Source organism: Oratosquilla oratoria, chromosome 26 (genome assembly GCF_046742065.1).
Source record: "Oratosquilla oratoria isolate Oo_2021 chromosome 26, ASM4674206v1, whole genome shotgun sequence".
Taxonomy (NCBI): domain Eukaryota; kingdom Metazoa; phylum Arthropoda; class Malacostraca; order Stomatopoda; family Squillidae; genus Oratosquilla; species Oratosquilla oratoria.
The window spans coordinates 56,325,529-56,397,617 of NC_134802.1; the positions used below are offsets into that span (position 1 = coordinate 56,325,529).

The following is a 72,089-nucleotide window of genomic DNA, read 5'->3' on the forward strand; positions in this document are numbered from 1 at the left end:
TTATAGTGAATCCTACACTGCAGCTAGGGTTACCTATTAATTAAATCTAACATTTTACCTGAATCTCAGGACGGAGTGGGCAATTACTATGAGTAGTACATTATAACCTGAAGCACCAGAGGTAGGGTACAGGGGACCAGTACTCGAATGAGTAAAACAACATGGAGAATGAGGAAAAAGGTCAGATCATAACTGTTCTCGGAACCTACCTGAGACATATGCCATATTATGACTGGCAAAACAAAGGTGGAAACCAATTTGTAAACATCAATCATTGTTATGCTGAACTAAACTTCTGAAAAAGGGGGGGAGGGGAGGTCAGAAACAGTTATGAGTGAACGCAGATATGGATGGTATTACTCATGGAATCAGGTATCCCTCACTAAGCTAGTAGTACACAAAATCAAGGCTGTTCTCTGTCCATAGCTGAGACATATAGTAACCCTTGACTTTTTTCTTGAAGGTAACCTTGCTATTTGTCTTCTTGTGTCTGTCAATGACATGATGGAAAGTACAACAAGCTATGCCAACACGTTTGCAGATGACGCAAAAATCAGAGAAGGGCAGTGCCTGGAGACCCTATGGAAGTGTCTGGTAGTCCCAAGGCTTGAGTACTGCTGCCAGCTATGGTCTCCCTACAAAGTACAAGAAATAGACAACCTAGAAGCTATCCAGCGTTCCTTCACTGCAAAAATTCAGGAAGTACAGCACCTAAACTATTGGGAAAGACTAAACCAGTTAAAACTGTACTCTCTGCAGAGGAGAAGGGAACGTTACATAATTACTTTCTCATCAAGGGAACCACAGGTTATGCTAACCCTATGGAAAGCCCTAGTCCAACCCACACTAGACTACTGCAGTCAATTGTGGTCACCCCATAAAAGAGGGGAAATCCATCGACTGGAAGCAGTTCAAAGAAGCTTCACCCGGCAGATCCAGGGGATGAGGGAACTAAACTACTGGGACCGCCTCAAGAAACTCAATCTGTTCTCCCAACAAAGGAGGAGGGACCGGTACAGGGCCATCTACCTGTGGAAGACCCTGGAAAAGCAAACACCAGACCCCACAAACTTCTCTACACTGCACTCACAGTACAATAAACGAACAGGGCGAAAGTGCAAAAGAAGAACCCTTCCAACCAAAGCCCCCGAGCGAATAAAGACTTTACTTGCTGCCAGCCTGGGGCATGAAGGACCAAGGATCTTCAATGCACTCCCTAAACAAGTAAGAGACATAACAGGCTGCACGGTGGACACATTTAAGGCTGGCCTGGACAGATACTTAACATCCTTACCAGATGAACCACCGGTACCAGGCTACACAGACATCTGTCGGGCAGCCTCAAACTCCATCCCGGATCAAGTGGATCAAGTGAACTAGGGACGCCAAAACCAGATTCAGTGGCGGATCACCGTGACTGTGAGGGATCATCCTCAGAACAACACCAAGTAAACCAAGTAAATTATTTATGTGTGGAAAATCCTAGAGGGCAGAGTGCCAAATGTGGGGATAGTGTCAAACTATCATCCTAGAAAAGGAAGACTTTGCTTCATAAAGGGTACTGTAGGCTCCATACAAAGAGTGAGGACTCTAAAGCACAACTCCTTCACTCACAATGGACCCCGTTTGTTCAACTGCCTCCCCAGAGATCTCCGGGACCAGACACACTAGACCGGACACCTTCAAGAGAAAGCTGGACAAATGGCTGGATGGGTTACCAGACCATCCACTGATACCAGGCTACCCCTACAGCCACCACAACACCCTGCCAGAAGCAATGCAGAAACAATGACAACTTGGAACGTGCGGAAGCCGACTTCAGCCGTGTCATTAACAGACAAAATTACCGAAAGTATACCGAAAGTAAGAGTGACAAATGACGATGACGGTAGACTATTTTAAAGATATCAAGACACTATTTTGCATGGAGTCAAGAATGGGAAATGAAGTTCAATACAAAAATGAAATAATAAAATAAAATGCAAAGTACTGGAAATTAGCTATAGTGCCAAAATACCATCCTTGAACTATTCCTTGGGAAATTAACCCATTACAAAACCAAAAGAAGATAAGTATTTGAGTGTTGATAAAAGACAACCTATCATCTAACAAATCTATCAACATGATTGTGGAAAAGATATGGGCTACCGCAGAAGATTAAAGTAGCATTTCACTATATGGATGAAGAGATGATGAAAAAAAAAATCATAAAAACTCTGATCCGCCCAAGACTGGAATATGCGTCAGTGGTATGGTCCCCCACACAGAGTGAAGGATATAAACAAGATTGAGAGAAGACAAAGGGCAGCAACCAAACTGGTCCCCAGCCTGGAACATGAACTATATGAGGAAAGACTGATAGTACTGAGTCTACCAACTTTGAAAGAGCGAAGAGGAAGAGATGATATGATTACGGTATTCAGGTCACTAAAGGGGATAAATTGCATTGAAAGAAGAGATCTCCTGATTAAAGATGGGAGGGCTTTAAGGGGTCATAGGAGGAAATTAAGAAAGACCACATGTCTAAAGGATGTGAAGAATTACGGTTTTCCATATAGATGTGTAAGGATTAGGAAGTAGTATAGCCCAATCCCAAACAATATATATATATATATTATATATATATATATATATATATATATATGTGTGTGTGTGTGTGTGTGTACTCACTTGGTCTTTTATTCACTTGGTCTTTTAGATCACGTGTTGGACTCGTGATCGACAGCTATTTCCCTCCTGGAAGAGAGCTCAGAGCTCGTAGGTCCGATCTATGGGTAATACTATGACCTTGCACACACACACACACCCAACTCTCCGCCCACGAGAGTCAGAGTAACGACCCGAAGCGCAGCGGTACCGAAATAATTTCGGCCCTGGGCAGGATGCGAACCATGAACTACGGGCCACCTTGGTGGCAGTTCTGCGTTCTACCAACTACGCTACCGAGTGTGTGTGTACAGTATGTGTGTGTGTGTGTGTGTGTATATATATATATATATATATATATATATACATATATATATATATATATATATATATATATATATATATATATGTATATACTTTTTTTTTGGGGGGGGGACCCGAAGAGGGCCGCTCACGGGCGATATGATTTGCTTGCGCTGAGAAGGAGAATTAAAGGATGAGGACAGGATTTGGGCTACGAATGGGGTTAGGATGAGGATTAAGGGTAGGATTAGGGTCAGGACTGGGATTTGGATTAAGGAGAGGGAGGCAGTGATCGGTGATCCTATTTCTAAAAGTATCCAGAGTGGGACTATTAACTTCGATGCTGTGAGGGGAAAGTAAGTACGGTACTTGAATATGTTGGTGCTTCTTTGGTATGTGTGGTATTTTAGGTTGTAACTGCCTCTAGTTATTCGTGTATTTGCTGGGTGCAATTTCTTTGTTTATGTCAACTAAATTGTTTGTGGTTTTGTACATCATTTGTTGTCTGTGTATTTGTCTTCTTGTTTCAAGTGATATTAGTTTAGTGTATTGTTTTAACCTAGTGACTGATGTAGTGTGTCTGTAATCACGTCTGGTTCATTTTGCTGCTTTATTTTGTGTGAACTCTAATTTGTATGTGTCAGTGTTGGTGTGTGGATCCCAGACGGTGTTGCAATAATCTAAAGCAAGGTTTACACGCTACGATCTCCTTTTTACACGTAATGACAAATTGTAACAACCTTTTCATTACAATAAATCGCTACAATTTATCGTAGCGTGTAAACCTTGCTTTACACGTAATGACAAATTGTAACAACCTTTTCATTACAATAAATCGCTACAATTTATCGTAGCGTGTAAACCTTGCTTCATAAGCAAGAATTTTGATGTCAAAGGATTATAAAGGATCGCAAAGGAGAAGAGACCTTTTGGTCCATAACTAGATCGGATGGGAAAAAATATGATAATGATAGATAAATAATTAATTAAGTTAAATAATAATAATATAAATAATAATAAATAAAATAAATAAACAAATAAATGTGTAAAGTTTAATAGTAAACAAGAATCTCAAAGCTCAATTGGCCTGACGCTGCTCGTATGTGTGATCTACCTCATGTCTGATGATGAAATGTGAACCCCAAATTACTTGGGGAAGGAAACTATGCCTAGGTTTGCGTTATGTAGTGTATAGATAAATTGGATAGGTTGGTTAGTACGGGTGACTTTGGTGTGGTGACATTTGTCAGGTCTAAATGTCACTTGCCACTTGGCTTCCTAGTCTTCAAGGGCCCGTAGGTCATTTTGTAGTTGAAAACAATCGTCTCTGTTACCTATCTGCCTATATATACTAAACTATCGTCCGCAAAGAGTCTAGTAGTGGAGGATAGTGATAACGGGAGATCATTTATGTAAGAAAGGAAGAAAAGAGGTCCCTGGGGAACACCAGAAGTTACAGGAACAGCTAAGGATTGGCTACCCTCTAGAATAGCTTTCCCAACCTGGGGTGCTGAAATCAATTATAGGGGGGGTGGGTGCTGGGAAGTGATGCACACAAAAATCACATTAATACATGTATCATTGATTACCTAGTTGTGCATATTTGACTTTACCCATTCTATTTTATTTATTCTAGGGTGTTCATATTTTTTCTGCAAACAATATTGTCAATTTGTTTCAGTTCTAAGGGATCAAGAAGATAAATCATCAAGCAGTACACTTCAATTTCTTTTATCCTTCTAATAACAAATTAGGGGTGCTGGACTGCTTAGACATGACAACAGGGGGTGCTATGGTCGGAAAAGGTTGGGAAACGCTAATGTTGAAGAACGCGCTATTATCGAAAAGTCAAGAACGTCTTAATCCAATGAAGAAGTGGTCCTTGCATGCCACAATAATCTATTTTTGGTAGCAGTTGTTTGTGAGGGACTTTGTCGAAGGCTTTGGCAAAGACTAAAATTATGGCGTCTACTTGTCTAATTTTGGGGTTGCTAAGTAACTGGGATATGTCACGTGTTTTTACTAGCCCTATCTGTGAGCTTCCCAATCATCATATTGCATCATATTATAACATATTACAAACATAATATATTTATACGTTTCATTTTATACCAAATAATCTTACCGTTTATTTTCTATTTGTAAAACAGGATTGCACTGTTTTAATATGCTGAGAGCAAGCTTTAAGTACCAAAGTGTCAGTGGTAATGACATAATTAGTTATAATAATTTCATTTTTACATATAAAAGATTTGGCAAATATTTGATCATTACATTGGTTGTTGTCGAATACGACTATAGTCTTCTAGTATAGCTCCTGTATTGTGCAGCCGGTCACTGATAGGATTATCACATTGGGCTTCCATGGGCGCCGACCGCCGAGAGTTCGTTTGAGTGAAAGCGACTTCGGTTACTATATTTTATTTTGTAAATCTCCAAAAGTCATATTATCTTTTCGCCATTTATAGCAAGGCTGTATGATGAATTAAGAGATTGTAAACCTATACAAATGTTAGACATTCCGTTGAAATGTTTTTAGAAAAGTCTAGGTTTCTGTAAGCGAAGTCATATTCAAGTTATTCAAATTGTTTACTCGTAAATGACAACTAGAACACTAGAAATAAAAGCATTATGTAATATGCCAAATGCTTGACCAATCCACTGAAGAAAAGAGAACAGCTTCAAATTGCAAACGTTGTCTGTTGTGCTGCAAAATGTACGATATTACGGAAAATTTGTCATGCATGCTGAGCTAATCCACAACTCGGTTGTCGTTGCACGATAATCTATCTGGATTGTAAACAAAAGTGTGACAAAGATAAATCAATCAACTACTTTAAGTCCACTGCTGAACAAAGGCCTTTGACTTCTCGTCCCTTTACATTATGTGTAGTCTTCCTTTTGCATGATTTCCATATAGTGGCGTCCATTCAGTAACACTTTTGCCCCATGGCTATCCTTTCGCGCCATCTTTCCTGCCCAATTCCTCATCCTCACTTTTACTGCCTCCACAGTGTCTTTTACTCCATTCTCTCTCATCACAGGCACTCTTACTTTTTCAACGTTATACGCATCACTAATCTTCTCTCCATTCCCTTCTATGCACTCCTTGGCTTTGTCTCTATCGCTGTTGTCAGTTTCCTAGTCTCATATCCGTACACCATGGCTGGTACTATATTATAACGCAGTTATATCACATACACACATATTTGGATACCCTAAGCTCTTTCATAAAGGATATCTTATTTGTATTTAATTTCTTTTAACTTTGAAGGTATATAAAACAAATATGCCCAGTTGTGTTATCTGTTCACAATATGGAACAGCTAAATCTAATCAGTCGTCACATTAATGGACTGTCAATGGATAATAAAATTACAAGCTTGCCATTATGTACTGAAAGCCTGTTATCATTATCCTCCATATTTAAGGCAGCGATAAGCATTAATTGAGTATAATTTATTGTCTAATATTTGTGACATCTAGGACAAATGAGTTTGCGCGTTCGTCTGGTTGTTGACGACGGTACGCCAAAAGTTTACGTATGCTTTGTAGACGCTTCGGAACCCGTGTTTACCAAAAGGTTTACGAATCATTTAATGAATCCTTCCTTCCAAGAGCCAACTGGACCGTTCATTTGAAATGAAAAACTGGAGTGAGTAAGTTCGGTGGGACTTGTTATTTAGGGAATTACTTTGTACTCGCTGACCCACGTAGAAGTTTTTGCAGTCTTCTGGTATAGTAACGTTCTGATTAAGGTAAGATTTTAGAACTTCATTGTGCTAGTTCAACGCTTTGCAACCTTATTCTCTGTAGTCAGGTCTAAGTTGAAGACCCTAGTACACAGTAATTGTGTGTAAAGAAAATTTATGGTTTATGTAACCATTAGATTGGTCATTGGCATGCAACCAGAAATTGTATCTACACGTGGATATTTGTATTGCGCAATATTTGAGAATGTGATTTCTCGGCCGCGCAAGTTATGAAATATATGGTGTAGCGTGTTTATTTGAAGGGGTAGGAGGGGCGTGGGAGGCTGTAGGCCGGGGTTTCTTGTGGGGTGAAGCCATCGGATAGGATTGATGCCACCTCTCGAGCAGCCTTGTCGACCCGTTTGTTGCCGGGGATGTCATTAAATGGCACACTGACAACTATGTACCGTATGCTCAGAGAAAGGGTAAATCAATGTCTTTCCCAGGGTTCCCTTAATTGAAATGTTGAATACAAACTGGGCAGTGAAGGGTTAGTAAGAATAGTTTATTTGAAATGGTCATAAACGCTGGAGCTGTTGATGCCTCGAGTGTCGATGCAAGTATATTTTCCCCATCGATAATGTAGCAAACTATAAACTCCTTTATTCGACGAGGTGAACACAAACCTGGAACTAGTTGATAAATATTCCATGTAAGGATGGAATAGTATTCCACCAACGAAGGCTGAAGAAAATATCTAAAATTCGTATGCCACGATAGTTGAAGAATCTTATGTTCTTTCTGCAGTCGACATGGGTGAACAACGAAGTAGTGCTGGAACGGGTAGTCTTCGACCATGGGTGCCCGTCGTTGCCGTACTCTTCTTGATGCTGATTTTGGGCATTATCGTGGGCCTGTCGTCTTGGCACATCGGCTATGGCCAGGCCAGCACACTCGCAGCCTTCAAGATGGAGAAAGCTGTTGAAAAAGCTAGGGCGGAGTGCAAAAGAGGTAAGATTTCTGGCACTGTTAAACGTGTCTTTTAGCGTTCGAATTTGATGCATGTTAAACTTGGATGTTTTCGATTAAAATAATATCCTTCGCTGTCAAACCACAGCAATATCAATATTAATTGTAGCTTTTATTTGCCATAAGTCCTATTTAATTTTTGGGTTTTTCCATTTCTTCCCTCACTTCCGAAGTATAGAATAGAAAGTGTCGGCACGCTCCACCGTTGCTTATGGTGGACGCTGTATTGTTAGTGATGAAGACTAATTTGGCTCGATGACATGGACAAATTTTTAACGTGTTAATAGTATTCTTGTCCCGATAGAACTGGCATCGAACGCACTTCCTCAACTTCAAGTTGGGTCATTGGTAAAAGGCGATCATTCCCGCCAAGCCCTCAGGAGAGCCGTTAGGCAGGAACGCGAATCCCGATTATCACCCCCTCCCTGCCGCGTAAGTCTTCTGGAGCTGCCAGAAATGCACAACGTAAGCAGATATAAGTTTTGTTTGTGTTTGTGTGTATATATATATATTTAAGTTATTTTATTTTTATTTGTTTGTTTATTTTTGCATAATTATTAGAATGATCCGCATATTCTCTATCCACTTGCCATCACATTCGGACAATGGCAACTGGAACGCCATTTTCGTATCACCTCTTCAGACGGGCTTCTGTGCCTGCTGCAGCACTGCAGACATAGTACTAAAAGAAACGGCAATGCGCCAACAAATATAATATTTGCTGTATACTGCGACTTGGGGAAAAAAAATTGCTTGGAAACTAGGGGTCCTACACAAACTTCCTCCTGGGTTTCGGAGGAAACTTTACCCTTAGTATTAAAGTTACCATCATTCAGAGTACACATAGGAATAGGCCTAACCTCGCCACATGTCAAACGAGTTCACCAAAGAAGTGGACCTCTGTTCTATTTGCGCGTTATGACATTGAACAACCCCCCCCAAAAAAAAAAAAAATAATAATAATAATAATAATAATTATTAGGCATGAGGTGGAGGGGAAGAGCAAAACACACGGCAAATACCAAGTATATCTATGACAATGAGAGTGCCACCTACACAGGTTTCTGTGCGACCGGCTAAGGGAAAGGCCATCCCGATAGAACTGCAGCACCCGTGCTACCATCGAGCAAAGCAAGACGGGCGGAGGTGAGTGTTGTGGGGTACACGGGGTTCCCATCGCAGACGGCGAGCTTGCTAACACCGAAGTGTCGGTAATCCAGGGGTGCTTCGGCGAGTCTTCTGGCCAGTGGGGGCGACGGGTAATCTGCGGCAGTAGTACTGAGCGGGTGGGCGTGCGGCAGATAGGCAGCACGCCTCATCAGCACTCTATAAAAAGCTTGTTTGCTAAAAACTGACACACACACCCCCCATTCCTCCCGGACTTCGTAAACAGTTTCTACTTCATAAAGAGCACGTCCAACCACCCACTTAAAATTACTTTGCAACCTGCCCTTCCTCCCTACGGCCCCTCCACCTCCCGTCCTTCCTCCCCACCTCCTACCCTTCCTCCCCACGCTCCCTCCAACTCCAGCTCTACCTCCCAACGCCCCGCCCTTCCTCCCCACGCCCCCTCCACCGCCTGCCCTTCCTCCCCACCTCTTGCCATTCCTCCCCTTCCTCCCCACTCTCCCTCCACCACCTGCCCTTCCTCCCCACTCTCCCTCCACCTCCTGGCCTTCCACCCCACTTCCCCCCCCCTCTCCTACTACCCTTCCTCCCTACATCAGTTTCCCTTCCTCACCATTGTACGAATTTTACCTTTTCTATGTACCAAATGGTGGTCCTTGGAACTTTTAATTTGCAAGGTCTGGGCTTCCTCAGGAAAGTGTGTCGAGGTTGGCGCAGGAACTCCATGACCAAGGCATCCGGGTCTTCGTTGGGCCTGAGACTCTCGAGGACCTGGAGGAACTCCTGGTGTGGGCAAGAGGTCGTCCTTCACCCCGATCTCACCTGTGGATTGTTACACCAACATCGGGTTCAGCTTTGACAACAGGTAAAGTCTCCCACAGAAGATCTCCTCTGGACGGGTTGCGAACAGGATCTTCGGGGGGAATGGCTACTGTTTGGTACTCGGGGATGGGTTCTAGGCGGAGTGGAAAGATGGCTCCTAAGGCAGGTTGATGGGAGGTGGGGAAGTCAGTTTTGAAAGTTGATTGAAATTTATATAAATAGTGTCATTTTAACATAAATTCTGATTTTCGTTTTCAGTGGGCAACACCACCGAAGATGTGACTGTCATTACACTGGCATTGGAGGAAGTTCCACTACTTTTCATGCAGGCGAGTACAGCACTGTCTAGTTGATAGTTATTCTGTAGGTGGGCAAGTTAATGTAGCACTCTCCTTGGGTTTTCCAAAATAGTCTCCATAAGAATTATCAACTTCAATACTTTTTTTTTTTTTCTCCACCCACCTGGGGCTGTCTGGTAGTTATTCTGTAGGTGGGCAAGTTAATGAAGCACTCTCCTTGGGTTTTCCCAAAATAGTCTACATAAGAATTATCAACTTCAATCCAGACATTTTCTTTCTTCAACCAACTGGGGTGGTATTCATCTTCCAGTACTTCTTACCTTGGGGAACATAAGGTATTCCAGGAATGTCTATGTATGGTTAGACTTGTATGAATATATATAGCTTCTGGCTCCTAAATCCTAGCATGCTATTTTCTCATGGCTTATTCCAACGGCATGCACAATATCAGTGATAGGACAAATGGTTCCTTTAATACCACTTCCTCCCATACTAAACAATATTTCCTGCCTTTCCAGTAACCAGCTAGTTTCATGGTGACTGGGAGTGATCTCTGGAAACCACTTGTTGCAACCTAGACATGGGTTGTGCCAGTTTTAGTGGTTGCTCTGTGCAAAGAGTGAAGGGAGGGAGGGAGGGAGGGAGCAACGTAGCTTGGTACATACCTGCATATCTGAGCAGCTCTATTTGTTATCCATTTTGTTTACCTTGCATGTTAAGGTGCTAGTAGTGCCTCAAATGTAGCTTGCTTTACTTCCACTTCTACAGACAACTCGTCAATACATTCACGAATCAAATGCCAGTATACCTGTACTCGGAAAACAAGCTACTTTCCATAAAGTAGCTTGTGAGTGATCAGCACTCAATTCTTTGAAGAGTTCTTGAATCCACCCACCCATGACCTCACACAAATCTAGCCCACCAAACACAGCTAGAAGCTACCCCAGCATTGTTTTATTAAAAATACAACATTTTACTACTGGTAGCACACGTCAAAAGTCACAACAGCAAAAATGCTGAACATGTGACAATCCAGTTTGAAAAACAAACCTCAAGTGTCGGTCCTCTCACCAATGTAACTGTCATTAATACGCAGAACAGGGCATTCTCTCATTGTACTCTTCCACAACACATCTTTGTAGAATACCTTACCTGTACAACTCCTCACCTCCCCCCTTAAATAATGATTACACTATACTTGTGGTAACTTTAGGAGAATGGACACCATTACCTATCCTCTTTCCGCATATCACTACAAGATCTGGGACTCCTTTCTAAACTCTATGTATACACCTCGCACAACAATACCTTAGCAGAGGAATAGTACTCAAATAGTAAATACCAGCAGACTACATATCTCCATTATAAATCTTGAATACTATTGTCCTCAAAGATAGAAAAAATGGCACGTCGTTGGTGGTGACAATGTAGTTGGTGAAAGTGTGGGTTTGGGATGGAGCTTGAAATTAACAAAATTGTCTAACATTAACCTGGCCAAGCAGGTTAGGGCATCGTTACTTAGGTCAAAGGGATGGTGGTTCAAACCCTGCCACCGGCGAAGTTGGACTAAGGGTATGGTTCATTAAATTCCATTCTACAGGTCCTCTGTAAATGGCACCAGCCTAGCCTCCCAGTAGGGGGGAGTTTGACATTAAACCATATCAATATCACTCTGTAGTATTAATTGGCATGCATACATACATATACCAAAGGCTTTTTCTCCCTTATAAGGTATTAATTGGTACATACATACATACATATACCAAGGCTTTTTCCCCCTTCCAAGGGAGGTAGCCACAAAGGGAAAGGCATAAAAACACTCCCACCCATTTCATCCCTAAATACACTCCACACCCCTCCCACCCTTCCTCTCATCTGAGCACCTCCTGGATGACGGGTCATCCCTGAACCCTGCCCACCGCCCTGGGTCAGAAGCAGTGTCGCAAGACACAGTACATCCACAGCAAGGCCGCTTCATTTAATCGGCGACCCCCCCTCTCCGTCCCCCTTTGCATATAAGGAGAGGACGGGGAGAAATCCCTTCGGGCTGCGTCAAAATTTACTCACACATACTACCCCTCCCCCCCACCCCCACCGCCCATTCCTCCTCATGCAGTCACAACATCATCCATATACAACCATTCTCCACTCACCTCTGTCTTCCGTCCTCTCCCTTCCTTCCTCAACAGACATTCCCCTCTTCCCCAAAGCCCCCTTCACCCCATCCATCCACCTCATCCTAGGACGTCCCCTCATGTTCACTCCCTCCACATCTGCCTTCCATACCTCCTTTACTAGTCTTTCTTCACTCATTCTTTCCATGTGTCCAAACCATCCTAATATTCTTTCATCAACCCTCTCTCCCAAATCCTTTTTCACCCCTGTTCTCCTCCTCGCCTCCTCATTTCTCACTCTATCTAGCCTAGTAACCCCCACCATACTTCTCAGACACCTCATCTCAAACACATTCAAACTCCTTCTCTCTTCTTCTTATGTTCCACGTTTCTGCCCCATACAGTGCTGTTGGCACAATCACTCCTTCATACAGTCTCCTCTTCGCATCCATTCCCAAATGTCTATTTCTCATTACACTCTTTAAACCACCAAGGCATTTACTCGCTTCTCTCAATCTACATTCTACCTCCACCTTCACTCCACCTTTTCCTGCTACACTTGCACCCAAGTATCTAAAACTATCCACTTCCTCCAGTCGCTCTCCCTTAATGTTCACTTCCAGTCTACTGCCACTTTCACCCCTTGTACATCTCATCACCTTACTTTTACCCACATTTATCTTTAGCTTTCTTCTATCACATACTCTCCCAAACTCTGCCACCAGCTTCCTCAATCCCTCCTCTGACCCTGCCACAAGCGCAGTGTCGTCCGCAAACAACAGCTGGCTCACCTCCCACTTTTCTCCATTTTCTTTAACCATCTCCAATCCCTGACTCACTACCCTAGCATTCACCTCTCGCACCACCCCATCCATGTATAAGTTGAACAGCCAGGGCGACATAACGCATCCTTGACGAAGTCCCACCTTTACTTCAAACCACTCACTCTCTCCATTTCCAATCCTAACACATGCTCTACTACTCACATAAAAACTCTTGACAGCTCCCAAAAGCTTTCCTCCTATCCCATAAATCTGCATAACCTCCCACAGTGCCTTTCTGTCTACCCTATCATAAGCCTTTTCCAGATCCATAAAAGCCCAAAAAACATCCTTCCCCTTTCCTATAGCTTTCTCACATATGTCTTACCACAAAGATCTGATCTACACAACCTCTACCCGTCCTAAATCCACACTGTTCCTCACCAATTACTCCTTCTGTTCCTCTCCTAATCCTCTCAATTAAGATTCTCCCATAAGCCTTCCCTACTACACTCAACAGGCTAATCCCTCTGAAATTACTACATTCACACTTGTCCCCTTTTCCCTTGTAAAGAGGAACTATACAGGCACTACTCCAGTCCTCCGGTACTCTACCCTCTCTCCAGCAAACATTAAATAATCTCACCAACCAGTCCACCATCACTGAACCTCCCTTTTTCAGACATTCTGCATGACATCCATCCAGACCAGGTGCCTTACCTGCTTTCATCATCTTTACAACTGCCTTCACCTCATCCTTCCTTATTTCTCCTCCATTCTCCTCACTCATCACTCTCATTTTCTTCGTATTTCCCACTGCAGCTATCTTTCCTTCCCTATCCTCCTTCACATTCAGCAACTCCCTAAAATATTCTGCCCATCTTCCCCTCACTGCCATCTCTTCCATTATCAACTCTCCATCTGTACCTTTTACCTTTTCTTCCCTACTTGATTCGCCTCCTCTTCCTCTCTTAATTTCTTTCCAAAACATCTTTTTATTACTTTCAAAATTTTCTGTCATACTCCTACCCCATTTCACATCTGCTCTCCTCTTTGCCTCCTTTACCTTTTGCTTTACTTCTCTTTTCTTTTCTTTGTACGTCTCATATGACTCCCCTGTCCTCTTTTGTAACCAATCTGTGAATGCTCGCTTCTTCTCTTCTACAACCTTCTTTGTTTCCTCATCCCACCATTCACTACCCTTTCTTCTATTTCCCCCTGTCCTTCTTGTTCCACACACCATCCTTGCACACTTTAAGACTCCCTCCTTGAACCATCCCCATTCCTCCTCCACACCCATCTCTGCTCTATGCTTTACTCCCTCCCACTCCTCCTTCAGCTTCTTTTCGTACTCCTTCTCCTTTTCCTTTTCATTCAAGGAGTTCACTCTAAGAACCTCCCTACCTTTTGTCCCTTTCCTCCTTCTCCATCCATCCTCCACTCTCAACTTACCTTCCACCAAAAAATGATCTGATATTCCCCCACCCTCTCCCCTTAGCACATGTACATCCTTAACTCTTCCTATCATAATCCTATTTACCACTACATAATCCATTAGCGCTCTATCTACCACCCTCTCCCATGTGTACTTATGCTTGACTTTCTTCCGAAACACTGTATTTGCTATCATCAACTCTCTTTCTAGACACATTTCCACCATCAACTCTCCACTACGATTCTTTCCTGGAACTCCACACTTCCCAACCACTCCATCGATTGGACCATTTCCCACTCTAGCATTAAGGTCTCCCAGTACTATTACATTGACATTTCTTCCTAAACCCTCTATGCACTCATTTAAATCTATCCAAAAGGCCTCCCTTTCTTCCATGCTCTTCTCACTGCCCGGCCCATATGCACTTACAAAGACCCACATCTCCTTTCCCAGTTTCACCTTCATCCACATTATCCTTGAGGAAACCTCCTTCCACTCCACTACCCCTTTACCTATCTCCTCACTTACAAGAATAGCCACCCCTTCCCTCCCTCGCCCTCTCTTCACTCCTGATAACCTCCCACTTACACTCCCAAACATACTCACCCTTCCCTTTCAACTTAGTTTCACTCAAAGCCAACACATCCAACTTTCTTCTCACAAACATACTACCTATCTCTTCCCTTTTACTCTCATCTGTACCACATCCACGCCAAATGGTAAATTTAAGAATAAATTTGACGTCCAACAACTGAAGTCTTCTTTCAGATGGAGAGACAAGGTGTGACCAGGGTCCTCCCCGTCTTGGGGTACGATGCCAGGGGCAACGAAGTGGCTGCACAACTGGAGGAGATGGTTGACTACTTGGGCATTAATGTAGCCGACCCTTTTTGGTATTCCGCTGAAGAAATCGTGGAGTCGTCATTTGCCCTTAAAGAACTGATAAGCAACATCGACACTTATTTTAGCACCATGGACCAGGACGATGAGAACGCTGCCCTCCTCCTGTCTGGCGGAGCAGAACTCGGACTTCTCGCTTCCGAAATAGGTTCGGAATTTGGCAACTTATCGTGGTTTGTCACTTCAATGTTCGCTCAGTCAAATGTGTGGAGTGAATTGGATGTTGACCAGCAGATGGCTCTCCAAAACCTGAATATCAGTAGTGTCGTGTTTACTGGAGACTATCACTCCACGAAGGAGTGGCGTAAGGAGGTGCTGGACAAAGTTAGCCTCTTAGAAGGTAGCGACTTAAATCCTTACCAGACGGCTCTGATCTACGACGCAGGGTTGATCGCTGTCCGGATTGGCCCCTGGACGGCGGATTCTATGCGGACTCTCGAGGAGGCAGATGGCACTCAGGCAAGCGTCCTGCTCGCAAGGGAGTCTTGCACCTGGACCGGCATTACAGGAAACCTCGCTCTGACGCCACACCTGGGACGGTCTCAGGGTCATTTCGTGGACCTCGTGCTGGACGAGGACAGTGGCGAGAGTCTGGATCAATTCCACCCGTATGCTGTTCGAGGAAGATTCCATGCAATGAGACGAGATCATCCAGTTGCCATACGGAAGAGGTTTGCGACGTTAATGCCTAAGGAACTGAAGATGACTGTGTCGTACTCTCCTAGTTCCTGGTATGATGTCACTCCTAACCTGGTCAAAGAACTACTGCAAGCCTTGCCAAATTGCTCGGACTCTTACGTCCAGTACACGGTGTCTGATCCAGCATCCAGCAAAAGAGACTCCAAGAGAATCGAGACAATCTTACTGGAAGAGTTCCAGGTCTCCGTCAACCATGACCTGTCTCTGGATATAGTTTGTTTCGAGGGGAACGTGACGCAGCACGAGGCAGATCTCGCTCTCGAGTGCCCCGGCACGTTTGATCAGAGCATGGAGGTGATGTGTAGCTTGATCAGACCTTTCCAGTGTTCTTTCAGGCTCGGTAAACAACTGGAGTCTCTTCAGAGGTGTATCAGACACTATGCGAAACTGGTGCTGGAGGTTTAGGTGAATGCACGAGTACATTTTTGTTGTACCTTTGCAAAGGTCTAAATAAATGGAAAGAAATAGATAAGAAATTTAACTTCCCTACAGAATATCAAATGTACCAACCTTCCCAGTAGATTCATGTTATATCATTCGGTCCTAATTTGGGTATAAATTACAGCAGTGTTTCCCAAACTATTCCAACCCCCTGTAGTCAATTCTAAGCAGTCCAGCACCCCTTAACTAATAAAGAAAAATATGTATGCACGCCCTGTAATTGATTTTAGCCTCCCAGGTTGGGAAATGCTAACCTATAGTAAGTAGTCGGGAACTGATCTGGATGAAATTCTAACACCAAGTATCAAATGCCACATGACACTAAATACAAGGGGAATGAAGCTGACTGGCCTGCAAGGAAAATTTGAAAACTGTTGTATCAAATTGTATAGCAGGTAAGTAAAATGTAGGGAAGTCTTTGGACCCTCTCGGAAATCTCTGGGAAAAGTTTGACTGTAGAAGGTGGTGGGTCCTGTAGAATGAAAAGCAGTTATAAGCACTTTAAAAGTTCTAAGATCTTTACTAGAGTTCAAATTATCATCTCCAGGTGGTGAAGGGTCCTCAATGTATTTAAGATGACGGTAGTTTCCTGGAGTTTTACAGAACACCGTTTCAGCCTTACAGAAAATTTTGCACTATTGCCAAGGAACACTAGTGTTGGGTTAGCTGGTAGGGTGAAAGTAATTATATTAAGGGATAAAATTTCTAATGTATGGTACCTGAGCTGCTGGGTGAACATGGTATGGAGTAATCGTAATCTTTTCATGTGCCACTTAAGTTTCTATATACCAAGAGCTTTTTCACCCTTACAAGGGAGGTAGCCAAGCTGATGTGTACACACTCCCATCCACCACCCCTTCCTCCCTCTCATCTTAGTTCTTCATAGATGGCGGGTCCTCCCTACATCCCGCCCACTGCCCTGCGTCAGGAGCGATGTAACAAGATGGTACATCAACAGCACGGCCCCTTGTGTAGAAAAAGAAGACCGGGAGAAATCCCATCAAGCTCATTACTAACGAGTCATTAGTTTAGAAAAAGGAGATAGGGATGTGGGAGGATGTTGCAAGGGACTAGCATGGGTGAAAGAGGAATTTGTTCTTGGCATACTAATGTTCAATCTTGTTAGATGGCAAACAGGATCACGGGCATGATTTGTTGGGCATTCCTCTCAGCACGTTGCCACAAACATGGGTATAAACACAACTGAATTTGGAGAGCAATGACTACAATGGTTCCAGATACTGCTGATAAAACCAACTAATAAACACTGAATATTCTGGGGCTACCAATGTTACAGAAGACCGAAATCTAATTGTTTAGTCATAAAAAAGACCCTTTAATGGAAAAGTGGCCAGAAGCTACGAGATGTAATTAAACATTTGAAGGAGGTTCTATCTATATACCAAGGGCTTCCTTCCCCCTTTAAGTGAGGTAGACAGTTGAAGCAAGAATCAACTCCCATCCACCGAACCTCGTTTCACTCGTCTTGGCTCCTTGAGGATGAAGGATCATCCCTGTCTCCTGCCCACTGTCTGGGTGAGAAGCAATGCAGCAAGACACAGTACATCCACAGCAGGACCACGTCATTTACATGGCAACCTTCATGGACTTGTTTGGATAACAGGAATGCTAGTTAAATTATTGGATAATTTAACATCGGTAAATCAGTACATTTCCTTTTCTGCATGGGGGGTTGCCGATTTAATGAAGCGGCCTTGCTGAGGATGTGCTGTGTCTTGCGACACTGCCTCTGACCCAGGGCTGTGGACAAGGTGCAGGGATGACCAGTCATCCTGGAGATGCTAAGATAAGAGGGAGGATGGAGTGTATTTAGGGATGGAATGGGTGGGAATGGTTTTATGCCTTTTTCTTTTTGGCTACCTACCTTGTAAGGGGGAAAAAGCCTTGGTATATGTATGTAAAATAATATACACAAGGGAGGTAGCCAAGTCAAAAGGCCTACTGTGACCAGCACAGTGCATGCAGATTATCAAACTGCCTGAATATAAACAAGATGGCATTACCTACCAAGTTGTGTTAAAATGCCACAATTCATTTTAGATACAGTAACTAGAATATTTTCAGTGCCCAATATTTTGCAACTAAAGTAAATGTTGCAAAATGCCACGGACCTAGTTGGCAAGAACCATTATCCAACAGTAGTGCTAATTTCTGGAAAGGAAGTGTCAAATTCTTCCATTTCAGATCAATCTCATGGATAAGGATATATCTTAATTCAATACCAAAATTTGTACCTCTGCAGACTGTGCACAAGCTTTATATAATTTTCTATAGACTCTAAAAAGGAATTTATTGACATGACTGACATTTCTGTATAATTTATTTAATAAATCACGCAATATATATTATTGTTAAATATAACTTGCACAAAGGCTATACACACAAGAAATATGTACATGGGACATATAACTCTGCAGCTACATGATCTTTTCGTATGCATTCGATATTTCTCTGTAAAATCAATCTTGACAAGTTAAACTGTTTCAGCTTGTCAGCATACAATCTATCCACATCTGTGATATGTCTACTAGACACTCAGAGAACTGGGACGAACCTCTACTTATTGTAATCTTGTAGGGATGTTTGATTAATCTAACACTTCTTCACAGATGCCTTCTTCAATTGTGAAGTGACTGTTCACTTCTTAAGAACAGCAGAAGCAACAGTAGATTTACCTTTGCTTGATAAAAAAAAAAAAAAGATAAAAATAATAATAATAATAAATAAAAATAAAATCATTTCCTGCATCACCATAATCCATGGATACTGTCAGTGTTAGAGAAAATGAATCACCACACAGTACATATTCCACAAACCTTAGAGTGTCTAGGGTCCTACCTATCCTATCAACACACAATTTACCAACATAACCAATTTCCCAAATATCCTTGACAATGCAAAGGTTTGAAATGTGGAATTAGAAGCAAATCCTAAGGGCAGGAATTTGTTGTACTGAGAGTATAGGAGTCTACAGTGAATATAAATATAGGTGGTGGTGTAATCTTCATTCATTCGTCAATTGCACTTTGTGTCCCAAATATCTGCATGGCCAGTTCACCACTTTCATACCAGAAGGGCTCTCCATCCCTTCAGAGCTCAAAGCACACTTTAACCCAAAGGGTTATTACCACCACCACTGATATTCCCTACCTTGGGATTACTATGGATTTGGGAACACTGCAACATTACCAAAAACCTTTACTTGTCAAAGGTACAATACAGTACTGCAGTTTAGGCCTTCTAAAAGTTCATTAAACTCTCCATATAATGGACCTCTCCCTTCGACCTATATGGTTATTATAACCAGCTTGCATTCCCATGTTTGAGCATACAAACAAGCCAAACAAGATAAAGGTGTTTTGTGGTTCTTGTAGCCATGCTGGGCTTTTAAACACTCGACAACATCCAGAGTTTATTGAAACATCTTTGTTTTACCACCAGAACAAAATTCTGTTTGGTTTAAATGCATATTCTCATGTGGCCTAAATACTAAGTGTACTGTATGAACCATTGAAATTATCAGGGGCCCACCCATCTATTAGAGAGGCTGGTCTATCATACCTCAGCAGAGCTGTGCACATAGGAGGTAGAACACTGCAAATGTGTACTAGTCCACCTATGTCAACTCGGAACAAGATACATCTGTTGGTTGTAATTAGCAAATGGAGGGTTTGATCATCACTGTGCCTCTTGTCCAAAGAGATGTTAATGACAATTGTTTTGTTTCACTATCTGGAAACCTGGAACCGGCTGGAAATTGTCCCTGAGCCCTCCCGCAGATACCTCTGAGAGCTGGATGTTATGGACTGTGTTTCACTGGCAATTCTATTCTTGTAGCCAATCTTGCCCAATCATCATGTATTTCATGCATTGGTCTAGCAAGTCTGGAGTGCTCATAATTTGGTTAGGAATCCTGTTTTGTTTTTGTAGGAAGTTAGGATGCTTTCCTGCCCAAAATTTGGTATGTAGTCACTGTTCTTTGAAAAAGTAAATGAAAGAATAGGTGGCTACCTCCCTTACAAGGGAGGTAGCCATATAACAAGGGCATAAAATCCATTCCCACCTATCCCATCCCCACATACTCCACTCTTATTCAGCCCCCTCCCTCCCTCTCATCTTTGCTCCACCTGGATGACTGGTCATCCCTGCATCTCACCCACTGCTCTGGGTCAGAAGTAGTGTTGCAAGACAGCACATCCACAGTAAAGCCACCTCATTTAATCAATGACTCCCCTCTCCGTCCCCTCGTGCAGAAAAAAGAAAATTGGGAGAAATCCCTTTGGGCTGCATCAAATTATGCTTTCACACACTCGCCCACCCCCATCTTCCTCTCCTATGTTCCATGTTTCTGCCCCATACAGTGCTGTCGGCACAATCACCCCTTAGCATCCATTCCCAAATGTCTGTCTCATTATACCCTTCAATCCCCCAAGGTAAATTGTACATTACAGTATTATGTGTGGTACTGTGAGGGAAGATTCACATAAGCAAGTAGGAGAGTCATGAGATGGGAATGTATAGTTTTTTTTTTTTTTTAGCATATTAGTGCAGTTTCAAAACAACTGTTTTGATATTTTTAAAGTAATGTTTCCTGATGGGGGTGTGAGAGATAGAGAGTAGGTGGTCAGTGGATGATTTGGGGTGTAAATATTAGTGATGAGATGCATGGATAGATAAGAATTGTTGTACTGCCTTATATGGTTTGGATGGGGAGATGGGGAGTGGAATAAGTATGTGGTGCACAATTTTAGGTGGTGAGAGTGTAAATAAATGCAGTTGGGTTTATATTACTGGAGAAGGAAACACCAGTTTTCCCAGTTTGGGTTGAGTCCTTGGCAGTTGAGTCATGGAGTGTACTACTGTTTTGGTGTGACATGGTCAATGTTATGAGTCATGTACCTACTAGAACTGGTGAAAGACTTGTGATCACTGTAATCTGAAGTCTTTAAGTGTACTTTGATACTGTTTATGGGAGAAGTGTGTGGGATGGGACGTGTCTGAATTTCACTGGTACTCATTATTTTCAATTAGGGGGCATTAGGACATCTAGATGCCTAATATATGATTTAGTGTTGGTGTGTACAACTGGCAATGGAGTAGGATTGGTTTCTGCTTGTATCTGCAGTTTTGAGGCTGCAAGTACTCAGTGGGTAGTATGGATAATGGTGATTTACTTTTGATGACCTCGAGAGGAAATGGTTTGTTGGTACTTTGATGTGGAAAGTTTACTGGAGTACAGGTGACGTATTCATCTTCCTCAGTTTATCATGGAGTGCCAAGTCTTTTCTTCTGGAAAATAGTTGTGTATGGATAATGTTGTGATGCATGGAAAGGAGTGGGAAGGGAGTATGTTTGAATGATATTTTGATGCACCCTGAAGGAAGTTCTCCCCATCTTCTCTTTTTCTGCATGAGGGGACAGAAAGGGGGACCACTGATTAAATGAAGCAGCCTTGCTATGGATGTGCTGTGTCTTGCTACATTGCTTCTGACCCAGGGCAGTGGGCAAAATACAGGGATGACCTGTCATCCACGAGGAGCTTAGATAAGAGGGCAGGAGAGGGATGAGTGGGAGTGGAGTATGCGGGGATGAAATGGGTGGGAGTGGATTTTATGCCTTTGTTTTTTTGGCTATTCCCTTGTATGGGGGAAAAAAGCTATTGGTATATGTATGTAAAAGGGTTTCAGGTGTTTGGGTGAGGGAAGAGGGTGGTTGGGTTTCTTGCAAATGGGGGCTGTGGTGAACTGGAGGATCTCTGGGAGGAACCTTTGAACTGTTGTCTAAGCACGAGACTTTTTCCTTAACCAGATTGTAGTATTAAGAGTAGGGGAGCCATCACTGACCCTAAACTCTACTTATGCAATAAGGTAGAGGAAACAGTCAAAGTCAACAAAGGTCCTGCCCAGATGCTGAGTAACAGAGCCTCAGGGCTGGTCCTCCAGGTGGAAATGTGTTGACGAACTTCGAAGGTAGATGGGAAATAATTCTCCGATGACCATCATACAGGATCACCACTTGTAGGTATCCCATTGATGGTCACTATCCAGGGAATTTTTTTTAATCAAATTCAAGGTTTTTTCATTGCAACTTCCTTTGACAAGCAAAGCATTAACCACCAACTCCATAAATCTTGTAAGATTTGTGGCGCTAATTAACAAATGCCAGACATGGGTAAGATCCCAGATTAAGTGTTTCTAGATTCTCCCAAGCACAAAGCCCCGGAAAGGTATGACTGATAATATCTCGTCAAATAGATGGGCTACCATACCCCCACTTACTTTCACGAGTCTAACTGTATAGTCTTGAACTGGGCTGAATATGTATTGGAGTAACTAGGCTGGATAATATGGAGGTGTATATATGTATACATACAAATATCTTTTACTTGATATTCATTTATACCAATAAAAAAAATACAAACTTAAAATACTGTAAATAAAATTGTAGGATATGCTAAATGACATCAAGAGTAGGAAACTAAATTATCATTTTTATGTAATGAGTACCACTAAAGTCCAACCTATACATTTGGGGAAAAAAAAAATTGTATGAAACCTACTTAGAAAAAAAGTGAGAAAAAAAAACTGTGATAAGAAAAATGCGGGGCAGCAAAAAATAAAAAGGCTATCACAATTACTGGGGCCAATACCCTGTTCCGCCCTCAGGTAACCCCTCCAGTCCGCACTGCCACATGCCATTTCTCTCTCTCACAGTAACTTCCTCTCTTCCTTACCTCTGCTTCCACTCTTTCAGTTTGTCTGTCACTTCACACTGCCCTTTTTGTTACTCCTTCGGACTTCTGTCACATCTTCACAAGTCATCCATTTCTCCTTTCTCTCGATGCATGTCGTACTCGCCACGCTGCTTCTTGTGCAAACAACTTTCTTACACTTTGGCATAGGAGGGCTACTGTGTTGCCTTTGGACATGTTTTTCAACTTGAACATTTTTTTCTTTCTATCACATTCAAAGCCATTTTCTGTCCCCCTTGTCCAGCTTACTAAAGATTTCCCGTAACTTGTACTCACATCTAAAGTAAATCCGTAACATTATCATCACCCATTACCCTTCAAAAGCTCTTGTTGCTCCTACAACTCACGGTTATAATTAAGGTATGCTTTGAGGGCCATCGGAAGAGGAAGTCCTTTAATTTTTTCCCTCATATAGGTCGAGTAAGATTCTGCCGGGGGTGAGAATGTACTGGGAGACTCTACTTTGTTGCCGGACTCTGGTTTGCAATTCCTGAAATTACCACCACACATATAGTCTGGGTCGTTAGGGTCGTTCAAGTCTACTGTCGGGTCATCTGGATCCAGCCAGTGAGAAAATTCAGACTTTGGTATAGAATGGTCTGAGTAGTCAGAGTCAGAATCGATATCCATGCTATTATCTTCCTGCTCTGATGCTGAACTTGGTCCCTTGCCGTTTTCCAGCTCATCGCCGACGCCGCTGTCAAACTTCTCCCGCTTCTTACCAGCCTTGTGGGTAAACAATGGGCAAGTCATCGCAATGGGGTCTGATTTCGACAGAGTCGGAGCTGGCTCGACAGAATTTTCCTTACTGCTGCTGCTACTAGTCTTGGCAACTACAACTGTATCCTTCTCCTCCTCCTCCTCTTCCTCGTCTTCTTTATCCTCTTTGTCTGGAGTTGGTAGCTCATTCATATCTGGCACTGGAAGTGTGGCGTCTGTCACAAACCCTGGACAGGCGGCTTGAGAATCTGATTTTGAATTACCGCTTGTGATACGCCCGTTCTCTTGCAATTTTGACGAAGAGTTTGGCTGCTGTTCCTGCTCTGGGCGACTGACGGTATCACCCCTCCCCTGGCTCTTGGTACTGCCTTCTCCACGTCCACTGGAATGGTTACCCTGATCACCTACAGTATCCTCAAAGGAACTTACTAGTTTCTCACCATCCTCTACCAAACGATGAGCAAATTCAGTGAAAGTTTGAGCAGTGTCCTCCAAGTCTTGGTCGCTATCCAAGTCTGAGTTTTCTTCCTCCTGCTCCCTCTCCCTCTCTCTCCTCCTCCTTCCACTCAGACTTCTAACCAATTCGATCACAGCGGATATGTGCTGCGCTTCGGGCAACGGATCCTTCGGTTCACTTTCGTCCCGATCTTCGCCGGATCCTGTGCCACGTTCGTCGTCCGACTCGTAATAAGGTACATAGGGTATGATCATCCTACTTAGGGGTCTTTGATTTTCTCTCTGAGATTTCTGTACAGTTACCGGTCTATTGGCTGCCTTTGCGAGACCAGGGTGTTCTTCATCAATTATGGAACGCAGGATTGATCGTATTTCATGGCGGCACAAATTTTGTAGATCTGATGCAGAAGCTGAAGGGGAAAAAAAGAATACTATAGTTAGTATTAAATATGAGATTGCACATAAAAATTCCCACTGCTTCAGGATCATATCTTAAGAGATTAAAATGGTACCACATTCAGGCTGAACAAACATCATACACTATTCTGAATTTGGGGTGTTGATTGATTTAGGACAATAAAAGTAACAATTGGTACTTCACATTTCACTGGCTATGGGCCCTCCCATAGATCTATTTTGGAAGAAACTGTGGATTGTTTTTTGTTGTATTTGACTGGAACTTGTTCTGTGACCTTCCATCCACAACATGCTGTGATGGGGGGGGGGGGGGTTAAATGGGTGCATGCTTTGACTCATCACATCCTTTTATAAGGACAAGGCATACACCCCCTCCTGCCCCATATGTTTCCCTACTAAAATTCACTTAGCCCCTTGTCGATGAAAAAGCATCCTTACACCCCACCCACTACCTGAGTTATAAGCATGCAGCAAGACAATGCACTTCCACTGAAAGGCCCAACATCTGAAGTTGGTTGACCCCAATCACTTTGTTTACATGATGAGCCTCCGACCTTGAACCCTTGTGTTTAAGTAAAGAGAAAGAGGAGAAATCCCTTCTCAGCTGAAAGTTCTGTTTATTTGAAAAGGTGGGGGATATGTAGTTGGAAGTTGCTTGGTAAAGATCCTGGGCCACGTCCAAAGACCTAGTGCCAACCGTATCCAACTGGAGGTAAGGGTTGCCAGGTTTTAAAAAATAATTTCCCTCAAATACCTCGTCCCCACCGTTTCCAAATGCATTTTAACTCTTGTATTCATCACCCAGACTTCACTCTCTTAACCCCTTCCATACGATGATGCCTACGTAGGCGTCATGAGGAGCAAGTGGGTACACGAGGCTGCCATATCGACATCTTGATTATATTTATTGTAGTTGTACCTGCATGACCTCCATACTCTTTAAACTGGCTTCATCATATTTTCTATGGTTATCAAAATTCACGCGTGAAAGAGAACGAGCAATACAGGGGTTACTTTATCTTTTATAATGCGAGTATTATGACGCAACATTGCACGTCTGGCAGCTAACACTGCCCGCGAGATTTTTGCCCGGAGTGAAGGGGTTAATATAAGTCAGTGCAACTATGGATTAGTTTGTTCCTTTGTTGCTTCTAATGGCCTCCTTTCACTTCTCTATATCAATCTCAGGGCACCTCTGACCTCCCCAACTCTTCATTCTATGATCAAACTCCTCCTCCTATTTTCCCCTAAATCTCTACAAACAGCAACCACCCCAGATGTTACTACATACATACATATACCAAAGGCTTTCTTACCCCTTACACAGGAGGTAACTAAAAGACAAAGGCATAGAAACCACTCCCACCCATTCCATCCCCTACACACTCCACTCCCCTCTACCCTCTTATCTTGGCACCTCCTGAATGACCTCCAGATGTTACTACTTACGCAATATTATATTGGTGGGAGGACACGAAGGCCCAGGCATTACTAATGATGAGAATGAGACGGGCAACAGTGCTTCTGTATCCCAGGTATTCTCACTTCGACGAGTAATCTTCAAGAGCTGGTCGTTGAGCGGCATAACCAATACACCACCCACCTTAAACGAGAATTACTGTTAATACATGGCGTATTACTCACAATTGTCTTACTGGATAAAATATACTGTTTCACATCACAAATTAGTATTCTTCACTGCTGACCAGTGCTTCTATCTTACATATATACCATACATATACCAAAGGCTTTTTCCCCCTTACACGGGAGGTAGCCAAAAAACAAAGGCATAGAAACCACTCCCACCCACTCCATCCCCTCTACCCTCTTCCTTCCCTCATATCTTGGCACCTCCTGGATCCTATCTTGGCAGACAATATTGCAACAAGGAACTTGAGAGTGATAAAGGAAGTATTTATGGAGTACTGCTGAAAGGAAGGAAGGATGGTAGAGGAGAAAGTAACTTTAGTCCATAACATATTGACTGAATAGAATTTATGGAATCAATACCTGACATAGGGGCTCAGATAAGAACGAACCTTTACAACAGAAGAGAATAAAAAGATGAAAATACAAAAGTATGCACCATTTATGATTCGGTTTAACATCGCAAGCTCTCCACATCCGAAGCATAGGCCAGAACCTCTTAACCACTTTGGTACAATGATGTCCATATAGGTGTCATGTGGCGTGAGTAGGTATACGAGGATGCTGGCATCAGCATCATGATTATATATATTTTTTGCAGTTGTACATGAGTACCCCTGGATTCTCTGAACTGGTTTGATCATGTTTTCTGTGTTCATTATTACTCAGAGTAAAGGAGAATGAGTAATACAGCAGTAACTTTATATTTTATAATGAGAGTACCGTGATGAATCGTAAATTTGACAGCCAATGCTGCACACAAGAATTTGAGTAATACTGAAGTGATTAAAAAGACTTAATAGTGTGGCATTTAATGAACCATCCCCCCCCCCCAATCCAACTCGCTGGCAGCAGGGTTTGATCTACTGTCACATTAAAATTTGCCATAAGTAGCAATAGCTCGCTGGCTGAGCGGGTTAGGGCGTTGTTACTTGCGGCGAAGGTTGAGGTGAGGGCGGTTCAAATCCTGCCACCAGTGAAGTTGAACCAAGGGCATGGTTCATTAAATTCCATGCTACAAAGCCCTCTGTGAGGGGCACCGCCCTAGCCTCCCAATAGGGGGGGAGAGTGTGATGTTAAACCATATCATCATCAGCAACAGTCTGATCCATTTGGCCAGCAAATATCCTTTTTGAGCAGAGAATTTAAATTCTAACATGGATATATGATGCATGTTTCTAATCTGTAGGGGTGCCCCAAAACAGTCCCTAAAAGCACTGACCGCATGTTACCATGTAATCAATACCCTAAGGTAGGTACAGTATTCTACATTTAAACTCGACTCTAATGTAACTTCGGCTCAACATATCTGAATATAAATACATTAAAAAATTATATTTTTCATATGCAATAATTACAACACTTATAACCACTGCTTGGTACACAATACCTTAATGAGACTTTTCATGTAGTTTTCATGAGTTTCTGGGCACGATGCTCCACAATAAACACGATCATACTGAGGCATATCAGGGGGCAGGCACATACAATTTCCTGCAAATATAAAAAGTAGATATATCAGAGAGTAGGCACACCCAATTTCCTGCAAACAGAAGGTGAATCCTCAGACTTTGACCAGTATAACATATCAAGTTTATAACAGAAAGAGAAATGAAGAAACAACCACCCACGTATGCTGTTCCCTGCGCATGGTAAGAAATGTACGAGATGGGATAATAGACTGAGGAAAAATTTATAATAATTATAATACATACACATACAAAAGGGTCTTTCCTCTCTTACAAGGGAGGTCACCAAATTCAGAGGCAAAAATCCACCCATTTCATCTCCACATACTCCACTCCCATTCACTATCCCTCCCTCCCTCTTTTCTTGGCTCCTCCTCAATGACAGGTCATCCCTGCATCTTGCCCATTGCCCTGGTTCAGAAGCAATGCAGCAAGTCACAGCACATCCACAGCAAGGCCACTCCACTTAATTGGTGACCCCCCAATTATTATATCAATAAAATAAAAAATAAACAAATAAAAATAAATTCTATGTTATATATATATATATATATATATATATATATAAATGACATCCACAGCAAGGCCACTTCACTTAATTGGCAACCCCCCAATTATCATAATAATATAAATGAAATACAAAAATAAACAAATAAAAATAAAAATTTTAATATATATATATATATATATATATAAAAATCAATCAACCATAAAGCTTAGCCCACATTATCAATTTAGCTTGAAAGAAGGAAATTACCTTGTAAAAATTGAGGCTCACAGAAGGAGAAGGCATCTAGTGCTAATGATTTGTTGTGGAATTCTTCAAGGCGTTTCTGTGCATAGCTGACAACATCAGCATGTAGCTCAATACCATGATTCACCCCATAAGGTCCTGGAAATATATTTCACAAGTAAATACCTTCTGCTGAGAAATGGACAAAAAGAAAAAGTTGTTTCCCCCATCCCCACTATTTGAATAAATAATTTGTGTAGAGAGAGAGAGAGAGAAAGAGAGTGGGGGGGGGAGAGGAGGTGAGGGGGAGAGGTAGAGGGGAAGAGGAAGAGAGAGGGAGAAGGGGAGGGAGAGGGTGAAAGTGAGAGAGAAAGTGAGAAAGAAAGAAAAAATTGAGAGAGAAAATGTGAAAGAGAGGGAGACAGAGGGAGAAAGTGAGAGAGGGAAAAAAGGGAAAAAGGGAATGGGTGGAGAGAAATGAAGAGGAGGGGAAAAGAGAAAGAGAGAGAGAGAGAGAGAGAGAGAAGGTTACAGTCTACTTCATCTCTGCAAGGATTGGGAGTAATCGTGGCCATGCAATGTCTTTCATTGCTGTACGAGAAGCAGCCAATAACCCGTGGTTGTGTTCTGCTGTGGTGGGCATCACGCCATCTGTTGGAATGGCACTGTGCCACTGGGTCAAGTGAGACCAAAGTGCAATAGGGGAGGTGACCTACTCCCCTGTTGTTTGGGGTAGTGGGTTGGGGGCTGTTACGTGGTAAGATGTTGTGGCATGACGGTGCCAAGGCCACCAACCCACTCCCCTCGGCAGTTAGTCGCTCTCCTTCGCTTATCATGACAGCAATAGGGCAGGTCCCCAGATGGGTGGAAATAGGACAGGCTATGTTTGGGGCATCTCTTTTGGCCTGCTGTTCATACATGTGTGTGTGTGTATTTACCTAATTGTAGTTTACAGGAAAGGAGCAATGCTCATTGGGTCCCATCTCCTATTCTCTAATTTTCTAACATTCCTAGACTCAAATTCGAGCTGTATGTGTTCATGTGCATGCAAGGGAGGAGGGGAAAATAGATCATAAAAAGGGCTGCTCACATGTCCAGGCAGCTGCTGAACAGTTCTGCTCCCCCATCACTGCACAGAGCGAGGAAGACCTACAGTGTCAATACAGCATAGTAGGAGGAAAGGGTAGAGGGATTATTCATAATGTCTGTCATTCAGTCACCAGCTGCAAGGAGGTAGACACAAGTCTATACATATGCTCTCTTTAATCAATCAAGTCAGCCATTCTGAGTCCACTGCTGAACAAAGGCCTCCTTCATGGCATTCCATGATTCACATGACCGCACCAACCTCTGCCACGGCACTCCTGCAAACTTCTCAATCTTGTCTCCCCACCTTCTGTCTGGTCTCCCTCTTCCACACTTCCCATCTCACGGTGTCCACTCAGTAACACATTTGCTTCATCGCTCATCAGTCGTTCGCCCTTACTTACCTGCCCAATTCCACTTCCTCTCTTTTATTGCCTCCACAATATCTTTCACTCTAGTCTGCTCTCTCACCCAACTTGCTCTCTTTTGGTCTCTCAGCGTTATTCCCATCATTGATCTCTCTTAGGTAAGGATAAAGGAGAAAGGGAGAACTGAAGAAATGTCAAGAGAGAAACAGAAGAAAAATATAGAAGAAAATGAAGGGTACAGGAATGGAAAGAAGGAGAGCTATAGTTGCAAAGAAGTCAAATACAATACACAAAACTAATATATTCTTTTTTGTTTGTTCCAGAATTCATATGGCATGTTCATTTGCTCAAGTTTCGATGAACTTTGATTCTGAAGCCTATGATTTCTAACTATACAGGTTCCAGAATTCAAATGACATGTTCATTTGCTCAAGTTTCTATGTACTTTGATTCTAAAACCTATGATTTCTAACGATACAGGTTCCAGAATTCAAATGGCATGTTCATTTGCTCAAGTTTCTATGTACTTTGATTCTAAAACCTATGATTTCTAACTATACAGGTTCCAGAATTCAAATGGCATGTTCATTTGCTCAAGTTTCTATGTACTTTGATTCTAAAACCTATGATTTCTAACGATACAGGTTCCAGAATTCATATATGTTCATTTGCTCAAGTTTCTATGTACTTTGATTCTAAAACCTATGATTTCTAACGATACAGGTTCCAGAATTCAAATGGCATGTTCATTTGCTCAAGTTTCCATGTACTTTGATTCTAAAACCTATGATTTTTAATGATACAGATTCCAGAATTCATATGGCATGTTCATTTGCTCAAGTTTCTATGTACTTTGATTCTAAAACCTATGATTTTTAATGATACAGGTTCCAGAATTCAAATGGCATGTTCATTTGCTCAAGTTTCTATGTACTTTGATTCTAAAACCTATGATTTCTAACGATACAGGTGCAGCTTACCAAGGATGAGACCTGCCATGGTGGACAAATAGCCCGTGCCTGAACCCAAGTTGAGAAAAGACTGTCCAGGGGACAGCTGCAGTCCTTCCATCACCTACAATTAATTAAATTTACGATCATTACACAATATATGAATAACTGGATATGACACAGATATTTTTCAGTTAGGATTTGAGTACACACAAATGCAGGGATTTCTTATTTTATGCAAGGGATACGTTCCTGAAAGGATTGCGTAATGTAAAAATCAAATATAGAGAATAGTTAAGTTTTACTATTGCTTGATTTTTACACTGTGTTTTTCTAAATAATCTGTGTTACATGAAAAAATGACTAGGTTTTTCTATCTCGTGTTATTCCAAAATTGCATATTCTAAACACGCATAAATAAAGAAATCCCTGTATATGTTCTTGTTCTTGCCCAAACTTGATTGAGTAGCACTAAGTAAGCATAATTACTCATTAAATAAGTGGTAAAATAAATAGTCAATGAGTTCTACTGTACCTGGGCATATATGCAAGGTGCTGATAGATGTAATCTATCACTCTTCCATGCCATATCCCGATATGCTTGTTCCACGGCATCCGACGTGAAGTAATCCCCACGGTCCACGGCCCGAAAAACTCTCTCCACCATTTCAGACCGAACATAGTCGGCCGCCTTCAATTTGTCCACTAAATCATCGTTGTTAGTGCCAGCACTCACTGCACCCCCCATGACGATAATTTACCAATTCACTAACTTGCGGAAGAACCTAAGCTACAATAAATCCTATGCAGAGCACTACTGATTAGCTGACCGACATATTAACTTTGACTTGCCGCAAAAGCATTCAATTATCTATTTGTAATTAACACTTTTCATACACCCACACATATGGGGCTTGACCAGCTTCTAATACTCCATTCCAAGAAATTCAACCACAATCTGAAAAAGAAACAAATTCTTTCATAAATATTAATGACCTCCCAAGGTATATTTATGCATATGTACACAGATATCCATACATTTGTGGTGTCTAGCTTGGCATTCATTCTTGGCCACCCTCCATTATTAAAGGCATTTCCTAAACAGAGCAATACCATATACAGTACTGTATATCTAATTATTATATTCTCATGGATAACATGTTACTAATACTTAGATTCCTGACTTTTCTCTGCAAAAAAAATATTTGCCCCTCCCCCACCTCAGATTCTCACTCATCAGTTAATTAATAAAATTTTAATATGTTTATCAGTACCTAATGCAATGCAAACTGAGCAGTCAAAATGTATTAATTATTTGTTGTGATAGATTTAGCAAATGCAACAAGGAGATTAACAGCCAACAGCCCATGTGCAACAACAAAATAGTATCAATTGGAAAGTTTCCAAGTCATCTAAAAGTTGGCAGGGATGCCACAAAAGGTGATTAAACTCTTCTCTTCCAATGTACATTTCAATTATGACACAACAACACATGTTGATCATCACAAATTTATAGCAATATATATATCAATCAAGCGGTTCTACATATGTACACATCTACAATATGTACGTGTATGTATGTGTGTATATATACATATTATATATATATATATATATATATATATATATATATATATATATATACACACACACACATCTGAAAAAATAGTTTTCCACACAGTGATAGATGTCTGGAACAAATTGGACGAAAAAATAGTATGAGCAAAAACCATACAATAATTTAAGAACAAACTAAATGCTGAGAGATATATAGGGTCACTACAAGCATAGCTCCCTTCCCATATAATACAACTAGATAAATACCCTCAAGGAACTTTTCCCCCCTTTATACACATTGGTGAATGAAAGTACACACCCTCATTGTAAATGAATAAAACTCATTCATCATCACTCCCATCTTGGCTTCCAGGACCTCTCTACCACTCTCCCTTCTCTTATTATTTTACCACACATTCACAGACACAAATCAATCTTTTCAAACTTCACTGGTGTACCCCTGCCCCCACATGATTAAAGATTACAAAGACCAGCAATCAAAATTATTCACATCCTAGCTGATAGTTATCAGAAAGATAAGCCAATATTTATAGAGATAAAAGATATGATAATTCTTAAAAAGTATGAAAGGAATGAAGATAACTTCGATAAATTATTTCTTAGTGTGGGACTGAAGAATAATCAGGAGAAATGGAAAGGTCAGAAAAAAAAATCAAGGTACAGTATATAAAGAATAAAACAATACCTTTCTCTGCACTGATGTTATGATTTGTGGAATGTTAAAGAAATATTCCACCCATTTATCTATCTATATATCAAAGGCTTTTTCCCCTTTATATAAGAGGAAGCCAAGTAATGCAGCAAGACACAGCACATCAACAGCAGGGCCACTTCACTTGTATGGCAACCCCTCCTCCCCATGGGGAGAAATCCCTTTGGTCCACTCGTAAATAAAATTAAAGCCAAGTTTAACTGAAGGAAGCAGACTATACCTCTTTTCTATATATCATAAACTACCTTCCCATCACCCAGAACACAATGTTGTTGTTGTTGTCATTCCTAGACTGTCTGGCTGAGCAGTCTTGTCTCCTTGAGGATCGCCATGGCTGGAATGGAGTTTTCCCACAAATCCTTTATATAGCATCTATAGTGTTGTTGGTGTGCATGACTATGTAAAATGCAGTCTTCTGTACACATGATGTTCTCACGTTTGCAGATAATGATAATTGCACAACACCACAACTAAAAGATAGCACTGGAAATATGGCTGAAACAAAACAATGTATGTATATCTTCTAAAATCATCAGTCACACTGCTCACCCCTGACAACCATGAATAATAAATAAATGAATAAATAAATAAAAATTATTCGCTGGTCAAATTGAATGGGCAACCATTCCGCTGGTCAAAACCCCTAAAATACTCAGCCTCACATTCAACAATCATGACCTCTATTCTCCCACACTAAAGAACTCCTAGTGAAGGCAAATGAAGCAGTTGACCCTGCTTAGCACAATTACTAGCTAACAATTTGGAAAACGGACACCCGAATAGGACACGAGGAAGGTGATGCTACATCAAAGGTCTCAAAGCAAACTGCCAAAACCTGAGGTCACTCAGGGCTAGCAGCCTCAGTAGGATGAGACCAAACCTGTTCAATAGTCTTCCTCAATGTCTGAGAGATATGTCAATTTGCAGCATAGAAGTCTTCAAGAGACACCTAGCCAAGCTCCCACAGAAGACAGTCCTCCTTTGCCATCTTACCAGACCAGGCCCCACTACAGAAGAGGTTACAGCAGATCCTGTAACTAAGGCCAATCAGCTGAAATCTCCACAAAGTATCACTCATCATTTTGTAACAACAACTAACAACTATACTTCCACCCATCAAAAAAAAAAAAAAAAAAAAAAAAAAAAAAAAAAAAAAAAAAAAAAAAAAAAAAAAAAAAAAAAAAAAAAAAAAAAAAAAAATAAATAAAAATAAATAAATAAATAAGTAAAAGAAAAGCCTACACAGAACAAAACAAACCCTTATTAATAATAACTGTCTGCAGCAAAACACTCCAAGAAGACATCTACACCCAGTAACCAAAATCTTCAACAAAAGAGCAGCACTTAAGAATGATTGGCACACAATTCTATGCAAGACCCTCCATCTCAGTCATGTATCACATCACACCACACAAGTGCAGCTCTGAGGACATGTGCAGAAACCAACCCCAACTGCATAATAATCATATACCTACAACAACGTCACTAAATGCATTATCCAAACACACACACACACACACACATGGATCATAAAAGAAATATTCCTAACCAGACTAAGATACCCAGAGAAGAAATCACTACCAGGACACACAAGTGTAACATAAGCATGCAGAAAATCAGGTCATCATTGAGCACTAAAACAGTACAAGTACAGAATTGGCTTAACACTAGATAGTGAGTGTTTGCCATCATCACACTAACACAAGAACATAAGAATAAAGGAGACTGCAAGAGACCATAAGGCCTACACTAGGCAGCTCCATATCCATCACCACCTGTCGTCCCCATCCATAAAGTTGTCTAATCGTTTTTTAAAACAACTGAGAGTTTCAGCGCTTACTACATGGTTACTAAGTTTATTCCATTCATCGACCACCCTATTAGTAAACCAAATCTTGCCTATTTCATTCTTAAATGTCACTGTGGCTTACATTGTGATACACTTATTCCAGACAACTCTCTTAAAACCTTTTTCAGAAAAACCTACTGGCTAACCTAGTAGCTGTAGTGGGAGACCTTACAGCCATGGGTACCTAGCAAGAGATCTGGGGCTATGGGTTGATTGTCTGATTCACCCCCATCCACCCCCCCTTTTTTTTTTTTATTAATTCCTTGCCCTCAAAGTCCCAAAAACAACAATTGGTGCATCTTCTAAGGATATCAACATCCATCCATTCCCATAATATGACCAACCCATCTCATATTCTATCTCATTCACCTCAGTCCCTTCACAAGTCCTATCATTCTTTAATTTGCCACATCTCATAACTCCATCACAGTCTTCATCACCCATAACACATTCCCTTAAAAACCAGTCAATACAGAGGTCATGGGGAGCTAAGTAGTACTATTCTTGCTTCATGCAAGTGACCTGAGTTCGACTTGTCAGGGTAGACACAAAAATGAGTACTGATAGTACGGATTCTTAGGTATCACTACATATGTTTGCTGGGACCAACAACAGGTATATACTAGCCTGTGGTGGTGCTGTGAGATGTAAAAGAGGAGTATCTACCTGGTGTCTATCCTCAAAACCTCTCAGTACCCTTACCGCCACCTGAGGCTGCGGATCTGAGAGCCAGGCACCTGGTCTGCCTCTACATATAGATCCAAGTCTTTAATTCATCTACCCACCACCTGTTCACATGAGAACTGACAATGTACGAAAGTACGCAATTTCTGAACGGATGATCGGAACACAACCTCAGCCCCTGGGTTTCGCCCAAGGGTCTCCATCAAGGTGGAGCTCATTCACATCGTAGTAGACTTCAACTTAGGAGTCTGCAAAACTACTGTTTCATACACTTCTTTCATTACTTCTACTGATATCCTTTTATTTCTTTGTAACACTCTCATGGCATCTCTGAACTTCTTACCTTCCCTCATCCTATGGGCGACTTTTTCCTATCTTCCATTCTCATGTACATCTGTTTCCAGATGTCTATAACCCACTACCTCATCCATTTCTTTTCTCCAATGCAAATGTATTTTACATCAACCTTGTAACCTCAAATCTTGGATTCCAACAATATCTTACTCTTTTGTTATATTAACTTTCAATTTTCTAAAATAAATTCACTCAATGACCTTGTTTAATAACACATAACAAATAACATTCTAAGGTCAAACTAACCTTGAATACAACAATAGGCCTGGCCACAGAATCAAACTGCCCCAGATACAACCACCAAAACATAAGACACTGATTACCTCACCACATGCCCCACAATAACAATCCCAAAACAACAATACACTATTTATTCTGTGAGTGACCCATGGGTCTCCCCCAGTGGTTCCTGTATAGTGCACTCACCCACAGCTCCATAGCTCTATGACACAGTGGGTTAGGGGGTGGACTAGGTTATCTAGTATTAGATTCAAGTCCCGACCCACCCACCCTCACCTACATACACAGGCAGGGTTAGCACTGGCCTTAAAATCTTTTTAGCCATTGTGGCTAATGGATGAAAAAGTATCTTAGCCACAATGGACATTGAGTAACCACTTGCTTAACCTGTTACCCACAGATTTCACATCTTCATGCTAGAGGACTTTGAAACTGGAACTATGGGACAGTGCACTGCATGCAGAGGCACTAACTCCCACTGATTCCTGCACATGTGCAGGAATCTACTCGGGTTGTATTGGTACAAACTACAGACCGTGGTGACTTGCAGCAAATCTGACAAGGTTTACCAGTCACCACTGGAGACATGACAAGAGTCTTTACCGGAGTGGCAATTTGGCGCCAATTACAGATAGCTAAAGGTGGATGAAAATCGCCAGTGGGAAACAGGAACATTGAATGAAACTCGGGAGCTGTAAGTCTTGTGCAAGAGAGACCAGAGGCAACAAATTGACACATCAACCACTTCTAAACAGTGGTATCCTTCTCATGTCCAAACCAGAAAAAAGTGGACAATGCATCACTTTGGCCATTCAGTAAAGTGAAACCCCCCCCCCCCTCAGATGAATTCAATTTTAAAATGCTCTACAGCAGTAAATTCATAATGCCAGACTTCAAGGCACTCTTTTACTCTACCACCAGACATTTCTATTCATCTCTCTGTCACAATAGGACATTTTTCTTTTTTTTATTGGTACCAACAGGCTATCTAGTCTCTCTGTCCTTCTTCAAATAGCAAAGAGATTGTAGTAATGATAAACCTATATGCTAATAATCAGCTAAGGAGGGGCAAATAACAAGTACCTTAAAGTGATGATCCTACAAAATGGACACCAGAGAAAACTATCTCCCTGCCACCCTTCTTTCAAAACCCATCACCACCCTCACCTCTATCTTGAGGCACAGCCCTAAAACTTGCATTTGACTCACAGTCCTCAGGAATTCAGTCATAGGTATTGGGTTGGCTTATGCTGAGCAATGTAAAATCAAGTAGTCTGTGTTATCTAATCTCAAGCATTTGTATCTCAACTTGTACTTGAAAAAGCTGTAATAAGCGAAACGTCGTACAAATAAAGGCTCCGTCCTCATATGGTGTTTAACTCGTCAGTCTGTGTTATCTATAGCAACTACATCTATGGCATGTGAACTTTGCTGCCAGTTCATTTCTGTATTCATGGTGTTACAGTACACAGCCTGTCAGAAATGTGAGAAATAAATACCAAACGCTGGTTTAACACCTTATGCCAGCCCCCATTTTGTATCCATCCCAAAACCATTTATAGTAAGAATCTGTTGTTCCTGTTTCCATAAAAATCATGATGTTTTATTGGACATATTTAATTTTGATATAAATGCTCTTTTAAAAACATATGATGCTTAATGAATTGAGACATTTTCAGGGAAAAGTACATGTAATGCTATACTAGCAGTTGTTTCAACTGAATCCACATCTAAAATCCAAAGTATCATTATGGCCAACACCAGTCCCCATTTATAATCTATTTCCTTTTTTGAGGTGAAAATCCAAATTAGTAGAAATTCAAACATAAAACTGCATACACAATACACATAGTTGCCAAAGTGGATTTGTTTTCTGTCATAGAATGAACTTTTTCAATTTTTTATCTTGTACTCAAAATCTTAATACTTTTTATTATACTATTTCTTTAAAAACACCACCATAGACATACAGAACAAGTCTTTTAACTACCTGGGCTACAGAACAGATTACTGTATTTCATATCTAGAGACCCTACAGTATTCACCTTCAAAATGAAAGAAAAATGATCTAAACTAACTAATCAATGAAATTAAAAAAACCCCACTGGTATAGAGTTTTTGATGTTTTCTGATCTTGCGGATGAGTCAAGAGGAAACAACTGAAAGACAAGAAAGGGATGGACAATTTTCTACTTTCCTACATGCAAAGTATTCAAGGGACACAAATCAAGGAAAACACCATACGAGAATTTAAGAACAAACTAGATGTTGTGAGATACAAAGACGGGTCACTACGGACATAGCTCCCCTTCCCGTATAATACAACTAGGTAAATACATAATTAGGGGTAGCATCCATAAAAACTCCTTATAATCTTGGTGAATACTTCCCGATGCTCCGGCATGCACAATCTCCTCACCCTCAGTTCCAATGTTCTTTGGACACTTGCCCTCTGCCCTGCATACCATATTCTTCTTATTTTGTCATAATCATTGAGAGTAATAGTATTTGTGCCATTTCCTTTTGAAACATTTTTTTGTAGTGTTTTGTATGTTGTATTAAAACCTCGCTACATCTGGGTAAGCTTGTTGTCATGCTCGACTAGTCTGGATGATGTGGTGTTTATTCGCAATTTTGGTATAGGTCCTCCATGGGTGCAAGAAAAGACTGATGAAGTGCTTGGTTCAAGAAATTATAAGGTGAAGGTTCAAAGTTTGGGAACTATTATTTGGAGAAGACATGATCGCTCAATGCTAATTATCTAGAAGTAGTGGTCCTCCAGAATAGCCATCTACGAGACTCGTTTCTCTACTGCCAACTTCGAAACCCATCATTGATCCTGCGTTCATCTAGACGTGCAGCCCCAAGACGCTGACACTCTGGACTGAGCCTAATATTTTTCATAAACTTTGAATGCATTTCCTTAATCTTCTTGTATTAGCCCACATTAATATGACACAGACAACAGACCAGCCATTCTTTTCCCAGAGATCTATGGCAAGGCCCAAATACCACTTCTACCTACTGTCAGGTCGCAAGTGTCCGATCAGTGAAACTCAAGGCATCAGTGAGTACTATTATTACTATTTTTCACTAACTGCTAACAAAATACTAATAATTCCTCAGATCCAAACAGATGAAATCAGGTCAATGAACCCAGTTCCTTATCTTGATTAAAATTGTTGGGTCACACAAAGATTACCTTTCACATTTTAACTTTCACATAATTTACAATTTCATATTAAATCATTTCTGAAGTATATCACTTTACCAACAACACTCACATAAATTAAAAAATATATGTAACATGAAATGGAAAGGACCTGTGTTGAATTCACTAATTTTGACTGAGTACAATTATGATATTTTTTCATTATCAACACCAAGTATCTTTCACTAGCATCATACATCTCTATCACATCAACAATGAGGTTAATCTATGTCCAATGAATTACGAGTTAAATGCACGACCGATCACAATTATGTTCACTACTTTGTGACTCCATTCTCTACCTAGCAATGTACTCAAGATTGCTTGGATTCACCTACACAGGTCTGTCACAAATGCCAGGACAGAAAAGTTATAATCACCCGAAATATCAATATACACAACAGTTAAACCCTTGATGTAAATCATGGGCAAAAACATATGGCAAAACACTCTACCACACTGACTAGCAACATGTTCTCATTCATCACGTCAAGCTGGAATCCTAGTGGTAGCTGTCTCACTCACTTCCTTTGTTACCAAGCACTACAACGACACATCTTTTAACGCTTTTAAACAGAAAATGACGAAGAGCCTTGGTATTTGCCACGAATCAAGCTGCTTCTTGTAAATTGTGCTAAAAGCTGGTAACGTATTTAAGATCATTCGCTAAAGATATCTCAACAAAACGGAACAAAATGATAACTGCGACGAATCCTCTCCGCCTTGACTGCAATCGCTATTCTGTTTTCCTTCGTCAGCTGCTCTGTGACGTCACAGGCATCAAAACATTGGTGTTTGCAAAGCCCCGCTGTTGGCTGTGTTTTTTTTTATTTACAAGTTTTGCGCATAGAGTATTGAAGCGTAAAACCAGCACGATTTAATTGCACGTTTTAACTATAAATTCAATATAACAAAACAATGATTCGGCTAGCTTCAGATCAAGGGTTTATCAGTTACTAAGGATAAATTGACGACTTGGCACCATCTTTTGAATCCTATGGAATACATCCATTAGAAATTGTGCTAATGCCCCTAGCTAGACTTGTATTTTCTTTAATCAGCATCCAAATGTTGATTATTATTATAACGTTCATCATCACGGGTTACAAGTTCGCATTTACATCTAAATAGAACATAGCTTTTTTCATCATTGCTTTCGTAATTTCAGAATCTATTCGGTTTCTTCAACATTCTGATTTGTCAAAATCGAATCTATCCATTAAAAGCGCCTTTTCAGACATGACCTATTTAGAATATTTCGCGCGAGTATTTTCAAACATTGTTTGCGTCTTCTCACCGTCGAAAACGTCTTTTGAGCTTTGATCTGGCTGCCGCCATGGGATTTTATTCACCTGGTGTTAAATATGCGTCAATTACGCCTTTCAGTGACGAATTCGAATTTTAAAGCTTACTTCTTCCTGCTGCCAAGCCTTTTGTTCACAAGCAATCGCACTGTTAAGATTACAACAGGATTTTATTCGCACACATAAACAAGAACTTCGGTTTCACATGCAAATGAAATTTATGATTAGATGAGACGAAATGAATTGAAATAAAATAGAGATCTTTGTGCCTACACTCCATGCCAGTGACGGGAGAACTTGAAGATAAAACAACATCTGAAACGCATTTCGGTGCTGTAATCGACCATGATGATATCATTTCTTTCAGACTCCATAAACTGAATAGTTTTATGGAAAGGATTAATCATTTCACTGTGTTTTATATTCTATTTAGCAGATGGGTCAACTTTCTTGGCACCGAAAGAGGTAGAGCTGATTCGAGGCTGCGTAAATTAACCATTTAGTTCCACATGACTTAAATACTTGTTCTAGCTACCATCAGGCGATTTTATTCAGATAATTCGAGTTTAAAGAAAAATCCCCAAAAGGTTTGCTGTGGACGCTGATCCACGCGACAGCGGTTCCGTGACGACAAAAACCTAACCCTGATAGAGCATCCCTAGGGGCTGTATCACCTGGACCTTCATCGTGACAACAATGAGTGGGAGGAGCTTCATCGAAAGCATAACGACCAGGACTTGCGAGACTGTAACTTACCAAGGCTGGCGTAGTCACCTCACTATTTTTTTCTCTACTCGTGGGGTCAAACCTCGCGTTCCTCTCCAATGCCCACCAGTGAATGTTGCCCAAATATTCCCCAAAGTACATAGGGCAAAGGTGACGGCTTCGGCCGCAGTTACGCGCCTCCTGGCGTAGGTTGAGCGTCCACGACTGTAAATAATTATATAAAAAAAAATCCTTCAAAACATTTCTGAATTCAGTTTCGCGGCTGAGTTGAAATGTAACAGTAATTTTCCATTCCTTGACGTTCTGACGGAAGCTGCTTTTGATAATTGCGTGACCGCTGAATACCACAAGTGTTTGAATGGGGAAAATGAATTGTACCCATAGTTATTAATTGATTTCTGTGTGTTCCTCCTGTATTCAGAAATCCATCACTTGCGATAAATGCTAGTAAGTAATAAAACAATGTTCAATCCACCATAGCCTAGGCCAGTCTTCTTTAACAGTTCTGGCAAACGATTACAAACTAATCTATTTCTCATCATCGTGAGCTTGTACACGTAAATTAACTCTATGGTTCTTAATTGTTTCCACCGTTACACTCCATTTACACATCCCGCCTAGGCAAGTAGGCGAGATACAGGGACAACCCGTCATCCATGAGGAGCTAAGATGAGAGTGGGAAGGGGCGGTGGATGGGAGTGGAATGGGTGAGAGTAAGTACGCGCCTTTGACTTTGAAAAAAGAGAAACTAACGAAGCAGAGCGCTTTCGTATATTGCATCCTTTTGCACTGGATGTAATATACGAAAGCGCTCTTCTTCGTTAGTTTCTTTTTTTTCCAAATGGTCTATTTTGCTTAGATAGATAGACATCACCTTTAAATTCGAAAGCAGCCCCGTAAGGACCAATAGGTCTCTTGTTCTTCGTATCTTCTTTCGAACTCAACGACCTCATCCCAGGTCACTCATTCCTACGTTGATACGACCCCTCTCTACCTTTAACCCTCAAACCTGCCCTACTAGAGCTCAGACACTCTTCTCAGGTCAAGCTGGGTCAGGAGAATAATTCCCATATAGGAAAATTTTGGGGAACTCGTCTTTGCTCACCCTCTCACAGCTAGACCTCAATCAATCAATCAATCAATCAAATCAGCCATCCTGAGTCCACTGCTGAACAAAGGCCTCCCTCATAGCATTCCATGATTCACACGACCGCGCCAACTTCTGCCATGTCACTCCTGAAAACTTCTCGATCTCGTCTCTCCACGTTCTGTCTGGTCTCCCTCTTCCACGCTTCCCATCTCATGGCATCCACTCAGTTACACACTTGCTCCATCGCTCATCAGTCGTTTGCACCAACTTGCCTACCTAATTCCACTTCCTCTCTTTTACCGCCTCCACAATAGCTTTCACTCTAGTCTGCTCTCTCACCCAACTTGCTCTCTTTCGGTCCCTTATTAGGAATAAGATTAATCATTCTGAAATTGTGTTCATGCTGACACACACACACACACACACCTGACCGAAAATATAACATTGTCGGAGACAACAACAAAGAAGTGATAATGACAAAAATGACAAGGCTAAAAACAAAAATACAAAATCAACAACAATAATAATGACAATGGTAATTACCGACAACAACAACATTGGTGTAAATAACGAAACCCATGTTTATGTTACTTGTCGGTCATTGTCAGTTATAAACGGTACTGTTATCGTTATCATTATCATTATTATCAACCTCACAATAAATGATATGGGGATTCTCACTGTTTTATTTATATTTTTAGTGCTGTCTACGACTACTGCTTTTTTTCATGAGCGTAATCATTACTCCCGGTATAAAAAAAAGTATATATCGTCTTTTTTTTTTTCCCCAAATTTGAAACTTGGTTTGTAACAGAACAGAATAAGTTTGTTTATGTTTTTCACCCCAAGATCTGTTCCATAATAAATGTCATAATTTTCTTAAAGTAACCCAAGAACGACTGTAATAATAAGAAAGGGGATTGGAATAAACTACCTTAAGAAGTAATATGCCCACAAAAGTAAAGAACAAAACAACAAAATATAAAAAATAGGTACGTTAAGACAGAATGGGACTTAACAATTCTTTAGCTGTAGCCTTCAACTCAATCCATTTACTTCATCGTTACAGACTATAAGTTATACTCGTAGTGTTCCGTCTCTGTCTTCCATGAGCAGACTATTATTCCTTTGTATAATTCGTCTGGATCGTGTTCTTCCGATTTAGAACGAAGACATCTAAGCGGAAAGTTATTTCTAGATATCCTTCGAATGTTCTATCTTCTAGTTTCTTGTGTTTTTATTTTTGCTACAATTTTGTCCCATAACAATATATCTTCCTTGTCCATCTTGTCCACACTTTTCATAGTCCTGAAGACAGTAATTATGTATCCCCTTTTTCTTCTTCCTTTCGGTGTGGCCAATTCTAACTTGTCTAGTCTTCCCTCCGGAGGAGACATCTATGATGGTGATGTGATGGTGGTGGTTATGATTGTGGTGATGTGATGATGGTGGTTATGACTGTGGTGATGTGATGCTGGTGGTTATGATTGTGGTGATGTGATGATGGTGGTTATGACTGTGGTGATGTGATGGTGGTGGTTACGACTGTGGTGATGTGATGGTGGTGGTTATGATTGTGGTGATGTGATGGTGGTGGTTATGACTGTGGTGATGTGATAGTGGTGGTTATGACTGTGGTGATGTGATGGTGGTGGTTATGACTGTGGTGATGTGATGGTGGTGGTTATGACTGTGGTGATGAGATGATGGTGGTTTTGACTGTGGTGATGAGATGGTGGTGGTTATGACTGTGGTGATGTGATGGTGGTGGTTATGATTGTGGTGATGTGATGTGACGTTGTGGTGGTGATGTGATGATGGCAGTGGTGCTGACGGTGTAGTGGTGGTGTGTCGTCCCGTGGGTCTTTTGCCCAACAGTCTTCCTTGTACGGTAAATCTACGCGGCCGGAGACTGTTTTGGGTATCGAACTTTCTAATCTCACAGCAGGAGGAAAAGGAAGAACGATTCTTCTGCAGGAGGAGGAGGAGGAGGAGGAGGAGGAGGAAGGAAGGAAGAAAAAACGAATCTTCTGCAGGATGAGGAGGAGGAAGAGAGAAGGAATCCTATGCAGGAGGAGGAGGGGGACGAGGAGGAGGAAGATGAGGAGGAAGAGAGAAGGAATCTTCTGCAGGAGGAGGAGGGGGACGAGGAGGAGGAGGAAGAGGAGGAGGAGGAGGAAGGGAGAACGAATCTTCTACAAGAGGGAAAGAGGACAACCTCACGAGCTCTTCATCATAAAACATCTCAACAAAAGCAAATCACCGTGCTCTTGGATCACGTGTCGGGCTCGTGATCGACAGCTACTACCTCTCCCGGATGAGAACTTAAGTATGGACCTTTCACCCACACACACATCCAACTCCTTGCCCACCAGAGTTGGAATGCCGGCTCGCAGATCATCGATACTGGGAATAATTTCAGCCCTGGGCAGGAATCGAACTCCCTAGTTGCGAATGTCACCATTGTGATTCACCATGGTCTTGGATCACGTGTTGGACTCGTGATCGACAGCTATTATCCTCCCAGATATGTGCTCAGAGCTCGTATATGACCAATCTATGAGTAATGCTATGACTTTACACACACAACTCTAAGCCCACGAAGGTTGGAGTAACGACTCGCAGCGCAGCGATACTGAAATTATTTCAGCCCTGGGCGGGATTCGAACCCGGACCGCCGTAGTGGCGGCCGGGAACTCTACCAACTGCACCACGAGTAGTGGGTGTGATTAACCATGGTCTTCGGATCACGTTTTGGACTCGTGATCGACAGCTATTTCCCTCCCGGAAGAGAGCTCGGAGCTCGTATATGACCGAAACCCTAATTAAGTTAAAGACAGACATTCAGGGCACAGATCTGAATTCAGTATATGTGTTTAACGCCAGGCGATTTAATTCACCACATACAAATCTTTCATTTTTCGATCCTTTATTAGGAGATACGATCCTGTATATTGTCACCCTTGTACCAGATCTATAGACTCACCAATGTCCTATTTCGATCGTCTATAGAATATTTCAATTCCTTATATCTTTCAACCGCTGCCAAGTAATTTCATTCAGTTACAAAACCACACCCTGCATGTCCTCAAAGTGTCAGATGGATACAGATGATCCTGTAAGCAGGGTTACCGACCGCGCAGGAAGCTATATGCTCCCAGCTGGCCGGCATATATAGGCTGCCGTTGACGTCAGTACGCTTATGCACGTCACCAAGGATTGTCTCAAAGCGACAGCACTCCTCCCTCCTCCCCACCTCTCCTCATCCTTCTCCCCCGGCTGCGAGGTGATCACTGTATGGCAAGATCGCAGACGACATGTCTATATATTTCATGTCAAGCAAGAACAGTCAATGCATGTTTAAATTCTCGTTTCGTCAAACTCATCTAAGTAAACCTAAGCTTATCGAAAGTTTTGCGGCAGGTCGCCTGTGAAATGGTTTGGTGGAATGCGTTTGGTATTATGTAATTTGTTGAAATGCAGTTTGGTGAAAAGTAACGTTGCTCAGGTATAACATGTTTACATGCTATACTCTCATTGCCCTACAGGCTTACCAACTGTACTCAACTTTCCCAAATTTATACATACATACATACATATATACATACACACACACACACACACACACACACACACACACACACACACACACACACACACACATCCGGTGGCGGATTGGTAAGGCACTGGCCTCACAAGCCGGAGAACCGGGGTTCGATTCCCCGGCCGGGCGGAGACAAGTTGGGTTTGTCTCCTTTCACGTGTAGCCCCTGTTCACCTAGCAGCGAGTAGGTACGGGACGTTAGTCAAGGAGTTGTGACCTTGCATTCCCGGTGGGTGGAGTGTGAGTGGTCTCAGACCTACCCAGAGATCTGCTAATAATGAGCTCTGAGCTCACTGCCGTAGGGTGGTGTCTGGCTGTCTCGAAAAGAGGCTGCAGCAGATCCGAGGTGAATACATATATATATATATATATATATATATATATATATATATATATCTACTTATGCATTTATTCATTTATTGTCAACGTGATTTATCTATTGTAGAAAATGTTCAAACAGCACTTATTCTCTAACTCCAATATGAATTTATAAATTCTATTTCTGCTAAGTTCGCAAAAGGTGGTAAAATATTTTAATTTACATCAGTTAACCCATCTCTTTTAGTCCAATGGATGGTCAAGGTCTAGGTAATCTAACCGCTCAGTGTTATTCACTGTCAAGGAACCTTGGTATCCATGAGTTATGGAAACAGATCACCCAACCATGTGCTGAGTGGTAGGCCATTGCGCGCGATCATGTGCACCTGGCAGTGATCGACACTAGTTGTGTTGCTTAGCCCGTGTTTTAGTGGCCAAAACGAAAAATCCTGTTAGTAAGAGTAACCCAGAATATATGTATATGGAGATCCAGATAACTAAAAGGAAATTGCACAAGATCACCAGGAGAATATATATATATTTTTTTATAGATTTGATAAAAAAAAAAAAAAAATAAACTACATAGGTTCCATCCTCGCAGTCTTGCTTCCCAATAATTTGCCAATCCTTTCGCTTCACATAAAACCGTCCCACATCCGCTTTGGCCCTGCCAACCTTCTCTGCACCAACACTCATCCACTCTCCTTCTCTTCAAAGAAACAGGATCCTGACCGCCCTCTAACCTACGAAACAACTCTGAAAAAACAGAACCGTTTGTCTGAACGAAACGCAACAGAAAACGCAGACCACAGAATCTGAGATGGCGTCGTGTCATTGAATTTCTTTCACACCTCCTTTCTCCCCACCTATCCTCCGATACTTTTCCCTTTTAGCATTCTTTTTTTTATTTAACTTGTGTGCGCGGAAGAGAGACAAAGGAACTTAAAAATAAATGCGCACTGACACGGCGGGCAGGAGCGTCATTGCGAGACTAGTGGGCAGATAAAATCCCAGACTGCGTCGACATGACGTCATGTTTGGTGTATTCATTGTAGAACCCGTCTTCTCAGATTGTAACATAATGCTATTCTTTACCTTAACTCATACGTTTACAGAAAGGGCGTGTATGCAATGGGCTAGTATGCATGCACTCTTTAGAACAGGTAAATATATTTCAACACGAAATATATAGGAATATAAACTGACAAGAGACGAAGGACGCAGGAAAAAATAAAATACATAATTATAAATATAAATGCACACAGACAAATACGGAAATAAAATTACCAACTGACATATTACAGCTCGCCGGTTGTTGTTTGTTTGTTTACCACTTTGTTTGCCTGTTCATTGTTCATATATTTATTCTGCATTCGACCTCATCTTGTATAATATATAGACGGTACATTTTGGTAACGCCGCGTGCGCTAGGGGAGACGCGACAGCTGCTAAAGAAGAAGATAAAGCAAAAGAAACTTCCTCTCGGCACGTGTAACTAGTTCAACGCCACCCACAACACACGACCAAGCACCCTGAGCACAGCATAAACGAATGCACGCGCACGCACGCACGCACACACAAATTCTCAAAACCACACCGGGATCCGCCTGTCTTTCCTGACTGGCAACCCAACTTTGATTAATCACTGTAATGAATAGACGCATATATATATATATATATATATATATATATATATATATATATATATATATATATATATATATATATATATATAATAAATGTGTGTGAATCACCATGGTCTTGGATCACGTGTTGGACTCGTGATCGACAGCTATTTCCCTTCCAAAAGAGAACTCAGACCTCATGTATGTGTGTGTGTATTCGCCTTGGTCTTTGGATCACGTGCTGGACTCGTGATCGACTGCTATTTCCCTCCCGGCTGAGAGCTCAGATGATCGATCTATGGGTAATGCAGTGACCTTACACGCACACACACACCCAGCTCTCCGCCCACGAAAGTTGGAGTAACGACTCGAAGCGCAGCGATACTGAAATAATTTCAGTCCTGGGCAGGATACGAACCAGGTACCGCCGGCACCGCCTTACTGACAGTCTGGGACTCTACCAACCGCGCCACCGAGTTTATATATATATAAATAAATAAATACATATATATATATATATATATAAATATATATATATATATATATATATGTGTGTGTGTGTGTGTGTGTGTGTGTGTGTGTGTGTGTGTGTGTGTGTGTGTGTGTGTGTGTGTTATATGAATTAATAGATAAGTAAATAAATTATCGAATACAAAAATACAGAGAAGTCGATAAATCAACAGATAACTAAATAGAAATGAACAAATAGATACACAAATAAACGATAAAATTAATATATGGATTAATAAATAAACAAATAAACAAATGAATAAACAAACAGCGTAAAAATAAATAAATTATATCCAAGTTATCGCATAAACGCAAATAAAAATTCAACGCATCATGCAAACATGCATAGATAAACAAACAAAAACACAGTCGCAAACAAGTCGCTTAGACAGGAAATAAAACAAATGACGACTGATGCTAAGAAGGTTAGCAAGGACTAGCAAGGCAGTGCTCTTCAGCACACACGATGGTTGATATGAGAAAAGTGAAGAGGAAAAAACCTGTTGCAGGCTAAACGTCGGAATTTGCGTTCGTGGCGGCAGAGACTGTTGCGTGGAGGTAAAAAGCAAGCTTCAAGGACTCGCGCGCTCCATCAACCGACGCCATGTCAATACCGTCATGAACGCGTGGCGTATTGTCCTACCATTCCTTCCATCGCGAGGCAATTTTAACCGTGTCCATGGATACCTCTTGGTAATAAAAGTGTCATGGCCTATCTCGACAATCCTCTTATTTACAGGGTAACATTTTCATTTCTATTCTGGCTGCCGCAAGGCTGTTATATTCATTACCGTGGCTCCCCACCTCGCTTTTACAGTAACGAAGGGTTTCATCTCTTATTAGCGCGGTGACGTACTCTAAATATTTTATTTAGGCAAATAACAGGCGGTTTAATTCAGGGGGATACTAATTTTGCTCAACTACATTAGTGACTGGAAAATTTGTTCTAGTAATTTCAACCCTTTTTAACTAAATCAATTCGTGTAGATTTCTGTAAGCATATCAACGAGTGACAATAAGGAAAAAAAAAAAAATGTCCGCCAGAAGATTTGCACGTATTTATTGATTTTCATGACCCCCAAAGATTAACCAATGCGTCTGTTTTGATCTAAAACAAAGATGGGAAAGTGTGTCACAATGCTGAAGTTGTATATTAGTCATTAATCAATATCAACAGACACAAAAACATAAACAACAACCGGGATTTATCAGATTCTTAAATTTCTCCATCTCGTTGGAAACATCCTCTCTTAATGTATTATTCAGATCACGCCAAAGGACGGAGGACAAACCCAAAGTTATAGATGACACTCAGGCAGACAGACGGACAGCTGTCAGTGCAACCCAATAACAGAAATTAAAATAGCTCTAATGATCTCTTGCTCAGTCCAATTTCACAAACTGCGTCTTTATTTTGGTTCATAGTCTACGTCAAAATGGACAAACACAATCATGAATTCAGTCACTTACCATTAAACATTATTCTAACATGGTGAAAAATAAAATTTCTGATGTTTGAAAATTGTGTGAGCTGAGATGTCGTTTCTTTGATTGACATGGCAACAAACCCTTAAGATCTTGATGCGCTGCCAAATCGCTATCTAGCGGTTTCATTACGAGCACATTTCAAAAATTAATCCAGACATTGGAACAAGGATATCCTTGTGTTTTTGGCACAATAAATAAACATAAACTAAGAAACTATCTTTCTGGAATTATTTACTTTGTGCATGTTCGTTCACCATAGCACGGTTTGACGAGATGTGTCATGATTGTCATCTCGACCTTCAGTAGATGACCGATGGGAAAAAATGGAGAGTCATGTGATTATTGTCCTGGTCGGTCGTGCCTTCACGCGCGTGAGAAACCAGTGAAGTTCAGGAAATCCACTGATGGAGGTCGACAGAGGGTATGAAATACACCGGCAATGCATCAGTTTCGTGGTTTTTCAAATACACATAAACGCATTTGATAGATATTAGGGTGATGTTGTATTAGACAACAAACGGTTTTGGTGTGATTGGAGGGGTGGTAGGGTACGAATGAAATTGAACCACGTTCTAATTTCATGGCGGAGAAGAATTACTTTAGAGACCTGATCTGCACAATAACCGTACGGCATGAAGAAATTATTAACTCAGTGACATATACCCGGTACTATAGATACTGAATTGTATTGGAACAAGACTCGTGCAGTAGTAATTTCCCTTCTATTGTAGTTCCTGACAGACGTTTGCATTCAGCTGTTGCGTATTATTAGGCAAGGTCTGTATACAGATCTTGTTATTAGGTAGGGTCAGTGAGAAGTAACATTAACTAGGAACTGTACATTGATAAACATTTTCAGCAATCAAAATTAAAACCTAAGGTCATAGTCTCTTGATAGTTAAAGATACAATCAAATTTATCCATAACTTTTCAAAATACTTTTTTTTTTTTAGTCATATGCGAGGAGTTTTAAATGGAAATACGAATATCTTTGGTGGACAAGAGAAGATGGCAGAACACAGAAGATTAGATTATCGCTGTATTTTTCATTCAGTGAATAAATGTGTTCGGGTTATTATAAGTTGCTGATTTCGTGAGAGGAATGCATTTTCAGAACCAAACGGTAAAGGGATAACACTGGGCTATTTTTTATTCCTACCTCCTTGCCCCTTTCAAAGAACTAGAATATGACTTAACTTACAGAAATCTAGACTTCTCTAGGAAGATTTCAACAGTAGGTTTACAATATCGTGTTCATTCAGCGTAGCTACATATGGCGAAAATATAATTTGATATTTGTAGATCTGAAAATAAAAAATTGAAACCGAAGTCGTTTTTCTCAAACGAACGCTCAACGGTCGGCGCTAGTGAAGCCCGTGGAAGCCAGTGTAATAAATGAAACAAACCCAACGTCAACGATGAAAATTACCACATTCCGATACCTCAACTAGGCGAGATGCCACAGTGCTGCAGTGATAATGCTAACATGTCACAGTTTACTGTCAACATTGTTTTTTCTCTTGGCCAATATATCTTTCCTTCTTGAAAAGCTTCTATTGTGTCACCCAGCTCGTTGTCTCCCTTCCCATTTTCTCGTCTGTTTTCTCTCCGTATCAGCCCTTAATTCCCCATACTCGGGGGAATTTCCAGTCCTTAAGACTTCTAGTAGCAACATCCTGTCTTTTCTCCTCGTTATCCTCTTTATTTGTCATGTCATTTTTGACAACCAATTCAATGCCTTAACGAAGGGAGAGACTTCTAATATCTAGAAACACCCCCCCCCCTTTTGATTTGTGTTCTCGGAGCCATGCTCAACGTTTTTCGCGCCCACACAAAGCACTCAAACACACCCCCTCCCCGCCCCTGCGCGCTGCCACATATTTGTTTTAAGCTAGGTAATTAGAATAATTAGGATTGTGTTTAACCCGCTCGTGAACAGTGTCTACCTCAAAGAACACTTGGAACTGTGTCACCCTCCCGCATGAACATTATTCGTAGTACCCTTCGCAACTAGGGACGGAGACATAGTACTATTGGCAACGTCGGAAGCCGGCTAGCGGACATCGTGACCTGACCTGTCGCAGGACACAGGCAGTCTAAGCATCGAGTTCGAAAAAGGAGGTCAGACCGCTCGATCTCGGAATAGTAAGCGCGTCCTTTCCTCCCTCAAGTGACTGTTGGGGATTTATATCCTCTGGAATAAATCGAGTGACGATTATTTGGGTATAAACCCCTCAAGCAAAAACTGAGTGTAGTGCGATTGAACGGGAAAGGTACGCCGACGAAGTGACTTTCAACCCCCATCACAGCGCGCCCAGGCCGTCCACTCCCCGCCCCCACCAAACGAAGTGGCGCCGATCGAAGCTCAGCAGATCATGCTAATTGAAGACGTCTCCACAAGCAAGACAATTATAAGTACACATTAATTAACAATTTCTTAAGCTAGGAACGCGCGCAGGGAATAGATAGGATGTATGTATGTATGTGAACCCAACTGTTAAAACCCTTATTTAATGTCAAGTAGCTTAATTTTAGTGTCTAATTATCCAATTCATTAAAACTCACAATAGGAGTTCTGGGTTTCATTAGCCTAGGACGGTTCTCTTTATGAGTTGTCCCCACACCCCTCTTTGATTTCCGTACATACACGCTTGCTGTGAGGAAGCAAGCGTGGTCCCGTGTGGTAAATGCGAATTTCCTGGCCTTCGGTTCCCCACTGAGATTATCATCCTCCTCCATTCTTCACTCCCTTGAGGTACGTATTTCCCCACGTTCCCTCAACCACCTCCTCCTCCTTCCACTGTCCAGGAAATTTGTAATACGACACGATTAGTGGTCCTTCGAACCGGATATTCATTCCATTACCTATGTACAGAACTCGTAAATTAATGCGACTTCACTAGTTCAATAATCAGTATGACAACTCATGAAGTAGATCACAACATGTTTCCCTGCGCATAGGTTAGCAACTCAATGCACTGTACAGGAGTCACTCCTGCTCGTTAAGGCACGCACTAGGTCAACCATGATATAGTAATTTTATGTCACATTAATTTACCCTTCCTACTTTTACCTTTCTCTTGTGCAACATTTCGCCCCCTAAGTAGAATTAGATTGTGCTGAAATTACACTGGTCCCTTTTTCACGGGTAATTCCGCCCGGCCTCTTCATTCAGCGGCATCCTCAGCCGCACATCGTAATTTTAAGTTCAGCCATTTTCGGCTTAATTTAGTTTCGGCTCGGCCCAGCCTTCCAAAGCGGCGCAAATACCCCCCCCCCTTTTGGCGCCATCCGCCACCACGTCCTTGTGTTAAGCCTAGCCGTTACCGTTACGGATGACCTGACGCTAACGGCTCGCATCGGCCCGGATTCAAGCGGCCTTATTTTTAAACTTTCGCGGTTTCACGCGAGTATCCTCTCTCCCACCTCCTTTGTCAGACCAGCTCGTATGACAGCACAATCTTCTGTAGTCACCCCCTTCGATTCTCCATTTTCGTCGTGCGATTCTTTCGCTCGACTCTGCATCGTTCTTTAGAGGGAGAGCGGACACCCCCCCCCCTCTCGGCTTATGATTCAGTGACCGCAAGCATACTCAGACGGCGGCCACCATGTCTTATTACAGCCCTAACGAAGACGCAATTACGAACGCAACACTGACCGAGCTCATTGCCATCACGCAGAATTTCCTTGACGCTGTCACGGAATATTCTGAAGCGTACGGGACTATCAACGTTGAGAGCCTGAGTCCCAGTGCGGCTACGGAAATTCTTCAAGAAGGTCAAGACCATCACCAAACATGGCGGTTATTGGAGCCCGCGTGGGCCCGTCATCCTCACGAGGATCAGCTCACAAAACTGAAACAGGAACTGAGACCCCTCAAGAAGGTCCTATTAAACCTAAAAGTCCGAGCAGATGCGCGAGTGAACGGCGCAAATACCGCCGTTCAAGCGTCAAACAGCCAGCTTAATCAAAGCCCACTGGTCACATACATAAGGGAAGAAAATCATACCCCCTCTTTCGATGGGGATCTGGAAATGTTCTCCAGCTGGTGGAGCATTTTCAAGACAATTGTTCACGAAAGCAATAGGTACACAGAGGGAGAAAAGTTCAGCGCTCTCATGCGCTCTCTAACGGGGCGTGCCAAGCGTCTTGTTGGATACCCCGTGTTCAACAACACCGCGTATGAACACACCATCCGACGGCTGTATAATGCCTATGACAAGCCCTTGGCAGTACGAAGAAGTCTGAAGGAACGCCTCGTCGCCATTCCCGCACCTACGGACGAATGTGAGGACTTGTCGAGGTTCCTCGCCGATTGGGATGAGTTGGGCGAAAGGTACAGGAACGCAGTAGGACAAGCCCTCTCCGATGAATTTGTAGAGGATGTCCTAGTGCCGAAACTACCCCGACAGGTTCTTTCATCAATATACCTGTTCAAAGGCACTTCTGAACTAAGTGCACCAGAGCTTCAATCAGCACTCAAAGTTTACTCGGGTGCCATCACGGGCAGTCGGCTCCATACCCCGGTGTTGGTACGCCCAGTTGCCGCAGCTACCCCCACACCCGTTCCTACTCAATCCTCAACACGCCAGCCTCGACAGACATTGACGTGTGCTCCGACGCCACCGAGGAGTCAAGGTCATACGTCCAGGCACAGCACTGGACGGCCTGTACCCACGCCCCCAGTAGGTCACACCCCGGAAGCCACCTGCACCCCCTCTTCATCGCACTCGGCTCCCATCTTACCAACTTCAGTCAGCACTTCCACGGCACCAGATGCCACTTTATATCAGGACCCGGAAACAGCACCAGTCCTCGTCATTGAGAATGCACAAGTTGCCACTGACACTCCAAGCTCTCAGACCACCTCTGCTCCCACTTCATCCACGGCTGTCAGCTCTCAACATGACGGCTCCTGTGCCACGCCCCCAGTAGGCCACGCCCCGGAAGTCACCTGCACCCCCTCTTCAATGCACGCGGCTCCCGTCCCGCAAGCTGCAATCCGCACTTCCACGGCACCAGATGCCACTTTATATCAGGACCCGGAACCAGTACCAGTCCTCATAGAAATTACTCAAGATGCCACCTATGCATCTACTTCATCCACGGCTGTCAGCTCTCAACATGACGGCTCCTGTGCCACGCCCCCAGTAGGTCACACCCCGGAAGCCACCTGCACCCCCTCTTCATCGCACTCGGCTCCCATCTTACCAACTTCAGTCAGCACTTCCACGGCACCAGATGCCACTTTATCTCAGGACCCGGAACCAGTACCAGTCCTCATTGATAATATACAAGTTGCCACTGACGCCCCAAGCTCTCAGAGCACCTCTGCTTCTACATCATCCACGTCTGTCAGCTCTCACCACGACAGCTCCTGTGCCACGCCCCCAGAAGGCCACGCCCCGGAAGTCGCCTGCACGCCCTCTTCAATGCACGCGGCTCCCGTCCCGCAAGCTGCAATCCGCACTTCCACGGCACCAGATGCCACTTTATATCAGGACCCGGAACCAGTACCAGTCCTCATAGAAATTACACAAGATGCCACCTATGCTTCTACTTCATCCACGGCTGTCAGCTCTCAACATGACGGCTCCTGTGCCACGCCCCCAGTAGGCCACGCTCCGGAAACCACCTCCACCCCCTCTTCATTACACTCGGCTCCCATCTTAGGAACTTCAGTCCGCGCTTCCACGGCACCAGATGACATTTCACATCCAGAACCGGAAGCAGTCCCGATCATCGTTGGGACTACACCAATTGATAATGACGCTCGAAGTCCTCACATTACACCATTTGATCCTGGAACCACTGCTACGGTCCCCAGAGAAGACGACGTCATCAGATCCGTAGGAGTCCGCACTCTTAAAGGAGAATACGAGCGGTCTGTCATACGAATCATCCCTCGAGAGATCAATCTGAGCGCGGACACGCCCCCTCATTCCCACGCGGACCATCACAAACCGACCGCGGAGCACCTTCCCCCCGCGGGGGAAGGCGAAGCGGCCACCGTAGACGACGGAACCTCTCCGGCGGCGAACGACCCGATTGAAGTCGCCTGTGAACACGAGTACCTCACCACGCCACCTACGCTACAACCCCGCACGGCCACGATGACCGACGTCACAACGAGAGCTTCAGCCACGTCACTCAACGAGCCAGCAGCGGCTCCATTAACAAGAGCGCGACCAAGAAGAACGGCCGCCTAGCAAGCCAGAAACTGGTTCTTTCACTCTTGATGAATGACCAGGCCGTCCACCCACCGCCCCCCCTTTTCTGGTTCATAACCTGTGTCACAATTTTTAAATTGTGACACCCAGCTCGTTGTCTCCCTTCCCATTTTCTCGTCTGTTTTCTCTCCGTATCAGCCCTTAATTCCCCATACTCGGGGGAATTTCCAGTCCTTAAGACTTCTAGTAGCAACATCCTGTCTTTTCTCCTCGTTATCCTCTTTATTTGTCATGTCATTTTTGACAACCAATTCAATGCCTTAACGAAGGGAGAGACTTCTAATATCTAGAAACACCCCCCCCCCTTTTGATTTGTGTTCTCGGAGCCATGCTCAACGTTTTTCGCGCCCACACAAAGCACTCAAACACACCCCCTCCCCGCCCCTGCGCGCTGCCACATATTTGTTTTAAGCTAGGTAATTAGAATAATTAGGATTGTGTTTAACCCGCTCGTGAACAGTGTCTACCTCAAAGAACACTTGGAACTGTGTCACCCTCCCGCATGAACATTATTCGTAGTACCCTTCGCAACTAGGGACGGAGACATAGTACTATTGGCAACGTCGGAAGCCGGCTAGCGGACATCGTGACCTGACCTGTCGCAGGACACAGGCAGTCTAAGCATCGAGTTCGAAAAAGGAGGTCAGACCGCTCGATCTCGGAATAGTAAGCGCGTCCTTTACTAAATCAAGTGACTGTTGGGGATTTATATCCTCTGGAATAAATCGAGTGACGATTATTTGGGTATAAACCCCTCAAGCAAAAACTGAGTGTAGTGCGATTGAACGGGAAAGGTACGCCGACGAAGTGACTTTCAACCCCCATCACAGCGCGCCCAGGCCGTCCACTCCCCGCCCCCACCAAACGAAGTGGCGCCGATCGAAGCTCAGCAGATCATGCTAATTGAAGACGTCTCCACAAGCAAGACAATTATAAGTACACATTAATTAACAATTTCTTAAGCTAGGAACGCGCGCAGGGAATAGATAGGATGTATGTATGTATGTGAACCCAACTGTTAAAACCCTTATTTAATGTCAAGTAGCTTAATTTTAGTGTCTAATTATCCAATTCATTAAAACTCACAATAGGAGTTCTGGGTTTCATTAGCCTAGGACGGTTCTCTTTATGAGTTGTCCCCACACCCCTCTTTGATTTCCGTACATACACGCTTGCTGTGAGGAAGCAAGCGTGGTCCCGTGTGGTAAATGCGAATTTCCTGGCCTTCGGTTCCCCACTGAGATTATCATCCTCCTCCATTCTTCACTCCCTTGAGGTACGTATTTCCCCACGTTCCCTCAACCACCTCCTCCTCCTTCCACTGTCCAGGAAATTTGTGTTGAGGTAAAAATAAATAAATGCACGAATAGACAAAAGAAATATAAAATATAATGATTTAGGACAAAAGAATTTAGAATAGATTAAGAAAATAGAAATATTGAAAATAGAAAAATTATATAAATACTACGAAACAAAATGTATATATCGAAATGAAATAAAACAATATATATATATATATATATATCGAAATGAAATAAAACAAAAATTTATCGAAATTAAATAAAACGAAAAATAAAACAAAATCATAAAACAAAACTAAATACAATAAGATAAACCAAAAATAAATCTAATAAAACAAAAAACAACATAAAACAGAAAAGAAAATTAGAAAAGAAAGAAAAATGGACAAAGTTTTTAATAAAACAACAAATAAAACTAAGTAGAATAAGATAAGACAGAACGTCATAAGACGGTAGGTTGACCCTACGTAGGTGGGGCACGCGGGCGCTGTCCCCAAGGCTAAACAAACGCTCCGTCACGTTAGACACACGTGCGCACTCCAGTTGCCCAAAATACTTGTAGACGTAAGAGCAGGGTGTTTACCCCAGAGGGCACAAAGCATGTCGCATTGCATAGATACACATGCTCACCCAACTACGCCAACATGATACTAATTGGAACAGAAAAGAATGAAGCGCTTTCTAGCATAAGCAAGTAGATTTTTTTGTAGTCGAGTTTGTTTTGGTTGCTGCTTTACTTACAGAATCTACCTGTATTCTTTTTAATAAATGTAGCCAAATGTTTTTTTTTTATAAGATTCTACGCTCTGAAGGTAGAAAGCTTTAGCCAACTTTGTTCGTTCGTTGTAAAAACTACGTTTCATGAAAGACAAGCGACGCAAAATAATGAAAACATGGGAAATCCAAAGTTGCTCCGAGAAGACCGCATGGCTCGCTAGACGGCGCGCCAACAACAGCCATTGCCAACAACAGAATGCCCACAAAAGGGCGTTTTGCCAACATCACCCCCGGTTTGGACAAAGACAAATATTTTACGGAATATTGCTATTTCCTCCCCTGCAGATCAAAGTCCGCAGCTGTACTAACTGCAACACAAAGGCAATATTCTGTCTGGAATGCATAAACAGAGGGTATCAATGTAAACAAACACGAAGCGTCTGTACATTTACTGTACATTTACCACGAGAAACCATAATGTGTATTCATTGTATCCTACTAATTGACATTTCTAATTTGAAATAAAAAATACCTTTGTTCAGTAATTAAATATATCTAATCATATCTCAGCAAGGTTTGTATCACTAATCCTTTTCATATGTTTGCATTGTATTTATATTGGATGGGGGTGCGAGAAAATATTCTGATATAATCAAGGGGTACTAAGGACACTGAAGAAGGTTAAGAACCGCTGACCTAAATCCTGCTATCTCATAAACCCATAGCCGTCTATCAGGTCCTTGGGGGACCCTATTAATTATTAGGGGAAGTGGGGCATTTAAGAATAGCGCACCATTTCCACCCCGACCCCCCAAAAAATGTAGCACTTAGAGGCTTGAGAAACTGAAATGTTATAACACTTTTGTAAATATACATTTAAAACCCACTATCGGAGGACTATAGATAGTAGTCGAAATATACGGATTTCCTGTACTTCCGGTATTATTTCTCCGATAGTGGGTTTTAAGTGGATACTTAAAGACTTCTTAAGATGTACAAGCAAACATTTGCTTAGATCCACGGGAGCCTATGACCCTAAGCAGTTGTCTAGTCTACTTCTAGATTTGGCCGACCTTGTACGCACAGCTAGATCCAAAAGCTCGTCGACAATCTAGTAATACCCTTACCTACCAATAGATGGCATCCTATACGAATGATACATGAAACTACAATGAATTTCCAATGAGTTTAGAGTCTTTCAGAGTACAGTTGTGGACAAATGAACCTAACACGAGGCGTATAAGACCTTTATACAAGTATATATATTTCTTTAAGGATATCATTGTATTAAAAAAAAGGTTGGAGAGGTGCTTGAAAAGTATCTTATATATGATACATATCGTGGTATTCTTAAAAAAAAATCTTTCCCTTCCAAGGATTTATATGAGATTTATATAAGGAAAGATTTTTTTTTAAGAATACCACAGTAAGATTCTTACGGTGGTATTCTTAAGAAAATCTTTCCTTTATGTAAAGAAAGATTTATATAAGGAGTTTATTTTAAGAATGCCATCTCTTTGGCTCCACCGCTGCGGACCTCATTACTGAAGTCTGAAACAAACATGTAAACCTCAGTTACTTTCATAAAGTTAACTTAACTACGTCAACCTGAGTTCAACCTCCTCCCTCAACGGTTACCAGTGACTGCCACTTGCCATGGCTGTAAAAAGATCACATGTGGTGTGAGTGACAACTTTGACTGGAGTGATGCATCTCTTGTGGCATTGTAACATGGTCTTCTACCGTTTTATGAACTACTACTGCTACTATTATCACTACCACCATCACCACCACCACCACCACTACTACTACTACTACTACTACTACTACTACTACTACTACTACTACTACTACTACTACTACTACTACTACTACTACTGCCTCTACTACTACCACTACTACTACCGCCGTCACAACCACCACCACCACCCACCACCACTACTACCACCACCACCACTACTACTACTACTACTACTACTACTACTACTACTACTACTACTACTACTACTACTACTACTACTACTACTACTACTACTACTACTACTACTGCTACTACTATTATGAAGTTATAGTTCATGTTTAACACCAGAAAGGCTATGGGAGTAGAAGAAGAAGTATGTATGTTTGACCTACAGGAACTACATTGTTGTCATGGCTGTAGTTTACTAGTGTTTCTCTTCTTGTGGACACAATCTCGCTCAGAGAAGGTACAAGAAGCGGAAGCAGGCAACCGCATGGGTGATTGTGTTATCGTTTATCTTATCGCCATGAACGCAGATAAGCCCCCAACCACATGAAAGCTTCGGGTCACGTTTGAAAACTTTAAGGATGTTTTCTGGTTAGAGGAGGAAGCAGTTTTATTCAGCGAAAGGCTGTTCTTGAATAAAATGCATTTAGATATAACCATTTGGATATTTTTTCTCTCTACTTCTGACTTTATTGGGTAGGTTTTTGTATAAATAGAAACATCTCTAAGTTTAAATGAAGCGGCCTTGCTGTGGATGTACATTGTCTTGCTGCATTGCTTCTGAGCCAAAGCAGCGGACGGGATGCAGGGATGACCCGTCATCCACGAGGAGCTAAGATGAGAGGGAGGAAAGGGTAGTGGATTGGAGTGGAATGGGTGGGAATGAACTCGTGCCTTTTGATTTGGCTACCCCCCTTATAAGGTGGAAGAAGCCATTGGTATATAGGTAGATAGAGATCTCAAAGTTCTTAAGATAATGCTTGAAGGGTTTTCGTGATTGTTGATAACAATAATATTATGATCATCAACAGCAATTCATAGACACTTCTATCACTCTTTAATGAAAGTGCTGACAGTCTCATACTTGTCAAGATATAAACATTTCTCATAATGGAGACCCTTAAAGAAAACTTCAGGACCTAATAAAAAAAAAAATAAAAAAAACGACAACTATCGTTTGCTAAAACAAAAACATTTGAGTTTCTCTGTGTAAAAGTTCCACAATAGATAGACAAATAAGTGAAAAGTAAATCAATAAATACGAATGAATAAATACACAAACACATACCTAAGCAAGATAAATGAACATACAGATGAATACATAATCAGATACTAGATGGATACGGTCAAATAGTACAAAATCAAATAAAATCAAGATTAAGCATGATAAACAAAGAAATTAGATAAGATAATAATAGAATAAAATTGCCTGGCTAGTTGGTCATGATAAAACTGTTAAAGTGTATCAAAGCGTTCAACAGGGTAAACAAATATACGACGTCATCATCTGATAAGATTCCATTGAAGGTCATTATTGTTTCTTTGCCTCCAATCGATAACATCACCTGCTTCACACAGGGCTGTTTGTCGTCAACTAATGAGGATTTGAGTAATTATAAGAAGACTTCGTTTATTCTATTCTAGATTTTTTTAACCAAGAAAATTTTGACAATGTGTCTAACATCCGTGTATATTTAGCATCTCTTAGTTTATTGTTCACTTTCTCAGTTTATGAACGCAAGAGTATTTCGACATTTGGAAATTAGAAAAATAAAAGATTGTAACTGAAGTCGTCTATACGCAAACGAATTCACAACAAATGACGAGACATGGCCTAGTGTGAAGCTGTATTTAAAGATAATTTTTTGTTATTGATCCGCAGGGCTCCGACATGGGTAAGTGCCCCCCTCCCCCCCCACACACACACCACCACTACCACCACCTTCCACATCTGATGGTCACTAGCACGATTCACATGTAACATTCATCCACAAAACAACGTTTATACACACATCATTCATACACACAACTCATGATAAATAAATCGTGCATTAAAAGTACATTAGGGGGAACTTGCTTTACTTTCTTTTCACAAAAAAAAAAAAAAAAAAAAAAAGTGCCGCCCCGTGGCATTGCCGGGGACCTGTTGATCCTCGGAAAAAAAAAAAAAAAAAAAAAAAAAAACACGTTTTCCAACTGGGCTATTTTCCCTCCGACTGTCGAAGCAGATTTGCAGTTCCGCAACTTTCGGGAAAAAAAAATCTGATATGCTGGAGGTAAATAATTTCTCCCCCCGGACATATTAAATGACATTTTATGTGTTTTCTTAAACAACATAGTTTGTCATAGTGATTTGACGGCGGAAAAAGTGTTGGAGGTAGGCGGTACCACCGATAAATCGGAGGTCGGAGGAAAAATAGCCCAGTGTGATAACCCCTTAAGTAAGTCAGTTACCAAAGGTCAAAGAGGAGAAAGATCTTGAAGTGTTGATAAGAGATACCCTGTCACTTAACAAACATATCTCAGACAGATTGATGGGGGAGATTTATGGGTTGCTGTTGAACATATTGGGTGAAGAAATATATATATATATATATATATATATATATACATACATACATATATATATATATATACACATATATATATATATACATACATATATGCATACATATATATATATATACATATATACATACATACATATATATATATATATACATATATATATATATATACATATATATATATATATATATATATATATATATATATATATATATATAATCAAATCAGCCATCCTGAATCCACTGCTGAACAGAGGCTTCCTTCATAGCATTACATGATTTACACGACCGCGCCAACCTCTGCCACGTCACTCCTGCAAACTTCTCGATCTCGTTTCTCCACCTTCTGTCTGGTCCTCCTCTTCCACACTTTCTATCTCTCGGTGTCCACTCAGTAACACACTTGCTCCATCGATCATCAGTCCTTCGCACTAACTTACCTGCCCAATTCCACTTCCTCTCTTTCACCGCCTCCACAATATCTTTCACTCTTGTCTGCTCTCTCAACCAATTTGCTCTTTTGTTATTATTATTTCTACTAACATTATTACTATTATCGCTTTCATTATAATTTTTATTATGACTTTCATATTTACAATATTCTCCGGGTGGGGTGGGGTGGGGTGGGGTGGGGGGCTGTAATTACATTCTTATGGGAGTTTAGCTATCCCATAATATATTTGTATATGGGAAACTGTAATATTATAACACATTTGTAAATGTACACTTTAAACCTACTCTCGGAGAAATAAGATCAGAAGTACAGGAGAGCCGTATATTTCGACCACGATCTGTAGTCCTCTTCGGCAGAATGGTTGAGGACTACAGATCGTAGTCGAAATATACGGATTTCCCGTACTTCTGATGTTATTTCTCCGATAGCGTGTTTAAACTGTACATATTTGTATATTGTATACTTGTATGCTGTATATTTGTATATCATATATCTGCATACGTATATTAAATGAGTGAAATTCTTAGCGTATTTAAACTATGCAGGATAAAGTATCATGATCCTTGGATCACGTGTTGGACTCGTGATCGACAGCTATTACCCTCCCGAATGAGAGCTCGTGTATGGCCTTAGCTATGGGTATTGCTGTGACCTTACACACACACACACACAGATCCTTGCCCACCAGAGTTGGAGTACCGCCTCGCAGTGAAACGATGCTGAATATTTTCGGACCTGGACGGGACTCGCTAGATTAGCGGTCGAGAGCGGTACCACTGCAACATCGAGCCGTGTGTATGTGTGTGTGTGTGTGTGTGTGTAACGTGTGTGTGTGTGTGTGTGTGTGTGTGTGTGTGTGTGTGTGTGTGTAATGTGTCTGTGTGTGATTCACCACGGTTTTGGATCACGTGTTGGACTCGTGATCGACAGCTATTTCCTTCCCGGAAGAGAGCTCATAGCTCATATATTATCGGTCTATGGGTAATAATGTGATCTTACACGCACACACACACACACACACACACAGCTCCCCGCCCACGAAAGTTGGAGTAACGACCCGCATCGCAGCGATACTGATATTGTTTCAGCCCTGGGCGGGATTCGAACCCGGACCGTCGTAGTGGCAGCCGGGAATCTAACCACTGCGCCATCGAGTCGTGTGTGTGTAGGGTATTTGTGTGTGTGTGTATGTGTGCAAGGTATATGTGTGTAAAGTATTTGTGTGTGTAAGGTATGTGTGAATGTGTGTGTATGTGTGTGTGTGTGTGTGTGTGTGTGTGTATGTGTGTGTGTGTGTGTGTGTGAGAGAGAGAGAGAGAGAGAGAGAGAGAGAGAGAGAGAGAGAGAGAGAGAGAGAGAGAGAGAGAGAGAGAGAGAGAGAGAGAAGGAGAGAGTTAAGTCGTGTTTTCGTGACGTCCAGCACGACAGTAAGGACCGACACCATTAAAAAGGAACAACAATTACAAAGTGGAACGGATATGTTTTCATGGACGTGATATTGTGCGTACAAAAGTATGTGCGTATGCGTAGATATGCGTATGTGTTGTATGTGGTATGATCATATACTAGTGTACTGTATGTATGCACTGATGTGGTGCACATTGTATATATTGTATACCCATGTTGTATATGTATGCATGTATGTATATATATATATATATATATATATATATATATATATATATATATATAGGCAGAGATCAGAGAAAAGAATGAGAAACATGTATGGAATAGAGGAAACTATTCGGAAAGGTAAGAGTATTAAAGGGACCGAGCGTAGACATGCTTTAGGAAGACAGCAAATGATGTATATATATTGAACATTATACATTACTTGTGTGAATGAGATGTTTACCGTTGAAGACCCCACTAGTTATCTTTATGATTTTAATTTTATCTACTTATCAATATTTACTTATTTACTTTATTTTATGTATTAATTTATTTTGTTTGTTTTTCTTACAAGATACACATTGGACTTGTTGGATTCCATGCGATTTTCAACTTTCCTGGGATCGTCTCCACTTCTTGTCCACACATGTGTTTGAGTCATGTTGGCAACACGTTTGTTGTGTACAAGTTGGCCGCACAGATTTAACAGGCGTGCACGTACGAGAGAGGGAGAGAGAGAGGGGAGAGAGAGCGAGGAGAGAGAGAGAGAGGGGAAGGGAGAGGAGAGAGAGGGGAGAGGGAGGGAGAGAGAGGGGGAGGGAGAGAGAGGGGGAGGGAGAGAGAGGGGGAGGGAGAGAGAGAGAGGGAGAGAGAGAGAGGAGAGAGAGACGGAGGGGGAGAGAGGCATAGAGAAAGAGGCAGAGGGGGGAGAGAAAGAGCATTTGGGAGCACAGTCGTGGATATATACTCTAAAGCCTCATCTAGAGCCTCTATGACTGGCGGGAAAACTAGAGAGTAATTCTAGAGCACACGGCAACATAAGAAACTAACTTTTATTCGTGTGTGGATGAAAATAAAACGCTAAATCGAATAAAAAAATTCTTCGTCAAAAATCGAATGTAATTTGTCACTTAATACAGAGATCTTGACAACTTGTTTGCTATAACTAAGTAATAACAAGACATAATAACGTTACTTTTCAGTGCGTTAATAACAAGACAAAATAACACCTCGCCTCTATTTCTAAATATCAAAATATAGATCATTTGAGACGTGGATAACAAATCCTAGAATGAACATTTTTATTATTTCATTTATTGGTCCCGGTCCAGGTTAGCAATAAGAAACCCAAAAAGGCCTAATTTGCTATCGAATCCATACTGTTAGGCTTGTTTCACAAGTATCGACTTTTCGCCGTACGCCGTCCACGACACGACGTCGTGCACTCAAGTAACCATGGGTGCATATCAGTGTTTCCCAACCTCTTTTGGCTGCAACCCTAAATCCACTCTTAGCCTGGAGTCGCGACCCTAATTGTAATAATAAATTCAACCATTTCATGTTATATTTCTACGTACTTGCATAATGTTTACAAACTTTCGTTTTTATAGTTCAGTTTATATTTACTAGCACAATGAATTTAAATACATTTGAAACTTGAATGAAAAAAAAAGTTAATAAAGACCCATTGGCGACCCTCAAAAACACCCTCGCGACCCTAATTTGGGTCGCGACCCTGGGGTTGGGAACCACTGGTGTATATGGACGATCTCACACGTTACGACCACGTGTGAAAGCGTCCGTAAGAACGCATGGTTATTCGAGAGCACGACGTCGTGTTGTGGACGGCACACGGCAAAAAGTTTATACGCACGAGACGAGACGAGTCTTAAAATTCACGCCATCCCTGTTGACGGCTCTCTACCATTAGACATTAGAATTTTACCCGATTTCTAAGTTAAGTTAATCAAGTTTCCTGACTTGCCTTTACAATATATCGACAGCCATCAGCGGGACGGATAATAAGGTTGGTAAGATTCCAACATTTAGCCGAGCAGGTTAAAGCGCCGTTACCTGCGGCGTAAGTCGAGGTGGTGGCGGTTCGAATGCTGCCGCGGGCGAGATGAACTAAGGGCGTGGTTCATTCCACGTAACAAAGTCCCCTGTAGGTTTCTAAATACCTGTGAAGGATCTAATTTCGGGGTTGTCCTAATTAGTAATAAGGCCCAATTTGGGGCCCCAATCCCTTGGTTAAGGGGTTATCATATTGGGCTAGATTTCCTCCAACCTCAGATTTATCTGCTCCAAAAGTCGAAGGAAAAATAGCCCAGTGTGATAACGCTATCACCTAGTGTACGATAAACTGCTGTACGAAGTTGAGCTCCAGGTAGGTTACAGGTTCTCATTGCCTAAGGGGGACGGGGAACGGCACGCCGGGCATGCATTTCTTGGTGTTCGCCACATATGGACGCGTTTTCATACATCACAGAATCCAATACGGTTTTGACTTGATGCGAGCAACATCCGCTCTGTTTGCATTGGAAATAAACAACAGATCCATCGACGTCACATATTGGCGATTTTCATGTTGATGAAAGTGTGGCAGTGATCTCCATTTGTTTTGATATATTTCTTCAAATCTCCTACATATCGTAGCATATTTCTTAAACCAGCTCTTGATTTACAATTTTTTTTATAGACTATTAGAAGTATATATAAATATATGGGTGACGATATGGAGTCTGGGGTCCACGTTGAAGGGGAGAAGTGTAAACACCAGAATCAAAGTGGGATGTTTATTACCTGACGTCTCGGTCCTAGTCCTAGGACCTTCCTCAAGGGTGTGATGGGGTACAGCAATCAAAGATTCAACATATTGGCCGCTGCTGGAACTGGGATTGGTAGCCAGTGCAGCCGGAGCTGTCCAGGGTCCCTCTAACCGTTCAGTGTCAAATAGTAACAGGTATATGTGATATAACAAAGACGCCTGTTCACAATAATCCCCATATAAAACTTAAACTCACAATGACATTAAATTGATACAAAATTGACTCGGATGTACACGTACGTACGACCAAAGAAAACTAATCTTGTCTCATTCATGTGCACTTAAAACTCGAAGGGATAAAGCTGGATTTTTACGTCTAACACAATCGGGCAATTAGACGTAAAGATCCAACTGAACACCAACACGACATAGACTGGGAAAGAGAGCAAGTGATGCAAATAGACAGTTTCAAGAAAATAATATTATTAGAAGCGTTGAAGACGAAAGAAGTGAGCATGAAGAGGTGCATTGATTTGACCCCAATATACCTACGCACAAGCAACGCGACGACAAAATTAATGTAGGGTGTAACCAATTATTACTACTTGCGTGAGTGAATTCAAGCACAAACCTAAGTGTTTATGAGGTTGAGTTTATAAGATTGTGTGACCGTGACTTGATTGATTGATTGATTGATGAAATTTTTGGCTTGTAGGCCAAGCGCCGGAGCCTGTAGGCCATTCAGCGCAAGACCGTGACTTGACCGATTCCTTTTTGTCACATGTATGTACATATATTATCACGATCTATTTCATTGTGAGTTAAGATGTACGGGTGAGCAATTGTGACCAGTTGTCCATGCAAGGTAATTAAATATGAAGTGCACGCCTGAATGTATATAAGGTCGAATTTCTTAAGTGCAAGTGAATAGGACATGGCTAGTTCTTTCTGGTCGCACGTGCGTGTGCATTAGAGTTTATCTTGTAGAAGTTTAATGACATTGTGAGATTAAATTTCATGATAGGACGATTGTGAACAGATGTCTTTGTTGTCACATGTACCTGTTACTCGCTGAGAAGGAACGGTTAGGGGCGACCCCGGACAACTGTGGCCATCTGGCTAACTCTTCCAGTTTCAGCAACGGACAATAAACCTCCCACTTTGAGGCTGGTGTTTACGCTTCTTCCCTTCAATATATATATCTATTCTCATCATATTTTGTGTGAATTCTATCTCCCTCTCGTGGACAATGGAGGTTTGGATCACATATTTGTATATTTTTGTGACTTGGGTCGGTCATGTCGACTATTGTCCCTCTCTGTTCATATGTTCCTCCAGGACTTGGTCCATGACGTGGCAAGTAAACTCGACGTCTTCCTTTGTGATGCACATAGGTGGTTTGATGCGAATCACCTGGAAAATAAAGATATATAAACAAGTCACATGACCCACGAAAGGATGGTCTACAGTTAAGGGTAAATTTTTAGAAGTGCACACCTACGCGATATAGCATTAGAAAATTAGATAATAAGTTTGTAAATTATAACAAATCAACGTAATATACGTTGTTTTTGGCGGAAATCAATTATAGAAAAAGTTGCTAAAAACTATAAATGAACAGAGCCGCTTTGACTACTTGAGACGCCATCTTTGCTTTGGTACAGGTAGAGGTCGAAGAAATTAAAGTATGATAAATTCCTCGATTCTAACCTAACCTACCTAACTTACCCTGCGTTTAGTACAGTTGTACTTGTAATTCTAGAGGTCATCAGGTTGTCGTTGTATCCGTATTTATCAAAACAAAGATGGCGTCTAAAGGAGTCGACGCAACTGCGTTACTTTGTAGCTTTTATCAACGTTTTCTGATATTGATTTCCGCCAGGAAAAATATCTATTACGCTGATGTATCATAATTAGAAATTAATATTTAATTTTCTAATGCTATACCACGTAGGTATGCACTTCTAAAAAGACGAATATTTTCAGCAACACCAACTTCATAATTTGATTACAATTGGACAAATGGTCAAGATATATTAATTTTCTTAAGTTATTCCTAAAACAGTTGAAGTTTTCTGTCTTTCTCTCAATAGAAGAAAACGTAAGCATGGCATGTGCGTTCGTTTATTTGTTTATTATCGCAATGAGCTTAATCCTAGCAGTAGCTCTAGAGGTCTATTCTGTTACAGGGGCATTTTCAGTACTTCTATACTATGAGATGACGTCACAGAAGTGTTAAATAAATTACTCATGGAGAGGAGTAGAATTATATAAGTGATGATCATTATTTTTTTCTAATCAGTCTCCAATCACACAAGAATGCTGTGAGACTCTATTCGGTATGGGTTGTCATTTGATTTCTTAAAATGCCGTCTGCATCAACTGACAATGATGTAGTTGATACTCTATACGGAGGGAAAAAAAAAGAAAAAAGAAAAAGGAAAACAGAATGAGAGAAAACATAAATAGAAATAAAAATACAGAGAATGAGAGAAAAAATAAAATAAAAACCGAAATAAAATACAAAGATATGAAAAAAAAATTATAGAGAATAATATGGCGAATGGATAAAAAACGGAGATCATGAAAACTGAGCCAGAAATACTCACATTGCCGTACAACCCTCCCTTGCCCAGGACGACGCCGCGGTCCTTGCAATGGTCCCAGATCTGCATGACCTGGGGGGCCGGTAGCGGCTCCTGGGTGGTCCGGTCGCTGACCAGCTCGACGCCGATCATCAAGCCTTTCCCGCGCACGTCGCCTACGATGTCGTATTTGTCTCTGTCGTCGAAGAACGAAAAAATTAGAAAATAAACGAATAAATAAAAGGGATTGGGAAGATATTATAATGGGGGGGGGAGGAGAAATAAATATCAAAGTGTAAAGAAAATACATTATATATATATATATATATATATATATATATATATATATATATATATATATATATATGTAGAGACATTGGGACAAATTATGGTAAAGGTGGCGGGGGACACACGGGTCTTTAACTGATTATCGAGTTTATTCCTGACCGTTGTCGCTTACAATACCTCCTCCAGTGGAGTGTAAGCCAAACCGGTCAGGAATAAACTCGATAATCAGATAAAGACCCGTGTTTCCCCCTCCACCTTTCCCATAATATATATATATATATATATATATATATATGTATATATATATATATATTTATATATGTATATATATATGTATATATATATATATATATATATATATATATATATATATATATATATAATAAGTCCATCTCTCATTAACAAGCTATATCAATAGTTCATCCACATTTGGAATATAAAATTTCCGTATGGTCACCGAATCTCATAGACATTGACAGATTGAAAAAAAAGTACAATGGCGAGCCACAAAACTGTTTCCAAATATCAAAAATAAATCCTACGAAAATCGACTACAACACATGTTTTCCCTAAAAAAGCGTAGACTCAGAGTTGACTTGGTACAGGTCTTTAAGATTCTAAATGGAATTGATATCAAAAGTGACAAAATTTTCACACTGAATGAGAATCAGACAAGAAACAATTGTCTCAAACTGTCAGGAAATAGATTTAGTTTTAGAAGTGGGTAGAAACAACCTCGTCAACCGTGTAGTTAATGAATGGAATAAATTTCCGATAGAGGCAATGCAATGTAGTTTAGTTCGAAGATTTAAGATTCGTTTGGACAAACACCTAAGCACAATGCTATAATGACTGTAATTTATTCTATATTGTTTTGTTATCATTTGTCTGTTATTAATACGTATGCATTTATTTATCATTATTAAGTATTATTATTATTATTATTATTATTATTATTATTATTATTATTATTATTAATTATTATTACTATTATTATTATCATTATCATTATTACATTATACGATGGTATTCTTAAAAAAATCTTTCCATATATATCTTTCCCTTCCAAGAATTCATATAATACTTTTAAAAGGAAAGAATTTTTTTTTAGAATACCACCGTTAGAACCTAAGCGACATTTTCCTCACCTGAGCTTTTCAAGTTCCTTTAAGAAGTACGTTCCCACATGAAGTGAGTTTTCCATAATGCCATCTTCTTCTATAGCCTGCAAGGAGAAATATTCCAATATTATGAACACAAAATAAGAAAAATACATAACTGAACGAAAGAATTGATAAACAAAGAAAAGAGGAAAGAGAACGAAAGAAAGTGAAATGAAGGTAGATGTTTATACACGGCGATCTCGATCTGTATTCTAACGTTTACCATACTTATGATCTGCTGTTGATCGATCCTAATAACCAACACAAAAAGACCCTTCACACTGCCGGTTTGAACCGCACAGAAACCGCGGAGGTTACCGCTATTGAGCGTGAACCCCCTCCATAACATCGCAACTAAACCGCGGCGGTTGAAACCGCTAGTCTGAACAGTGCCTTAGACTCACGTCCATGACAGCGAGTCCCACTGCGGAGGACACGGGGTTTCCTCCAAAGGTGTTGAAGTGGAGCGCCTTGCCCATCGTGGCCGCGACCTCAGGAGTGGTGACGACGGCCGCTAGGGGAAACCCGTTGCCCATGCCCTTGGCCATCGTCACGATGTCCGGCACGACGCCGTGGCCCTCGAAGCCCCAGTAGTGTTCCCCAGTTCGCCCGAAGCCGCTCTGTACCTGAAGGACACAACGATGATAACCATCATGATAATGATTAACAATGATCAACTAATAATATTAAAATAATAA

At 41.4% G+C, this 72,089-nt stretch overlaps 3 protein-coding genes across 8 annotated transcripts in view; 1 reads left to right on the forward strand and 2 right to left on the reverse strand.

Annotated features, from left to right (window-relative positions):
* The first annotated feature begins 6,572 nt into the window (after positions 1-6,572).
* Positions 6,573-19,010, forward strand: LOC143039618 (uncharacterized). The gene is made up of 6 exons (XM_076209885.1): positions 6,573-6,707; positions 7,449-7,652; positions 7,975-8,135; positions 9,492-9,663; positions 9,879-9,949; positions 14,998-19,010. The coding sequence occupies exons 2-6, from the start codon at positions 7,454-7,456 to the stop codon at positions 16,231-16,233; spliced, it is 1,839 nt and encodes a 612-aa protein (XP_076066000.1). The 5' UTR covers positions 6,573-6,707; positions 7,449-7,453; the 3' UTR covers positions 16,234-19,010.
* A 2,829-nt stretch (positions 19,011-21,839) lies between these two features.
* On the reverse strand, positions 21,840-40,272 carry LOC143039616 (uncharacterized). Of its 6 annotated transcripts, none has more exons than XM_076209877.1 (7): positions 40,041-40,272; positions 31,423-31,845; positions 30,918-31,011; positions 28,508-28,642; positions 27,672-27,775; positions 26,084-26,237; positions 21,840-24,627 (listed from the first exon to the last, which is right to left on the reverse strand). In XM_076209877.1, exons 2-7 carry the CDS (start codon positions 31,633-31,635, stop codon positions 23,378-23,380), a joined length of 1,950 nt encoding a protein of 649 aa, XP_076065992.1. In that variant the 5' UTR covers positions 31,636-31,845; positions 40,041-40,272; the 3' UTR covers positions 21,840-23,377. The 6 variants fall into 6 exon arrangements, with proteins under 6 accessions (XP_076065992.1, XP_076065994.1, XP_076065998.1 ...); XM_076209879.1 differs by having other exon boundaries at positions 39,980-40,269; XM_076209883.1 differs by having other exon boundaries at positions 40,219-40,268.
* A 25,401-nt stretch (positions 40,273-65,673) lies between these two features.
* The window catches only part of LOC143039619 (alanine--glyoxylate aminotransferase 2, mitochondrial), a 25,018-nt gene continuing 18,602 nt past the window's right edge, over positions 65,674-72,089 (reverse strand). The window contains exons 8-11 of the mRNA XM_076209886.1: positions 71,796-72,017; positions 71,377-71,453; positions 69,965-70,136; positions 65,674-68,768 (exon numbers count right to left, since the gene is read on the reverse strand). Coding sequence (XP_076066001.1) covers positions 68,661-68,768; positions 69,965-70,136; positions 71,377-71,453; positions 71,796-72,017 — 579 coding nt within the window. The 3' untranslated portion in view covers positions 65,674-68,660. The remainder of the gene's footprint in view (positions 68,769-69,964; positions 70,137-71,376; positions 71,454-71,795; positions 72,018-72,089) is intronic.

Coding starts and splice junctions, on each gene's coding strand:
- LOC143039618 (XM_076209885.1), top strand. CDS start 7,454: ATGGGTGAACAACGAAGTAGTGCTGGAACGGGTAGTCTTCGACCATGG. Junction 8,136..9,491: donor AGCTGCCAGAAATGCACAAC/GTAAGCAGATAT, acceptor GGGCTTCCTCAG/GAAAGTGTGTCGAGGTTGGC. Junction 9,664..9,878: donor GGGTTCAGCTTTGACAACAG/GTAAAGTCTCCC, acceptor TTTCGTTTTCAG/TGGGCAACACCACCGAAGAT.
- LOC143039616 (XM_076209877.1), bottom strand. CDS start 31,635: ATGGGGGGTGCAGTGAGTGCTGGCACTAACAACGATGATTTAGTGGAC. Junction 27,776..28,507: donor TGAGCCTCAATTTTTACAAG/GTAATTTCCTTC, acceptor TTATATTTGCAG/GAAATTGTATGTGCCTGCCC. Junction 24,628..26,083: donor TCCCACCAATATAATATTGC/GTAAGTAGTAAC, acceptor TTTCCCCTTCAG/CTTCTGCATCAGATCTACAA.